This window comes from Scyliorhinus canicula, chromosome 4 (assembly GCF_902713615.1).
Source record: "Scyliorhinus canicula chromosome 4, sScyCan1.1, whole genome shotgun sequence".
In the NCBI taxonomy this organism is placed as follows: domain Eukaryota; kingdom Metazoa; phylum Chordata; class Chondrichthyes; order Carcharhiniformes; family Scyliorhinidae; genus Scyliorhinus; species Scyliorhinus canicula.
Genome location: NC_052149.1, coordinates 36,979,913 through 37,037,360, shown reverse-complemented (window position 1 = coordinate 37,037,360; position 57,448 = coordinate 36,979,913). Strand labels below are relative to the sequence as shown.

General features: G+C 45.7%; 1 protein-coding gene across 1 annotated transcript; it reads left to right on the top strand.

The window, feature by feature from the left end:
- The first annotated feature begins 2,962 nt into the window (after nucleotides 1-2,962).
- On the top strand, nucleotides 2,963-45,153 carry dhcr24 (24-dehydrocholesterol reductase). The gene is made up of 9 exons (XM_038794048.1): nucleotides 2,963-3,252; nucleotides 14,769-14,924; nucleotides 17,580-17,685; nucleotides 19,539-19,657; nucleotides 23,893-24,156; nucleotides 25,892-26,035; nucleotides 30,747-30,944; nucleotides 31,905-32,083; nucleotides 41,782-45,153. Exons 1-9 carry the CDS (start codon nucleotides 3,022-3,024, stop codon nucleotides 41,933-41,935), a joined length of 1,551 nt encoding a protein of 516 aa, XP_038649976.1. The 5' UTR covers nucleotides 2,963-3,021; the 3' UTR covers nucleotides 41,936-45,153.
- Nucleotides 45,154-57,448: the final 12,295 nt, after the last annotated feature.

Here is a 57,448-nt window from a genome sequence, read left to right as displayed (position 1 = left end):
GTCAGCAGCAGCAGCAACCCGGGGGGGAGGGGGGGAAAACGGGGGGTGGTCTTAGGGGGATAGCGTTTAAGTTAATTTGCTTATTGTTCATTTATTTTGTTGTTTATTGGGTTTGGGGTGGGGGGGGGGGGGTGGGGGGGTTTGTTATATGCGCTGTTCCAGGTGCCGGGGGTTGTTTATTACTGTTATTGTTATTATTGATCTGTTGATATTTATTTTTCAAAAATTTCCAATAAAAATTATTTAAAATAAAAAATAAAAAATGTAATACATCAGTAGATATAAATTATATAATAAAATTGCGGATGCTCATGCCAGAATTAAAGGGAGGACTGTATCAGAGAGGGTTGTGGGCCTGAAGGAGATTATCGAGATAAGGGGGAGTAAAGACATGGTGGGGTTTGAACATTTTAACATCAAAGCATTGCTTAACCAGGAGCTAATGTATATCAGTGTGCACAGGGGTGAGGGGTGAATGTGACTTGGTGCAAGTAAGGACATGGGCATCAAAGTTTTGGATTATGTCAAATTTTTGGAGTGGAGAAAGAGGGAGGCCAGCCAGGAATGTGTTGAAATAGCCAGTCTAGAGGCAATAAGTGCAAGCATGAGGGTTACTGCGGCAGAGGAGCTGAGTCAGGTGAGGTTACGGTGGTAGAAGTAAGCAATCTTAGGGTTGGCTGTGAGGTGCAACCAGTTGGAAGTCAGCTATAGAGCATGACCAGGACAACACGTATGTTGGGTGAACAGTAACATCAGGGCACAAGGAACTAGAGGTTGTGGAGGATACAGTGTGGTGCCATATAATTGCTTATCGTCGATTTGAAGCAGGGAGTGTTAAAAGGAGGCAAATTGGAAGTATAGCGAATTGTTTCTGATCCTGTCAGGAACTCCACATGAAACATGACAAAATCATAGAATCATAGAATTTACAGTGCAGAAGGAGGCCATTCGGCCCATCAAGTCTGCACCGGCTCTTGGAAAGAGCACCTCACATAATCCCACACATCCCCGAGGCCCAGCAACCCCATCTAACTTGAGGGCAATTTATCATGGCCAATCCACCAAACCTGCACATCTTTGGACTGTGAGAGGAAACCGGAGCACCCGGAGGAATCCCACGCAGACACGGGGAGAACGTGCAGACTCCGCACAGACAGTGACCCAAGCCGGGAATCGAACCTGGGACCCTGGAGCTGTGAAGCAACAGTGCTAACCACTGTGCTACCGTGCCGCCCACAAATGAGAACACATGAGAAAATGAGAACAGGTATTTATTTCACAGAATGATCAACTGGAAAGGGATATTTTAAAAACAAGCATTTGCCTTATTATTGCCTTCTGTGGCTCAGTGTGATTTGTTTTCATTTTGAAGTGTCTTGGGGTGTTTTATTACGTTAAATACACTATATAAATTCAAGTTGTTGTTTTGCTATCCAACCTTGCTTGATTGCTGTTCTGCAACTGCAAGCAGAATTCTGTCTCGCCACCTTTCCTCCAAACCCTTTGTTGCCACTCAGTTGTTTGTTTGGTGGCACTGCTGGCCTGATAGGTACGGTGAGTGGCCACAGAATTTCAGAGTTGATTGGGGAAGCAAGCAACTCAGCTATAACTCTCCTCTTATTCAGTTCTCTGCCTGAAGGTACGCCTGATAACCCACAGCGCCACAGCCTCCGTGACGGGCAAAAACAAAGGGACAGGCTCCAAATCCACCCCAGCTGGAATGGAGATCCAACCCTCATAGTTGACACCAGTCTGATCCACACTGATCGCCCAGCTAACTGAACCAACCAGAACCACCCCCCCGCCACACAGTGTCTGAGTAACTATGGCAACCTACACTTTCACAACCATGCTGTAGCCTGGAGCAATGGAAAGTGATGGTGTGAGACCTCCTCTCTCAATTTTAACTCACGAAGAAGAAAAACATTGTGGCTTTGCTAATGATGGTTGCATCCCAAGAATTAACTAAAAGAACTCAGTGTGCAACGCTGTGAGAGCTTGCCTAATATATATAATTAGCAGTATATTTACTTAAATTCTCTAATGTATATAATTAACAGTATATTTGCTACGATTTTTCAGTATATATATTTAACAGCACTATATTTTAGACACAGTTGCTAGCTGTAGAGTTTTCAAATGCGAGCATGGAGATTTCTTCATTTAATGTTGATTATGCACAAACATCAGTGTATTTGCCTCTTGCTGATCTTCGTCTCTTTAATAACTAATGCTGTGGATTTAAAGGTAAAATAACTCTTGCACACCAAGAGTTCTTTTAGTTCATTCTTGGGATGCCACCATCATTAGCACGGCCACAATTATTTTCTTCTTCGCCACCCCACCCAGCCACGGATTCTATGATTTAATCCTGCATTATATTTACAGAATTACAGATTTAGTGGATTAAAAAGCTGGATGTTTGGATTTGGGCTGAAATTCAATCTTATGTTTTGTTTAAACAAATACTTATAAAGCATTCAGAAAAAAATAATGGACTGGATATGTTTGACATGCCGGTGCGTGCAAGCTTTTATTTTTAAAAAGAGATTTCTGAGCATGTTGTTTTCTATAAATGACACTCACATTACAAACTCTATATAATTGCACATATCTGTGTGCCTGAGCAGTGGGTAAAGGGTTTGTACAATGGTGCTGAACTCTCCACTTGATTCAGCGTCTCTGACACACTGACCACCCCAGTGTTCAGAAGGGGAGTGGGCCCCACGTGCGCCAATGGAAGGCGCGCGCGCACAGTGGCCTGATCCACCCGCCGCATCCCATTGGACGCGCCCCACCGAGTGGGCGGGGATATGTAGATTAGGCGACCCGGGCGGCCAATGGAATGACGGCTTGAGTGGTCTCGCGCGGAATCTCCGAGGGGGCGGTAGGTGATTGGCTGTGTGAATGTGGGCGGGGCCTTGCTGGTCCAATGCGGTGCGGGCGAGGCGGGGCAGTGGTACCCGCTGCCGGCAGCGGCTGCTGTTGTTTGAGCAGGTCGGCGGCAGCTGGCGGGGAGTGATGGAGCCGGCTATTTACCTGGCCGTGTTGGTGGTCCTGCTGCTCTTCTGGGTCCGCAGCAAAGGTGTGGAGTACATCATCATCCATCACCGCTGGGTCTTCGTCTGCCTTTTCCTGCTGCCTCTCTCTGTCGTCTTCGATGTTTACTATTATCTCCGAGCTTGGCTGGTCTTCAAGATGTGCAGCGCCCCCAAACAGCACGACCAGCGGGTCAGGGACATCCAGAGGCAGGTGAGGCAGGCTCCGGCTCCACGGAGCAGCCAGTGAATACTTTGTATAAACTCTCCCAATGCCCGGTAGTCTGTGCCTGTGTGTTGCCCACTGCCTGGTATTCTGTGCCTGTGGGTTGCCCACTGCCCGGTAGTCTGTGCCTGTGGGTTGCCCACTGCCTGGTAGTCTGCACCTAGGGGTAGCTCACTGCCCTGTAGTCTGTGCCTGTGGGTTGCCCACTGCCCTGTAGTCTGTGCCTGTGGGTTGCCCACTGCCTGGTAGTCTGCACCTAGGGGTAGCTCACTGCCCTGTAGTCTGTGCCTGTGGGTTGCCCACTGCCCTGTAGTCTGTGCCTGTGGGTTGCCCACTGCCTGGTAGTCTGCACCTAGGGGTAGCTCACTGCCCTGTAGTCTGTGCCTGTGGGTTGCCCACTGACCGGTAGTCTTTGTTTAAGGGTTTCCCCCTGCCCGGTAGTCTTTTTTTTTTACATAGAATTTACAGTGCAGAAGGAGGCCATTTGGCCCATCGAGTCTGCACCGGCTCTTGGAAAGAGCACCCTATCCAAGGTGAACACCTCCACCCAATCCCCAGTAACCCCACCCAACACCAAGGGCAATTTTGGACACTCAGGGCAATTTTATCATGGCCAATCCACCTAACCTGCACATCTGTGGACTGTGGGAGGAAACCGGAGCACCCGGAGGAAACCCACGCACACACGGGGAAGATGTGCAGACTCCGCACAGACAGTGACCCAAGCCGGAATCAAACCTGGGACCCTGGAGCTGTGAAGCAATTGTGCTATCCACAATGCTACCGTGCTGCCCCCTTTGCTTAAAGGTTGCCCACTGCTCGGTATTCTGCGCCTGGGGGTTGCCCACTGCCTGGTATTCTGCACCTGGGGGTTGCTCACAGCCTGGTAATCTGTGCCAGAGGGCTGCCCACTGCCTGGTAGTCTGTGCCTGGGGGTTGCCCACTGCCTGGTAGTCTGTGCCTGGGGGTTGCCCACTGCCTGGTAATCTGTGCCAGAGGTTTGCCCACTGCCTGGTAGTCTGCGCCTGTGGGCGGCTCCCCCTATGGGTAGTCTCTACCCAGGAGTTGCGCCTCCCTGTAATCCACACCCAAGGGGGTGCTCCCTGTAAATCCCACCCAGGAATTGCTCACTAGTTGTCCTCACTGTGCGGTGCCTTCGAGTAAACCCAGATGGTACTTGTTAACCTCACCCACCCAGAGGCTTGGACTGATGCAGAGGGGTGGTGGTGCTTGTCTGTGTGTAACTATGCAATGCATTATATTGGAGTAAGCCCACCCAAAGGCAGACACTTCTCATCCTATGCAACCTAAGGTATTATTTTGTATGTGATTAAACTCAACCTTCGACTGGAATCATCTCCTCATGTGGTGGAACCCAATATGTATGTAACCCACACAGGGACTGTCAGTGACCCTCCATTCTAGGGGAACTAATAACTAATCCAGAGACAAGAACATTTAAATCCTGTGGAGCATGTACTGTATGTGAATAAAGTCACAGAGAGGGTCAATGTTATGGCATTAATTGATGGATCGTGATATATGTTGGAGACTAGTGAGGGTCAGCCTTGTAATAGGCTAAGATATATGACTACAGGCGAACGTGCACTGAATACTGGTTGAAGTAAAGTGAAACTTCCTCTCCTTAGAACACTGGCTGTGTAATAATGATGCCTTTTTGTCAGCATCATCTGTTTGCTTACAAGACTGTGGTTTACCCATGGTGATTAATATTCAGAGCAATAATTTTCCTTGAGCACTCTGGCTATTTAAATACTTACATCTTTAACCATTTTCATGTCAAATTCATTAATTACAGGAAACTTGGTGCTTTATGTGACTGGTGTTATAACACCAGTTATATGTGACTGGTGCTTAATCATTTTATCAGCGGTAGACTTCACCCTGTCGAGCAGCTTGCAAAAAGCAGTTGGCTTGTACAACAGCTGGTGAAATGCTGAATTAAGTTTAAGAAGGCATCCATCCATTTTGTCTGAAAAGGTCTTGGAACATTGAAGAGGTGGAGACCTGCCACCAATTATGTCTTGAACTTTTGCCCTGGGAAAGTCTACTTTTTCTGGGTGCAAAGATCAGAAAGGGGGACAGACCAGACTTGCCTGATCTCTATTCCTAGGATTTTCCGTGTTTCCTGGGGGAAGGGGGTGTTGGAGCTGGCCCTGTGTCTGACGTCCTCTTGAAATTGATGGGGCGTTTTTAATACAAGTATTACAATGATGTGTTACAGATCACTCGGGGAGTCTTAGGTTTCTGTTGCAGCATGCACCTTTACATGCATGTTGTAGGCCACCGCTATGGATGGTGATGGTTGGTACTCCAACCTCTGCTTCATCATGTGGCTGACTGGGAATCTTTCCCGTTTTTACAGCCTGCCATTGACATGTGTTGGAAGGATTTGCAGGTTAATACTCAACCTGTTTGGCTGCATTATGAACGCACCTTCCTTAGCCATTGACTCCTGGGGCAGAACTCGAACCAAGAGCTTCTAGTTCAGAAATGGGGACAATACTCAAGGCCTCCAATATCACGATGTAACCCCCCCAAAAGCATTTTATATTAAAAAGGACATATTAACATAACAATTAGGCAACATCAGGAGAACTATGAATATATGCCTTTTAGTCTGTTGTCCCCTCACGAAAAAAGGTGTGCTTTTCCCTCCAGAAGCTATTTGTGAATCTGATTCTAGGCAAGATCTCAATTACGATGAGCGATGTTGTGGCAATTAGCTACTATTTGACATTGACACAGGGGTCCTCTGATCACCATCACACTTGAATCTGGACATTGATGAGTGGAATTCATGAGTTGGGACTTATGGGCACCCTGCATGTAATGTGGATGGCATTGTTTGCTCCCTGAATCCTGGGGAAGTGTGTAACACCTATATGATTATGTGACCAAATCTCTCTGCTACCTTGTTGTAGTGGCACCACTTAGAATTTGCCGTAATATAAAGGGTGTGTCGTGCTTTGAATTTATGTGTCCTGCTTTGTGACTGATGTTGCAATGATCCCACATAGCTACCTGAAATATCCCTTGTTGTGGTAGTGTAGATGTGGGTGGAGATGGGTGAGTGATGGTAGCGTGATCACTTTCACTGCCAGAGAGCAGTGTAGTCAGATGTACATAGCTATGAATCTTAAATGTGGCAAGTCGCAGAATGGCTAATGCTGCCTGTATGTTCTTTTGGAGGGAGGTTGCTGGGCTGTAGCCATCACCCAAGGTGGTATTTGATTCTCATCTTCCTCTGCAGTGATGTCCAAGAAGTATTGTCCACTGTTAAAGGTATGTCGAGATGTCATGATTGTGGGTGCAGATGCTGTAACTCTTTGAGTGGGCTGACCATGTGAGAGATCCTGAGTTGACAATCCAATGAAGAAGGCTGGGTTGCTGCTCTCTGGTGCTGGCACTCCCAGGTGTTAGGTAGTTCCTTGCTCCAATGTGTAGGGTTTAATCTATTCTAGGCTAGAAAGGTGAAAATTAACCAACTCTTGAATTATTTCAAACACACATAATCAACCATTTCTCAGATTGATGTCACATGACCTTATCCAATGTCAGCAGGATATTGTAAGAGTTAATTCTTCAACAAAGTCTTTTAAAGGGCAGCACGGTCGCATACTGGTTAGCACAGTTGCTTCACAGCTCCAGGGTCCCAGGTTTGATTCCCAGCTTGGGTCACTGTCTGTGCGGAGTCCGCACGTTCTCCCCATGCCTGCGTGGGTTTTCTCCGGGTGCTCCGGTTTCCTCCCACAGTCCAAAGATGTGCAGGTTAGGTGGATTGGCCATGCTAAATTGCCCTTAAGTGTCCAGAAGGTGGGGTTACTGGGTTACGGGAATACGGTGGAGGTGTGGGCTTGGGTGCGCTTTCCAAGGGACGGTGCAGACTAGATGGGCCGAATGGCCTCCTTCTGCACTGTAAATTCTATTAAATACTGCTCGTGGTCTGTGGGAAATTGCTGAGAACCTGTTTTTATAGCCTTTTCTCGCTCCATTATGAGCAGAATAACCATATATAGACTTGTTTCCATTTACTTCAAATGCTCAGCAGTGCTCTGGCCTTGGTTATTCTCTATTTATTTGACCTTTGAAAGAACAAGATTTGTCCTTGAGGAAGCTAGAAAGTCAACAACCGTTGTGCAACAACAACCCCCCACCCCCCCCAAACTCTAACTCGTACAGCAAACAGGACCTAGCGTGCTCTCTGGTTTCGGTCAAGTTAATAATTCTGGCCCTCAAGCCCTGTTTCAGTTCTATGTTTTCTGCTGTTCATACTTTTAACCAGATATGCTTTTTGCCAAATATTCACTCTGCCACCTCCACACTTCAAGTTCATTCCTATAGCTATCTTGTGCTTTTCCCCATAAAGGTTTGAAGCACATAAATATTATAATGCACTCATGAGGGACCCATGCACACATTTATGTAATACTATAGGTAGATTTTACAGCTATGGTGAGATAATTTAAATCCTTTGCATCTTTTGATCAGTAAATGCCAACAAGCAGCAACAGCTTGAAATGCTGACTTGTCAGTATGAAACACGGCAGCTAGGATGCTCATTGAAAGCATAAGCTCTACATGTTACCAATTATAACTAACACAAGATCTGTTTAATAACATGTTATTTTCTTTGATGTTTGTTTATCCGTTCAATGAAACCTCCTCGCAATTGTGGGGAAGGAAACCCCCGCAGATCTATTCCCAGTTGAATTGCTACTCATTTCTTGGGCTTCATTCAGAGAGGTATTGGGTACAAAAACAGAGAGGTTGTGCTGAACATTCATACACAGCTGGAATATGGGCCGGGATTCTCTCCTACCCGGCGGGGCGGGGGGTCCCGGCGGGATGGAGTGGCGTGAATCACTTCGGCGTCGGGCTGCCCCAAAGGTGCGGATTTCTCCGCACCTTTAGGGGCCAAGCCCTAACCTTGAGGGGCAAGGCCCGCGCTGGAGTGGTTGGCGCCCTGCCGGCCGCTGGGAAAGGCCTTTGGCGGCACGCCAGCCGGGGCCGACCGGCGGAAGTCCGCGTATGCGCCGGAGCGTCAGCGGCTGCTGATGTCATCCCCGCGCATGCGCAGGGGAGGGGGTCACTTCCACATCCACCTACGTGAAGGCTATGGTGAAAGCGGAAGGAAAAGAGTGCCCCCACGGCACAGACCCGCCGGCCGATCAGTGGGCCCCGATGGCGGGCTAGGCCACCGTGGGAGCACCCCCCGGGGCCAGATCGCCCCCGGGACGCCGGAGCCCACTCACACCACCTGGTCCCGCCGGTAAGGTAGGTGGTTTGATCCAAGCCGGCGGGAGAGGCATGACAGCTGCGGGACTTTGGCCCATCGCGGGCCCGAGAATCACTGGGCAGGGGAATCTCTGGTGCCGGAGACAGGGGGGGGCGGGCCCTCCGAATCTCTGGTGCCGGAGACAGGGGGGGGGGCGGGCCCTCCGAATCTCTGGTGCCGGAGACAGGGGGGGGGGCGGGCCCTCCGAATCTCTGGTGCCGGGGGCGGGATTCACGCCCCCCCCCCCCCCCCCCCCCCCCCGGGCGATTCTCCGACCCGGCAGGGGGTTGGAGAATCCCGCCCCTGGTGTCCATTTCTGGTCACCCCACTTTAGGAAGGATGCGATTGTCCTTGAGAGGGACCTTATGAGGGTGCTGAGGAGATTTGCCAGAATGTGCTATTGTGGTGGCACTGTAGCACAGTGGTTAGCACTGTTGCTTCACAGCTCCAGGGTACAGGTTCGATTCCCGGCTTCAGTCACTGTCTGTGCGGAGTCTGCATGTTCTCCCCGTGTCTGCGTAGGTTTACTCCGGGTGCTTTGGTTTCCCGTCTCTCTTGTCCAAAAAGGATTAGGGTGGAGGTGTGGCCTTAAGGTGCTCTTTCCAAGGGCCGGTGCAGACTTGATGGGTCGAATGGCCTCCATCTGCACTGTAAATTCTATGATGGGGGATCTCGGCTACGAGGTTAACTTAGAGAAACTGGGGTTGATCTCCTTGAGGGGAGATTTGATGGGGGTGAACACGGTTCTGATATGTTTGGATAGGATGGACAAGGAAAGATTGTTTCCAGTTCCGGATGTTACAAGGACTAGGGTGGGCAGATTTGGATTCTGGACAAGAGTAGAGATGTGAGGAAGAACGTTTTTACGTAGTGAATGGCAGTGAGCTAGCGCTCGCTCCCTATGAGGGTGGTGGAAGTGGAGATGATTGATTTCAAAAGGGAATTGGGTGGACACTTGAAAGAAAGAAACTTGCAGGATTCTAATGATAGAGAGGGGGGAAAAGGCTAACTGGTTTGCTCATTAGAGATCAGCATAGACTTCTGTATCAAGACTTATTTTACCTTCCTTGCTGCACTGCACAGTTTTCCCAGGATTTCTGACTTCTGTTCTTTCTTGGAATTGGGTGTTGCTCCTGCAGCCATACAACCCTCCTGTAAAGACTGCAGATAAAGATGGAACAAGTGGCCGTATACGGATGTTGTCAGTAATTTTGTGTCCTTTTATTATTAAGTTCCATCTATCATCCATTGCCCAATATAAAGCTATGCTGCTTTGTATATAATGAGAATCACTTTTTATGTTTGTCATTTCTGCAGTCATAACATGCATTAACAGATTGAACTTAAATCTAGGTCACACCGGCCAACTAGAACTTAAATTTAGGTCACACCAGCCAACTAAAATTTAAATAGTTGTAAGTATACCATTGGGCAAATGAATAGTTGGGAATGGACATAGAACATAGGATATGGAATTTACAGTGCAGAAGGAGGCCATTTCGCCCATCGAGTCTGCACCGGCTCTTGGAAAGAGCACCCTACTTAAGCCCACACTTCCACCCTATCCCCATAACCCTACCTGACCTAATGGCGGTTTTTTGCATGACCAATCCACCTCACCTGCACATCTTTGGAATGTGGGAGGAAACCCACGCAGACACTGGGAGAATGTGCAGACTCCACACAGCCAGTGACCCAAGCCAGGAATCGAACCTGGGACTCTGGTGCTGCGAAGCAACTATGCCAACCGCTATGCTACCGTGCCGCAGTGTGATCGCAGAGTGATTGCAAGGCTATGACCCACTGAGTTCAAATGCAGTTCTGGTTTAAATGAAAGTCGTTTATAATCATCCAGGTAAGGATGTGTGTTTTTTTACCTTTGAAAATACTCCAGGCAATGTGTATTGGGAAGTTAATACAAAACTTGACTTCATTTTCCAAAATACCTTTTGTGAATAATTTCTCAAGTTATGGATATTGTCATTTACCACGCTCCCCAGTCTCACCTGGACAGGTGTCCTGCTTCCATATCTTTTCCATTAGTATAAAGTGAGCTACATCCTAAGCTGGGCTGTCATGTCCATTTTGGTGCCCATCCTTCCTGTTCTGTGATATCTATTTATTAAATGCTCTCTTGAGGAGAGGATGAAGAGATGTTTGAAATCGTTGACCACATAAATAAGAACTAGAAGTGGGCAATTCAGTCCCTCGAACATGCTCTGCCATTCAATACCATCATGGCTGACCTCATTCCAGCCGTCCACCCCATTTACAGTAAAAGCGGTCATTGTCATGGATTTTGGTGTGTGGAATTTAAAGCAGAGAATTAAAGCTGCCATCAATACCTTGCAGCTGAACCAGCAAGACTTAGAATAAACCCTTATCGATAAATAATTAGAATAAATCTCTTGCATTAACTGCCACTCGTTTTTATCTGGAGAATTAGCACTCTTTTGGTTCTCTGTTCTTCTTATGGCAGGTCAGTCACTGCCTTGAGAAATAATGCCTGACTGATCTTCTGTTGCGATTTATATTGACTTCTTGATGTACGCTGAACTTTGTAGAAATAATGGTATTTATCAATTGATTGAATTATTGCTTTGACTGAGTATAGCTAATCAAATTGGGTTGTGAAATGTATTTGGTCTTTGGTCAGAAACCACCAGAGAAATTATTTTTATAACTGTGCTTCAACAGTATAATGGACAAATGTACAGTCCATATGTTACAAAGTTGGAGTGAAGTGATAATTAAAGATTTGCCTGAAAAAGAAACTGATAGGCATTTACCTGAACTGAAGACTTGTGAGATGCAGATTAGCCTAGTAACATGGTAACACAGATGCTTTGAGCAAATTGGAGATTAGTAGAGTAGGGACCTAGACCATAGCCATGCGCAGTTGTAAAACAGAGCTCTCAGAAAGAATCAAGCTATTGTGCAGAAGAAAGCAACAGAATTCTATCTGTGAGCCCCCATACATTTTACTCTGAACTAAAACTGTTCCCTGAGTCGTAATTATTTGCTGAATTTGGCTCAGTGTTAAAATCTATGGGATGTTGTTTTGGGAAAAGTTGTATTCTTGGAGCTTAAGAAAGTAGATAGATTTAGATTTGAGTTAAACATACTGGGTGGGATTCTTCATTGGCTGATGCTCAAATCGCGAAAAACAATTGGGCGGAGAATAGGTTCTGATGCCAAAATCGCGGTGGCGCCGACTTGCCGCCAAATCGTAATTCTCCATCACCTCAACAGTGGCGTCAATGCGGTCTGGAATGCAAGTACAATAAACACCATTTGCATGTCTCTGCCTCCAATGGGCCAAGTTCCCGACGGTGCGGCTCACTTGTGCTTTTTTTAAATCCTGAAACTGGTATCGTGGCTGCTGAGGGAGAAAGAGAGGGTACGGAAAGTGTCCAACATCGCCATAGTTTCCTGACAGTTGTGCCGCTGGCCGGGGGATGTAGGGGGGGGGGGGGGGGGAACCAGGAGGTGGGGTGAGGGATCGGGGTAGATGGACACGGAACACCATCGCTGCAGCTGGCAAGGCAGCCATGCAGCTGCGCACGCCGCTAACTGCCCTATGTGAACGTAGGGCCACAAGTCGTATAGGTGTCTCTCTTCCCCCCCCCCCCCGAGGTGCCCTCTGGCCCAGCCGATGCATGAGTTGTGTGGGCACGCTCCAGCACAGCCAGTGCCATCTTGTTGGCTGTGATGAGTGCGTGTGGGGATTGTAATGTGTATGTGTGGCTGCAGCTTGTCAGTCTCCCGAGTGTCAATCGCAGACCCGATTCCTCACCATTTTTCCTTGTAATCGATTGTGGCTCCACGTGGTTCCGGTGCTAGCCCCTCCACAGTTGCTGAATCGATCCAGGTTCGGTGCCAGTTTTGCTGTCGTGAAAGTCTACGAATTATGTGTTGGTGTCAACACTTAGTCTCAGAAACTGAGACCCTGAGTAACAGTTACTGTAGTTCATTGTAAATGTTGTTCTGTGCTTTTTCCCTTGCCTGTTTTAATGTTTATTAAACGTTTTGTTATTTATATTTACAAAGAGACTGACCCCTTTTGTCACGGGTTTCATCTCTTTTCTCACATTTTTTTTCCAAATTGCAAAAACTAAATAGTTTAAGAACCGGCGTTCCAAGATTCCCTTCTGGGATTTGGGATGTCCCCGCATTGAACATCAGGGTTCATAACATCAAAGTACTACAGTGCCAGCAAAGTAATCTTTGAACCTCTTTGGAAATCTTCAAAATCATTGAATCAATTAGGTAAAAATTTACACTATAGTTATGTGGGAGAAATAAATATATTGTTGCATTGTAGTTGACAGTTTTAACCTATGACATGGTAAAAGCTGAGCTCTGCATTGGTACCTGAATGTGAAAGTGTATGATGCACTGTGAGGAGGGATTTTTCAACTGTTAAGTAGTTTGCGAGACTTTCAACAATTTTTATTTCATTGCCTCCTTTACACAGGAGAGTGTCTTTTTAAAAACATTTTGTATACCCAATTCATTTTTTCCAATTAAGGGGCAATTTAGCGTGGCCAATCCACCTAGCCTGCACATCTTTGGGTTGTGGGGGCGAAACCCACGCAAACACGGGGAGAATGTGCAAACTCCACACGGACAGTGACCCAGAGCCGGGATCGAACCTGGGACCTCGGCGCCGTGATGCAGCAGGGTTAACCCACTGCGCCACCATGCTGCCCTGGAGAGTGTCTTTTGACCAGCTATATACAAACCATCAAATGTTCACCCAAAATTGATTTTTATTTTGCTTTTTTATGTCATTTAAATGACTCGCGTGTGTTCATAGTTAATATCCCTGTGTTTTTACTGTGCTCCTCTGTAAAGCTTTGGTATTAATAAGACTTCTTTGTTGTGCTGGCCAATGTAGCAGTAGTATTGGACTGCCTCTTGCCACTAGCTTTGTGCTGTTCTAGAACTGTCACAGATGGACCTTTTATGCAAGTGGCTTATCATGTTTAACTTGGTTACTTAACATTAGTGTTAATGCTTTAATAGTGTTCAAATCCTGTTGTGGACAGCTGTGAGTTTCCTCATTAGTGGAGGAGTTGTAAATGGAACTGAACACATTGGAATTGTCAGTGAACAAGTTCCACTTGCGATCTTTATGATAGAACAAAAAAACAAAGAACAAAGAAAATTTACAGCACAGGAACAGGCCCTTTGGCCCTCCAAGCCCGTGCCGACCATGCTGCCCGTCCAAACTAAAATCTTCTACACTTCCTGGGTCCGTATCCCTCTATTCCCATCCTATTCATGTATTTGTCAAGATGCCCTTTAAATGTCACTATCCCGGCTTCCACCACCTCCTCCAGCAGCGAGTTGCAGGCACCCACTACCCTCTGTGTAAAAAAAAAACTTGCCTCGTACATCTCCTCTAAACCTTGCCCTCTCACCGTAAACCTATGCCCCCTAGTAATTGACCCCTCTACCCTGGGGAAAAGCCTCTGACTATCCACTCTGTCTATGCCCTTCATAATTTTGTAGACCTCTGTCAGGTCGCCCCTCAATCTCCGTTGTTCCAGTGAGAACAAACCGAGTTTATTCAACCGCTCCTCATAGCTAATGCCCTCCATACTAGGCAACATCCTGGTAAATCTCTTCTGCATCCTCTCTAAATCCTCCATATCCTTCTGGTAGTGTGGCGACCAGAATTGAACACTATACTCCAAGTGTGGCCTATGGAGGAAAGTTCATTGGTAAAGCAGCCCCGAGAGATGGTTTGACCAAGGGCAATGCCCTGAGAAAGTGATGTTCATAGGTGATAAGGATTGGCTATTACTGACAACGATAGCCGCCTTCATTTGTGACAGTCACTGGCTGGTCCTCCCTTTGACTTCCACTGACATCAGTTTTGCTGGAATTGCTAGACTTTAGGAAATGGTAAAAATGTTCCAACTGCTTTATTTCAGGTAAATCATTAAAATGACTCAATAGAATACAGTTTTCTTTTTGTCTGTCTGTCGATCACTTTTATTATCAACAGAATCTCTTTAGCAGTTGGGACCATGTATTAAATCCGATTTCAAGTGTTTCTTGGTTGCGCGATCTTGGAGCTTATGATGATGCAGATGAGCTCATGCCACTTGATGTTCGTTAACCTGTTGATCACAACAGACTGTGGTGGTCAATTATGACTTGGGAATTTTGACCCCTTTCTGTTCTGTTTATATAGGTACGCGAGTGGAAAAATGAAGGAAGTAAAACGTACATGTGCACTGGCAGGCCAGGCTGGCTGACTGTTTCACTTCGGGTTGGCAAGTATAAAAAAACTCACAAAAATATCATGATCAACCTGATGGACATTCTGGAGGTGGACACCAAGCAACAGGTGACTTGACTGTGTACCAATCTAATATCTTTGATTAGAAATTTACACTTTTATCAGGTCTTTCTTCGTTAAAGGGTGTATCTCTTAAATTAGTCTTTGTTGATTGAAGCGGTACTACATAGTTCGATCAGGGGCAATCTTGCCATTTTTTAAAAAATTAGCTTTAAAATTGAGTAGGATTCATGCTTTGTTGCCATTTTTATATGTGGCATAACTGAGCAAACTGAAGCTGTACATAACCTTTTGTCACTTGTCCATATTTCCATGGCCATCCGGTCACTTATCTTATCTATCTTGCCTTGAGGGGGGGGGGGCTGATCTGAACTTAATTGCTATGGAGAAGTGTGGAATAGAAGTAGTGTGTTTTCTAATGGGCAAAGAGATAAAATTGAGGTCATTTCTAAAATGTCCTTGCATGTCTGCAGGCAGATAGTTTAGAATGGCATTCGCTGAAAACTTGAGGACAACTTGGCACATGCAGTATATTTCCTGGGAGGATTCTGATGGGAAATAATTGAACAAAATGATCATTTTAGAAACTGCGAAAGAGATGCAAATATATTGAAAAAGATAGGGGAGAACAGAATGAACTGCTTTGGCTGAACATTTTACACATTCTGAAGATCCTAAAATGGGCAACAAATGGTCTGTGGAACTGAATTATGGCTCCAAGCTAGTTTTGAGTTTTCCTTTGTGCAAAGTGCAGACACTATGTTAATAAGGATAGGGTTAATTGAGAAGCTGACCTTCTCCACTGGTGGCCATATTAAAAAAATCTGAATAAGCTGAATCCACATCAACCTTGGTGTTCCGTAATCTAATACCTCCTCTGATCGCAGAGCTTTCAGTTGGCCTAATGGCCTAAATGCTAAGATTTTAACAGAGGTGCTCCAAAGATAGTGGGCCCATTTAGTTCTAATCTTCCAGATATCCCGAGATTCTGGAATCGTCCCGGCAGATTGAAACAAAGCAAATATAAATCCTGTCGTTCAAGAATTGAGGGAGAGAGAAAAAAGGGAACATGAGGCCAGTTAGTCTGACATCAGTGTTAGAAAAAAAGCTACAATCTATTATTAAGGACATAGTAAAGGGCACTTGGGAAAATTACAATTTGATTTGGCAGAGTTGGCATGCTTTTATGAAAGAGAACGTTTTGATAAATCTGTTTGAACGTTTATTGAAGATGTGGCCTGCAAGGTAAATGAAATAGGGCGAGGGGCATCCAAAACTATATCAATTACTTCGATGAGCAGACCAAATGTAATGAAGCAAGTTGATTGACGTTACAAAGTTAGGCCAAATTAGTTAGGTGAAAATAGGCCAAGAGCAGGATGTAGAGAGGCTGAAGAGTGATAGCTTGGTTAAATGATTGGTCAAGAAAGTGGCAGATGGAGTGTGAAATTATCCACTTTAGCAGGAAGAATGGAAAAGTAGATTTTTACATAAATAGTCTCACACAAGTAAATGTTGGTATTCAAAAATTAACACGTGGCTGTAGCAGGCAGTTGGGAAGGAAACTGGTGTTTTAGCCTTTATTGCAAAGAAATTGCATTGTAAAAGGAAGCACGTTTTTGCTGCAATTGGGTAGGTTTTATTGAGGCCATATCTGGTGTACTGTGTACACTTTTAGTCTCTTTTTACCTGAGGAAAGATGTACTTATCTTGGAGGAAGGGAGCACCATGATAACCAGCAGCTTTTGAGCCGGAGGTTAGCTATAGTGTAGTGCGAGGCCATTGAGCAAGTAATCTAGAAATGAAAGAAAAAGAGTTGACATTTTGAGTCCATATGACTTCTTTCGAGCTAAAAAGGCTTCTTGGCTCTGAACAGGAGTCATACGGACTTGAAAGGTGCTAACTCTGTTTCTCTCTCTACAGATGTGGCAAGACCTGCAGATGTTTTCCAGCATTTTCTGTTTTTATTTCCGCTTTCTAACATCCACAGTATTTTGCTTTTATCCCAGAAATGAACTCTTTTTAACATCAATGCAAAGTGTGCACTGTACCCTGAATTTAAGACAGTGCTTTGAGCCAGTGCATGTAAATAGTACATTGCATGGGGCATCGGTGCACTTTACAAGAATGGAACTTGTTACACTGTCCTTGAAAGAGTGGCTAAAGTGTCTAACCAGGTTCTCCGCCAACAGTAGAAACAGGGAAAAGGAAAGCGGTGTTTGCGAACTAGGTGTGATTCAAATTACCGCTTACCTTTTTCTTTCCTTGGCATTGCTGTTGTAAATGATATATTGTATGTTTTGCCTGTGAATTGTTTGAAGGAAAGGAAATGCTGTTATGGGCAGCACGGTAGCATGGTGGTTAGCATAAATGCTTCACAGCTCCAGGGTCCCAGGTTCGATTCCCGGCTGGGTCACTGTCTGTGCGGAGTCTGCACGTCCTCCCCGTGTGTGCGGGGGTTTCCTCCGGGTGCTCCGGTTTCCTCCCACAGTCCAAAGATGTGCGGGTTAGGTGGATTGGCCATGCTAAATTGCCCGTAGTGTCCTAAAAAGTAAGGTTGGGGGGTTATTGGGTTACGGGTATAGGGTGGATACGTGGGTTTGAGTAGGGTGATCATTGCTCGGCACAACATCGAGGGCCGAAGGGCCTGTTCTGTGCTGCACTGTTCTATGTTCTATGTTTTAACTGGTGTTTCGGTTGCAGGTTGTACGTGTAGAACCATTGGTAAACATGGGTCAGGTGACGGCACTTCTGAATTCAATTGGCTGGACTCTTCCAGTGGTCCCAGAGTTGGACGATCTCACTGTGGGTGGGTAGTTTTCCTCAACCCTGAAGGTTATTTGTTCTATTAGTTCGTCAAGACAAAGTAATTTGCAGGATAATTGATGTTTATGAATTTGACATTCTGAAATCTCTACTGTTCTGTTGCTGTTTGTGATTTGCAAGGGTAGGGTTGTCAAATATATTTTTCATTGAGGTCTGCTGATGAATGATCAGCTTATTTTTGTTTTAGTATTGTTGAAATTAAGATGGCACAGTGGTTAGCATTACTGCCTCAGAGCGCTAGCGACCTTGGGTGACTGTCTCCCCGTGTATTTGTGTGGGTTTCCTCCGCATGCCCCGGTTTCCTCCCACAGTCCAAATATGTTCAAGTTAGGTGAATTGGCCATGATCAATGCACAGGGATAGGGTGGGGGAATGGACCTAGGTAGAGTGCTCTTTCGGAAGGTCGGTGCAGACTCGATGGACCGAATGGCCTCCTTCTGCCTTAGCGATTCCACCCAGTTATAGATCCAGCAGGGCAAGTTTGAGCACTGTCCAGTAATGCAATGGGGTTACATTTTTCTGCCTTTTTTCTTTGCTTGCTGCAAATTGTAAAACGGCAACAATTGTTGTTGGTGATTTCAGGAAGACCTCTCACAGTTAGAGTTGAGTCTGCAGTGTATGGCACCTCCTGCAGCTGTACTCTATTACTGTAACTACTGTCTTTATATTCGGGGCCGGTTATCTCATCCCAAATACAGCTTGCAATGTCTGCTTTGATGCAAGTGTAATTTAAATGTCGAGTAGTTTTGGAGCCTCATTTTGATCAAACAGCACTGTCTTCTGCCTGATACTGGCAGGTGTGACGTCCAGTATAACAGAAAGGAGCAGAGATCGAGATGGAAGCTGTGAATAACACTGGGAATACAAGGGAATGTGTCCATGCATGATGCGGGTGCTGGGATGGGTCATGAAGGAAGATTCCAAAATGGGAAGGAAAGGCAAGACCAGGGTTGAGGAACAGCATGGAGGTTTTACAGGGACTCGGGGCTGCATTTCTGCTGCTGCTGGCCCAAAATAATTCTACATAAAGTTAAAATGTTTTTCTTCGGCCCCTAGCCACTCTGCTGTCTCCTACCAGGTTGTGTCACCATCACGTGGGCCTCCTGGCATTTTATGGGGTAACTGATGGACACCAATTATATCATTGGTTTGGGACTCTTCCAGGTGACCAGCTGACTTGGTCAGGTGGCCCTCCTGTGTCAGTTTTGTGAGTTATGATGATGGGGAATGAGAATGCAGCACGATTCCCACATCCTTACACCATCTTCAATCTGTCCACCCACATAATTTCCGCCATTGCGGGGCAGAGTGAAAATAAACCATTGGGTACCTAGCAAACTGTGATGTGAACAGACAAGTTTTTTTGACTATTGAAAAGGGGGACTCTAAGAATATTTGATTTTAGTACTAAAAAACAATTAAACTCCATTGTTTTCAAAGGGGTTTTTACTTTTTCACCACTTTTTATAACTTTGTAATCTCCATGAGAAAGGCCACAGGGTGTCAGCTTGTTTAGTTACTGCTGCTGCTTATCTAATTAAATTATTGCAATGCCTGTGTTATTATGTCATTATGTTAAGCATATTGCATTCTTACAAAGGGTTTCTCGTTTAGAGGTTGAATTAGTTGTGAAGTTCTTGTATTGTTAAAACAGTAAGTACTAGTGCTTGATAAATTATCACTGATTAAAAATGTGTGAAGGAATTCCATATTCCAGTTCCTCTATATTCTTGTGTATTTCTAGTTCACATGATGTTGTGCAATTGGTCTTATTGTTAATATAAAGTACCTCTAATATTCATTTGATTGATTACCTAAACAAGTGTCTATTTTTAGGTGGTCTCATCATGGGAACTGGTATTGAGTCTTCATCCCATATCTATGGACTATTCCAAAACATCTGTGTAGCTTACGAGTTGGTCCTAGCTGATGGCAGCCTGGTTAGATGTACAGAGGTATGAAATAAAAAGCATTATTAAGTTTTAGCCCAGATATAATGACGTTACCAAGTTATTCATTGAAAGTCTTAATTAGTAAGAAGATTTTCTGGTTCAATATTGGTGTAATGCTTTTTCCATATTTCTTGTTCATTTGATTCACCACTTTTAAAACAAAGACCCTAAAGGATATCTGTGCTAGGAATTGACATTTTGTTTTAACATTTTGCACCTGGTATCAACATCATACATTCCTGGAGCTGCTGGAGACACATTGGCTTGAATGATGCTTCCACGATTATTGTTCGAAAGCAATGTTAACTCGAGCTCCAGTCTGTGTTTCACAGAATACCAAAGTGCAGAAGAGGCCCTTCGGCCCATTGAGTCTGCACCGATGCATGAAAGGCCCTGACCCGCCCACCTAATCCCACTTGCCAGCTCTTGGCCCATAGCCTTGAATGTTATGGTGTCCTTCCAGTGCAATTACATCCTTCATATAATGTGGCGACCAGAGTCGCACACAGTCTCGTCTTCACATTGAGGATACCCTCCATCATGTGTGGCGCTACCACCGTGCTACGTGGGATAGATTCAGAACAGATCTAGCAAGTCAAGACTAGACATCCATGAGGCGCTGTGGGCCATCAGCAGTAGAATTGTCACAATCTGTAATCTCATGGCCCAGCATATTCCTCACTCTACTATTACCACTAAGCCCAGGGATCAACCCTGGTTCAATGAAGAATGCAGGGCGGCATGTCAGGAGCAGCACCAGGCATAGTCAGCCTGGTGACGCTGCAACACAGGACTACTTGCGTGCCACACAGCTTAAGCAGCAAGTATGTTATGGGCCAGTGTTTAGAAAACCCCAAAGTGTCTGCACATTCTCCCCATGTCTGCATGGGTTCCCCCCGGATGCTCCGGTTTCCTCCCATGTCCAAAGATGTGCAGGTTAGGTGGATTGGCCATGCTAAATTGCCCTTGGTGTCAAAAAATGTTAGGTGGCATTATTGGGTTACGGGAATAGGGTGGAAGTGAGGGTTTAAAGTGGGTCGGTGCAGACTCGATGGACCGAATAGTCGTCTTCTGCACTGTATGTTATAAGCGATCCCATAATCAACAAATCAGATCTAAGCTCTGCAGTCCTGCCACATCCAATCGTGAATGGTAGTGAACAATTAAACAACTCACTAGAGGAGGAGGTTCCACGAATATCCCCATCCTCAATGATGGAGTAGCCCAGCACATCTGTACAAAAGGCAAGGCTAAAGCATTCACCACAATCTTCAGCTGGAAATGCCGAGTGGATGATCCATCTCTGCCTCCCCTAGGGGTTCCCAGCATCACATACCAGTCTTCAGCCAATTCAACTCGCGTGATATATATGTATACTGCAAAGGCTATCGACCTTGACAATAGTCCGGCAATAGTACTGAAGACTCGTGCTCCAGAACTTGCCGCACCCCTAGCCAAGCTGTTCCAGTACAGCTACAACATTGATCTACCTGGCAACATGAAAATTTGCCCCTGTATGCCCCGTACTCAAAAGCAGAACAAATCCAACCCAGCCAATTGCCATCCTATCAGTCTACTCTCAATCACCAATAAAGTGATGTAAGGGGTCGTCAACATGCTATTGAGCAGTATTTAGTTGGCAATAACCTGCACACTGATGCTCAGTTTGGGTTCTGCCAGCTCCTTATCTCATTACAGCCTTGGTTCAAACATGGACAAAAAAGCATAACTCCAGAGGTGAGAGTGACTGCCCTTGACATCAGGACAGCATTTGTAAATAGAATTTACAGTGCAGAAGGAGGCCATTCGGCACATCGAGTCTGCACCTGCTCTTGGAAAGAGCACCCTACCCAAGGTCCACACCTCTACCCTATCCCAGTAACCCCACCCAACACTAAGGGCAATTTAGCATGGCCAATCCTCCTAACCTGCACATCTTTGGACTGTGGGAGGAAACCGGAGCACCCGGAGGAAACCCACGCGCACACGGGGAGAATGTGCAGACTCCGCACAGACAGTAACCCATCGGGGAATCGAACCTGGGACCCTGGAACCGTGAAACAATTGTGCTATCCACAATACTACTGTGATCGAGTATGGTATCAAGATCCTTGGCAAAATGGGAGTCAAAGGGAATCGGGGGGGGACGCTCCACTGTTGGAGTCATACCTAGCACAAAAGAAGATAGTTGTGGTTGTTGAGGTCAGTCACCTCGGTCCTGGGACATCACTGCAGGAGTTCCTCAGGGTGGTGTCCTGGGCCTAACCATCTTCAGGTGCTTCATCAATGATCTTCCTTCCAACATAAGGTCAGATATTCACCATTCACGACTCCTCAGACACAACTCCAGAGGTGATGGAAGGGGTCCTCAGATACTGAAGCAGTCCACGTGCAAATGCAGCAAGACCTGGACAATATCCAGGCATGGACTGACAAGTGGCAAGTAACATTCACGCCACACAAATGCCAGGCAATGGCCATGGCCAATAAGAGAGAATCGAACCATTGACCCGTGACTTTTAATGGCATTGCTATCAATAAATCCCCCACTATCGACATCCTGGGGATTACCATTGACCAGAAACTGAACTGGACTAGCCATATAAATACTGTGGGTACAAGAGCAGGTCAGAGCCTACGAATCCCACGTCGAGTAACTCCCCTTCTGACTCCCCAAATCCTGCCCACCATCTACAAGGCATAAGTCAGAAGTGTGATGGAAAGCTCCCCACTTGTGTGGATGAGTGTAGTTCAACACCATCCAGGACAAAGCGGCCCGCTTGATTGGCATCCCTTCCACAAACATTGACTCCCTCCACCACCGACAAACAGTAGCAGTAGTACATACCTGCAAGATGCACAACAGGAACTCACCAACGTTCCTGAGACAGCACCTTCCAAACCCATGACCACTACTATCTAGAAGGACAAAGCAGCAGATACCTGGGAACACCACCGCCTGGAAGATTCCCTCCAAATCACTCACCATCCTGACTTAGAAATTTATCGCCGTTCCTTCACTGTCATTGGGTCAAAATCCTGGAACTCCCTCCCTAATAGCACAGTTGGTGGACCTACACCACAAGGACTACAGTGATTCAAGAAGGTAGCTCACCATTACCTTCTAGAGGGAAATTAGGGCAACAGATGCTGGCCTAGCCAGCAAAGCCCACATCCTGTAAAAATACATTTTTTTAAAAAGCATGTGGCACTGGGAGTAATTCAGATTTACTACCTTTTGAGGTCCTGCCTTTAAACGTCCTCCTTTGACTCTTTGCCTTTCAACATCATTGGGCTGCTGAGTGGACTGTGACTTTCAACTGTTTGACCTGTGTTTACATTCATTCAATTTTAAAGTAACACACAAGAATGGAGACACGTTAGGAAATTGAGGGACATGAGAAGTGTGGAGAGTTGAGAAGAGGATCAACCATGATCGCATTGAATGGTGGAGCAGTGTTTAGTGGCAGCATACTTTACTACTCCTATTTCTTACTTCATTGAATGTGAAGTGATTTGGATATTTTGCAGCATAAGTAGCAATCTAAATGCAAATTTGTCTCAAATATGCCTTCGGTAATTATTTATTTATTTTTTAAAAAAAATAAATTTAGATTACCCAATTCATTTTTTCCAATTAAGGGACAATTTTAGCGTGGCCAATCCATCTAACCTGCACATATTTGGGTTGTGGGGGCGAAACCCATGCAAACATGGGGAGAATGTGCAAACTCCACATGGACAATGGCCCAGGGCCGGGATCGAACCTGGGACCTCGGTGCCGTGAGGCAGCAATGCTAACCACTGCACCACCGTACTGCCCTCAATAATTTTATAATGATTGTTACACTGTTTTGTTGTTTTGGACCATAGTGCATTGCACATTACATTGTACTGGCACTAAGCTTCCATCATTCTATTAATCTTCAAGACTCTCACCTTGAGACATCCTTCGTACCCCTGAGACTACTGGCTGAGTTATAGGAACTCTTTTCCTTATTACTGTTTTTACTGCCCCTGCACTAGTGAGTTTAACTGATGAATAGAGAAAGAGATCTCAGCATTCCTTAATACGGGGAAGCTAAATATTTACCAAAATTATTTATATAGGAGAGATTGTGGAATGGTTTAGGTTTGAGTCAACCTCCCAAGATATGTTACAAAATAAGGATGCCTATCCTTTTGAAAAGGCCTCACACCACTCTACTAAAATAATATTTTTTCTCTCTTACCTTCAGAAAGAGAATCCAGACTTATTTTATGCCGTGCCTTGGTCATGTGGTACTCTGGGATTTCTTGTTGCTGCAGAGATCAAGATCATTCCCGCTAAGAAGTATGTGCGCCTGCAGTACCAGCCAGTGCAGGGCCTGAAGAACATCTGTGAAACATTCAGCCGAGAATCCCAAAATAAAGAAAATAATTTTGTGGAAGGCCTTGTCTATTCACTGGATGAGGCGGTGGTAATGACTGGAGTTTTGACTGATGTGGCTGAACCAGATAAGGTAAATTGGAGTAACAGAGGAACCAGGAAACTTGGCTACGCAACCCATCTAGCACATGATTCATCGTCATGCCTTGAATATTTTCATGTCTTTTTTAAAAATATCTCCTCATTCCACATTATAGGTCTGCATTCTGGTCTGAATTGGACAAGTAAGCAATAGTTAATCCATGCACCAACAGGCAGATGTATTTATAATGGTGTTTACTTATCAGTTCCTGATCCTTTTCTCCAAGTATTTGACCAGTGCATTGATAAAAATCGGTTTAGCATTTTAATTATCTCCAATGCCTTTACTCTGCCAATTTCAGTAGGACTGCCTTTACTTGGTTCCTCTCTTACCTACTCGAGCATCTCCGGCAATGGTTTATTTTCTTATCCTGGTGCCATTACCATCTAAATACTTCCAGGCCTATTGTCCTCTTCCCCTTCACATCCATATGCTATCTCATGGTAATGTCATTTGAAGACATAAAAATGTATGCTGCCAAAACCCATTTCTGTTCTTCCACTGCCTCTGTGCCATCATTTTGCTTGTCCAATATCAGGTCTTGGATGGGTGACCATGTCCTTCAGTTAAAGCTATCAGTCCAACCACAAATGCTCTACTTTCCCCACTGATTCTATTCTTTCCCTGGTGTGGGTTGAAACAGACTATTTGCAACTTTGGTGCCCTCTTCAACCCAGATTTCAATCCCATATCCTCTGATCACAAAGCCATTTATATCCACTTCCTTCATTCTTCTTGTCTCTGCTCCTACCTCCTCTGCCACTGAGACTGCCAGCTATGCCTTTACCATCTCAAGATTTGACTTTTCTAAAGCTTTCATGGTTGATCGTCCCTCTGTCATACTTTGTATTAACTTAAAACAATGCTGTCCACATTCTATCCAACATCTAACCATCATCCTGTTCTTGTTGACCTTGATGATAATAATAATTTTTATTATTGTCACAAGTAGGCTTACATTAACACTGCAATGAAGTTACTGTGAAAATCCCCTAGTCTCCACACTTTGGCCCCTGTTCAGGTGCACAGAGGGAGTATTCAGAATGTCCAATTCACCTAACAAGCATGTGTTTTGGGACTTGTGGAAGGAAACCGGAGCACCCGGAGGAAACCTGTGCAGACTCTGGGAGAACCTACAGACTCCACACAGCCAGTGACCCAAATGGGATTCGAACCTGGGACCCTGGCGCTGTGAAGCAACAGTGCCAACCACTGTGCTACCGTGCCAGTCCACCAGTGTCCATTTTAAATTCCCCTCCTAATATTACTAACCTCCTCCAGCCATTCAAACTACCCCCAAAGAACACAGGTCCTCTGATTCTGGCCTTTTGTGCAAACCCCTTTCCTTCACCCCACCATTGGCAGCTGTGCCTTTGGCCTACTGAGCCATTAGTTCTGGAATTCCCTTCCAAAGCTTCTCTGCATCTTTACCTTGCTGCCCTCCTTAAAACCTGATCCTCTGACCACCCTGAATGCTGTCCCCTTTTTTTGTGGTTTGATGCCCACATTTCTGGGAAGCAGCTTGGAATATTTTTGTTCATTAAGAATCCCTGTGTAACTTTACTGTTTGCTGTCCAGTTTACAGTTCTAACTCATTTTGATTGAGCAAAAGCAACTGGCAGCACCCATTGATGACCGAAAAGCCCAGTTTCAGTTGCTGACGTTAAACTTTTGGCCTTTATGTTCAATCTATAAATAAAAGTTATGCGTAAATGTGCTGTTTTAGATAAACCGAATTGGATATTATTACAAGCCATGGTTCTTTAAACATGTGGAGAAGTACCTGCGAGAGAGCCACAGTGCAGTGGAATATATCCCTCTGAGACACTACTATCACCGCCACACTCGCAGTATCTTCTGGGAACTTCAGGTAATATATGTCGGAATTACTTCCAGACTTGTCCTGCCCTAACTAGTTTTTGGGATTGCCAAGAAATGTGTACAATAGGTCTATAACTTGCTTAATTTTCTCTGAAATTTATTTCTGTTGATTTACTGATCTCGAACACTAGAAGACCAAATTTATTTTGATGGCTTATTTCTGTATATATTGCAATTAGTTTGGAGTGTTTCACTTCCCCTACCTGTAATATCCCACATGGGACGTATGGGGTGGGAATGCTTGTCTACCCCGTGCTCCTTGCAGAGTACAAGCTCCCCTGCTAGGGATGGGATATCCCAATTCCCAGAGTATATAAGGTTGGCCAGAAAGGAAACCAGTAGAGTCTACTGGAAGTGTATATAATCTTGTTTGTGAATAAAACTTTATTTTTATTTTTACTCTGTGGACTCTCCGTGTTTCTTATTAAACTACTTTCACAAAATCACCAGAAAAATAAACTCTGGTTGAGCAAGATTTTGCATTTAACTTAAATGCAGCATAATGACATTGTGTTAGGTGAAAAAGATTTAGCCCTTTCCTCCATGAGGGGTCTCTATTCCAAAGCACAGTGCTTGGATCTCGATCCCTTTTTTAAATTGGGCTGTAACTTCTATGATGGGGGAGGGGGGTGAGAACCTTCAAAGGTAAGCATTTTGGCAGCAATTGCCCAGAAGTGGCCACTCTGGGCAAATGTCCTGCCTGGTGTGCATCTAAAAATGTGATATTAATCGCAAACTTTGGGTAATTCCGACAGGATTACACGAATAGTTACTCAGAAAAAGTCAGAAAATTAAAACATTTTCTAACTTCTGTGTACCTATCGTAAATACCCCGATGTCCTGCAGAGGATTCCCCCACCTCCTCCGCTAATCACCCTTCCACCCGCATGGGGCTATCACTGCCCACAGCAGGCCCAGCTCTCATGCCTGAATCCCCTCCTCGCCCCATCCCCTGACCAGCGACTGTAGCCCCCACCACATACAGGTCTGACTTAAGACGACCCCCTCCCCACCACAAAAAAAAATATGCGCTCCCTGGACCTCCGATCTCCTATCCATTTACCTTGGGCACTTCTCCCTGTCAATTTCAATCAGACCTGATTTACGGCAACTAGTGGCGTAAAAAAGAATAGTCTCCCACTTCAATCTGATAGAGCTGGACTTGGGAGACTGTTGGGCTGCCTGGATCTCACCCAGCCTAAGTCGGAAGGTCAGGTGAGGTGGACACCTGTGTAGGTAAGTGGGCACGGTGAAAATCCAATGCTGATTGCACTTGGAGGAAGTTACGGCCCAATGTTTCATGTAACGATTCCTCTGTATTTTCTAAACTTAAATGTTTGCCATTTTATTCTTATTTCATGACCATAGCTTTTTTTAAACTAATAGTTTATGATCCCAATGGCATAGAGTTTAAATTCCAACTTTTCTTTTAAAAACGCCAACGTCATTCTCAATAGATACAACCTTTTAACAATCCTAATAGTTTAATTCCGTGGGTAATTTACTCACTTTTGTCGGAGTGAGGAACAGTCAGTAGCCTAGTCAAAAAATTAATTTGCATTTGTGGAAGCAAAAACTAATGATTTACGATAATTTCAACCCTTGTTAACCATTATGTCATTTAAATTTATGACATTCACACATTATTTAACAAACTATATAATTGACAAAGTCCATATGATATTAATAATAGATCACTGGAAAGTAATTGTAAGCCATGTGTTCTTAATTGGAGGTTTTATTTGTGAGGCGCATTATACATTAGAGACTGTTGTCAACCATTGCTCGGGAAGGAAGACCATGAACAAAATTATGAAACCTCAAACTACTAGATTCAAAAGTATTATCTGGCCGTTCTGCCGTTATCATTCTTTTGAAATTAGATTCTGACTACAACTATTGCCATTCTTTTATTGAAGTTAACTGGTGCGCATTTAAGCTGTTAAAGCCATTCTGCAAGTCAATGTAACTACAGATCAAGGATCCTTTACTCCAAGCTCTTGGGGATGATTGCATTTTGATTACAGATAGAAACATAGAAAATAGGAGCAGGTGTATACCATTCGGCCCTTTGAGCCTGCTCTGCCATTCAATATGATCATGACTAATCCTCTATTTCAACACTATACTCCCCATACCTCTTGATGCCTTTAGAGTCTAGAAATCTATCTGTTGCTCCCTAACTATATTCAGTAACTTGGTGGTTTTCCGATCCCGCATATAAACTTTTGTTACAATTTTCAAAACCTAAACTAGCTATAGTCTAAAATAAATAAAATGGGTAAAAAAATAAGATGTGTCACTGAATAATAAATACAGGGCATCTGTAATAATTTCTTTTTGACATGTTCACCACAAAAATCATGAGGTGAAGCACCGACAAACAACTCGACTTCCCGTGCTAAAGGTTGATGAGGTTCATAAAAAGTGTGATTTTTGGGTGCGTTCAGTTTTTTGATTTATGGATAAAGGGATATATGGATAAAGGATACGCAACTTATATTAAAATCTCAGCTTTAAAATCTAGTCAGTATGTTAAACCAGACCCAATTCTCCTTGTAACCGCTGAGGAGGCTGTGAGGTCCTGATCCTAATAGCCTCAAAATCCTGAATATGAATGATAATGGGCATGCTGCAAAATATAAATATGCCCAATAAATTGTCCTGCATTTGATTTATTGTGGCAACATGAAATCTGGATTGAAAAAAAACCATTGTTTTCTTTGGATGCAAGTCCTTCGTTCGAAGGAACAAAGTTCCATCAAAGTGAGAACCTGTTGTCTTGTTATGCTCTTGGCGTAGCATAAGCGGCTTCCTTGATGTGCACTCTGACAAAGGAAGGTTCAGACGTGGAGATAACTTCAACACGTTTATTGAACTATTTACAATTCTCATACTCGGGTTCGCCACTACTGTTAATCCTTCTATAAATACTCAGACTGACAAACCAGTCTGCTACAATCTAGGTGGTGGGTGTGATATTGAATCAAACCTGTGTCTGTACTCACTGAGTGTCTCCACTGGAAAGAGGAAGATCATGTGTCCTGTGTCCTTTATATATGGGTTGGTGTAATGTGGTAGTGTCACCTCTGTGTGTATCGTGAATGCCCATTGGTCGTGTCCTATCTAACTGACCTGTTGGTTGAGTGTCTGTGTGTCATGTCTCTGGTGCTCCCTCTAGTGTCTAACTAGCCTATGTGTACTTACAGTAACCCCTTGTGTATCTACAGTGATGCATATCACCACACCTTTGTCCGGTACAATAATCCTGTTACGTATTCTCAATATTTTCAGCATTTTGCTGTTTTATTTTTTACTTAGCTTATTGCATAAAGCCTATGGAGTAAGATTAATGTGAAAGACATCATGAATGTTGCCATAGTCCCAGAGGACCATAGGCTGCTCTCCCCTTTGAGAGAGCTGACTGGTGGTGATTTAACCACACTTCAGTTGAGGGGGCGAGGTTGAGAAGGAGGGTCTCAGCTGGTATGGGAATTGAACCCATGCTGTTAGCATTGCCCCGTATCACCAGCCAGCTATCCAGCCAACTGAATTAACCCACCTCCTTTATTCATGGGATGTGGGCAACACGAGCTGGGCCAGCATTTATTGCCCTTCCCTGATTGCCCTAGTTAGGCCATCTCAGAGTCAACCACATTGCTGTGGATCTGGAGTCACATGCAGGCCAGACAGGTAAGGACGACAGATTTCCTTCCCTAGAGGGCATTAGTGAATAAAAAGGTTTTTATGACAATCGATTCATGGTTTTCATTAGACCTTTAATTCAAGATTTTTTTATTGCATTCAAATTTCACTATCTGGTGGGATTTGAACCCAGCTCCCCAGATCATTTCCCTAGCTCTCTGGATTGCTAGTCCAGTGGTCATACCATTGCGGCGCCACCACCTCCTAATGAAAGTTGCCATAGTCCCTGGGGATCATTGGCTGCTCTCCTTTTTGAGAGAGAGAGAGAGAGCTGACTGGTGGTGATTTACCCTGAGGGTCACCACACCTCGGGCGAGGGGCAAGGGTGAGAAGGCAGAGCCTTCATGGATAACCTCAGCCGGTATGGAAATTAAACTATGGCCTTACTCTGCATAACAAACCAGCTGTCCAGCCAACTTAATGAGAACATCTATGTCTTTGTGCTTGTATACATAAATTCCAAGGGCCTTCATGTGTGTAAAACTTGATAATTACAGTAGAGTTTCACATGTTAAATATTGGCAGAGATTTGTATACAACTGGAATTTACGGCATAGTTACTGAACATAGAACATACAGTGCAGAAGGAGGCCATTCGGCCATCGAGTCTGCACCGGTCCACTTCAGCCCTCACTTCCACCCTTTCCCTGTAACCCAATAACCCCATCTAACCTTTTTGGTCACTCAGGGCAATTTATCATGGCTAATCCACCTAACCTGCGCGTCTTTGGACTGTGGGAGGAAACCGGAGCACCCGGAGGAAACCCACGCAGACACTGGGAGAATGTGTAGACTCCGCATAGACAGTGACCCAGCAGGGAATCGAGCCTGGGACCCTGGAGTTGTGAACACACAGTGCTAATTACTTGTGCTACCATGCTGCCCTAAAGAGGAAGACCAGAGGAATAATATTGCCACCAGATTCTATTGTAAATGAGCACAAAACTCTTACAAAAATGTGTACTTACATTTTTTTATCCTCTCCTACATTTTAGGATATCATTCCATTTGGCAATAATCCACTCTTCCGATACACCTTCGGTTGGATGGTCCCTCCGAAGATTTCATTGCTGAAACTTACACAAGGTGAAACGATTCGTAAGCTATATGAGCAGCACCATGTGGTCCAGGACATGTTGGTACCAATGAAGAGTCTGGAGAAGTTGATTGTCTTCCTCCACAGTGAGATCAAGGTATGGGAATTGGTGGGACGGGTCTGGACCTCCGTTAAGTTGGATCACGTAGCCTGTAATGATCTTCCAGCTTTTAAACTGTAATTTCCTTTTCAATGAGACAGGCACATGGAATCAATAATCATTTCTATAAATTTGTTCATGCAAGATGACTGTCATTGGCAAGGCCAACATTCATTGCCCATCCCTAATAGCCCTTGAGAAGGTGACAGTGAGCAGCCTTGCTGAACTGCTGCATTGTGATGTGGACATGCCCACAGTGTTTTTAGGAAATGAGTTGCAGGATTTAGACCCAGCAATAGTGCAGGAATGGTGATTATGGTCCAAGTCAGGTGAACGATGCCTTCTGGCAGAAGAGGTTGCAGATTTGGAAGATGTTGTATCTTGTGGATAATAGCTGCTGTGTCAATGTGCGCTGATGGTGGACTTGCGAATGTTTATGTGATTAATGGATGTCAATCAAGTGAGCTGCTTTCTCCTGGATGCTGTTGAGTTTCTCGCGTGTTGCGAGAACTGCAGTTATCCAGGAAAGTGGCGTGTATTCTGTCACACTCCTGACTTGTGCCTAGTAGGTGGTGGACAAGCTTTGAGAGTTAGGAGGTGAGATAGTCGTCACAGAATTCCCAGTGTCTGACCTGACCATATTTTGTGAGCCGGTGATATACTACAATGTTGGGGGGCTGGTTTAGCTCACTTGGCTATACAGCTGGCTCTTGATGCAGAGCAACCAGCAGTGCGGGTTCATTTCCCGTACCGGCTGAGGTTATTCATGAAGGCCTCGCCTTCTCAACCTTTCGCCTGAGGTGTGGTGATCCTCAGGTTAAATCACCACTAGTCAGCTCTCCTCCTAGGGGATAAAGCAGCCTATGGTCATCTGGGACTATGTCGACTTTACATTTTTATTTAATGCCTTTTTTTTCACCACTTTGTATTTTATTTTTATTTGCCTGATTTTTGCAGGTTTACCCTCTTTGGCTGTGTCCCTTCAACCTACCGAGCCTGCCAGGCATGGTTCATCCAAAGGGTGATGAGGCTGAACTCTATGCAGATGTCGGGGCTTATGGAGAACCCAGAACCAAGCAGTTTGAAGCCAAGGCATCAACACGACAGTTGGAGCAATTCTTGCGCAATTCACACAGGTGAGTCATGTTACAGCCGGGTAAAAGACTGGAGAAAAATTAATTTGCTGGATCTACATGTGCCTTCATCTGACAATATATCACAACCAAATAGCATCTATCTTTACTTATGAGTTTTTGTGTTCAGGTGAACCATACCATGCGTTTCATTTTAAACGACCCAAGTAAAAATCTACTTTGAACAGATGTTATGAGCCTAACAATTGGATCGCGCTGCTCCCATTTTTCAGACGTAAAGTATGCATCCCTGTCCTTGAGATTGAGCTGCTCCATTGCCTTCTAATGCATGTAGAAACATAAAAAATAGGAGCAGGAAGAGTCAGTTTGGCCTTTCGAGCCTTCTCTGCCATTCATTATGATCATGGCTGATCATCCAACTCAATAGCCTAATCCTGTTTTCTCCCCATAACATTTCATCCCCTTCGCCCCAAGTGCTATATCTTTTTTTTTTTAATAAACAATTTTATTGAGGTAGTTTTTGGCTTTATAAACAGTTACAGACATCATCAGAAAGGAAGCAAAAAAGGCAAAAATGTGCAAACATCCACGTACTTTCAATACTTCCATCGTAACATATTGCACAAGCCCGCTCCCCTCCCACCCGTACTACCCGCCATATTTTCCCTCCTACTCTACTCTACCCCCCCCCCCCCCCCCTCCCCCCACCCCCCTGCTGACGCTCACTCTCCCGCAAAGAAGTCAATAAATGGTTGCCACCTCCGGGTGAACCCCTGCACAGATCCCCTCAAGACGAACTTAATTTTTTCCATCCCCAGGAAACTTGACATGTCCGCAAGCCACCACTCAGTCTTCGGGGGCTTTGAGTCCCTCCACGCCAATAATATTCGTCGCCGGGCTATCAGGGAAGCAAAGGCCAGCACATCGGCCGCTTTCTCCCCCTGGACGCCCGGGTCTTCCGAAACCCCAAAAATTGCCACCCCTGGACTCATCACCACCCTTGTTTTTAGCACCTGGGACATGACCCCCGCAAATCCCTCCCAGTACCCCCTCAGCTCAGGGCATGCCCAAAACATGTGCACATGGTTCGCTGGTCCTCCCGCGCACCTAGCGCATTTGTCCTCTATCCCGAAAAATTTGCTCATCCGAGCCACCGTCATATGGGCCCGGTGAACGACCTTAAATTGGATCAGCCCGAGCCTTGCACATGTCGCGGTCGAGTTTACCCTACTCAGGGCCTCTGCCCACAGCCCATCCTCCATTTCCCCGCCTAGCTCCTCCTCCCATTTAAGTTTCAGTTCCTCTGTCTGGGACCCTTCCTCCCTCATGAGCACCTTATAAATACCCGAGACTCTACCCTCCCCTTCGTCCCTCCCAGAGACTATTCTGTCTAGGATCCCCATTGGCGGGAGGCGCGGGAAAGATGGGACCTGTCTACGAACAAAGTCCCGCAGCTGTAGGTATCTAAAATCATTTCCCCCTACCAACCCAAATTTCTCCTCCAAGCTCCTCAAACTCACGAAGCTCCCTTCCAGGAACATATCACCCACCCTTCCCGCCCCTGCTCGCCGCCATACTCGGAACCCCCCATCCATACTGCCGGGGGCAAACCGATGGTTGTCGCAGATTGGCGCCCAGACAGACGCCCCCATCTCCCCCACATGCCTCCTCCACTGGCCCCATATCCGCAGGGTCGCCACCACTACCGGGCTGGTGGTGTACTTGGCCGGCGGCAGCGGTAGAGGAGCCGTGACCAGGGCTTCCAAACTGGAGCCCCTGCACGAAGCCGCCTCCACTCGCTCCCAAATAGACCCCGTACCCACCGTCCACTTCCTTATCATAGCGATGTTGGCCGCCCAGTAATAATTGACCAGACTCGGCAACGCCAGCCCCCCCTCGCTGCGGTTCCTCTCCAACATTGCCTTCTTCACCCGCGGAGACTTTCCCGCCCAGACAAAGCTCATGATCAGCCCGTTAACTCTTTTGAAGAAGGACTGTGGGATAAAGATCGGGAGGCACTGAAAAATAAACAAAAATCGAGGGAGGATTGTCATCTTTACAGTCTGCACCCTCCCTGCCAGCGACAGCGGGAGTGCATCCCATCTCCGAAACTCTCCCTTCATTTGCTCCACCACCCTGGCCAAATTTAACTTATGCAGCCTGCCCCAGTCTCGTGCCACCTGGATTCCCAAATACCGGAAATTTTCCTCAACTAACCTAAACGGTAGCCCTCTCAATCTGTTCTCCTGGCCCCTTGCCTGTACCACAAACATTTCACTCTTGACCGTATTTAATTTGTATCCTGAGAACTGGCCGAACTCCCTCAGCATTCCCAGTATAGTTCCAATCCCGGCCACTGGGTCCGACACGTACAGGAGCAGGTCGTCTGCATAAAGAGAAACCCTATGTTCAACCCCGCCCCTCACCATCCCCTTCCAACCCTCTGCGGCTCTCAGCGCAATCGCCAGCGGCTCTATGGCCAGCGCAAACAGCAGCGGGGAGAGCGGGCAGCCCTGCCTGGTCCCTCGGTACAACCTAAAGTACTCCGACACTTCTCTGTTGGTCCTGACGCTGGCCCTCGGGGCCTGATATAATAATTTGATCCAATCCACCAATCCCTCCCCGAACCCAAACCGTCCGAGCACCTCCCATAGATATTCCCACTCCACCCGGTCAAAGGCCTTCTCGGCGTCCATAGCCACCACTACCTCCACCTCTCTACCCGCCGGGGGCATCATTATCACATTAAGCAATCTCCTCAGATTGGCCGCCAGCTGCCTACCTTTCACGAACCCCGTTTGATCCTCCCCAATCACCTCCGGTACACAGTCCTCCATTCTACCCGCCAGTACCTTTGCCAGGAGCTTGGCATCTACATTAATCAGGGAGATTGGCCTATAGGACCCGCACACCTCCGGGTCTTTACCCCGCTTTAATATCAGAGATATGGTGGCTTGTGACATTGTCGGCGGCAGGGTCCCTCTGTCCCTTGCCTCATTGAAAACCCTCGCCAGGACCGGGCCCACCAGCTCAGAGAACTTCCTATAAAACTCTACTGGGTATCCATCCGGCCCCGGGGACTTCCCCGACTGCATGGCCTTTAGGCCCCCCAATACCTCCTCTACTCTAATCGGGGCCCCCAGCTCTTCCACTCGCCCCCCCCCAACTGTTGGGAATGTTAACCCATCCAGAAACCTTTTCATCCCCTCCGGTTCTTCTGGCGGCTCCGAAGTATACAGCTTACGATAGAAGTCCCGGAATACCCTATTCAATTCTGCCGGATCCTCCACTTTGTGCCCCCCCTCGTCCCTCACTCTACCTATTTCCCTGGCCGCCTCCCTCCTCCTAAGTTGCTGCGCTAACAGTCTGCTAGCCTTTTCCCCATACTCGTACACCACTCCCCTCGCCTTCCTAAGCTGTTCCACGGCCCTGCTCGTGGATAGTGCCCCCAGTTCCGCCTGTAGCCTCTGCCTTTCCCTGAGTAAAACCTCCCCCGGGGACTCCGCGTGCTCTTCATCTATCCGGCCCATTTCCCTGACCAATCTATCCATCTCTGCCCGGTCTGCCTTGGCTCTATGGGCCCCAATTGAAATCAGCTCCCCCCGCACTACTGCCTTTAGCGCCTCCCACACGGTCGCCGCTGAGACCTCCCCAGTGTCATTCACCTGCAGGTAATTTTTTATACATTTCCGAAGCCTCTCGCAGATCCCCTCCTCCGACAGCAGTCCCACATCTAGCCTCCATTGCGGGCGTTGATAACTCGCTCCCCCGAACTGCAGGTCCACCCAATGCGGGGCATGGTCTGAAATAGTAATTGCTGAGTATTCCGTGTTCTTTACCTCCCCCCTACAGTCCCTGCTTAGCACAAAGAAATCTATCCTGGAATATACTTTGTGGACGTGCGAGTAGAACGAGTAGCCCCTTCCTGTTGGCTGTCCCTCCCTCCAGGGGTCCACTGCCCCCATTTGCTCCATAAACCCTTTCAGCTCCCTTGCCATTGCTGAGAGTCTACCCGTTCTGGGACACGACCGATCCAAAGTCGGGTCAAGGACCATGTTAAAGTCCCCTCCCATTATTAGCCTGCGAGAATCCAAGTCCGGGATCTTCCCCAGCACTCTTTTAATGAAGTCCACGTCATCCCAGTTCGGGGCATATATATTCACCAGCACCACTCTTCTCCCCTCCAGCCTGCCCCGTACCATCAGGTATCTGCCCCCCCTGTCTGCGGATATGCCCTCTGCCTCAAATTGCACACGCTTGTTGATCATGATTGCCACCCCTCTGGACTTCGAGTCCAAGTCCGAGTGGAAGACCTGGCTAATCCAGCCCTTCCTTAGCCTGGTCTGGTCTGACACTTTCAGATGTGTCTCCTGCAACATAATTACGTCCGCCCTCAGGGCCCGCAAGTGCGCGAACACCCGCGCCCTCTTAACCGGCCCATTCAGTCCCTTGACGTTCCAGGTGATCAGCCTGGTTGGGGGGCACATCCCACCCCCCCCACCCCGCCGGTCAGCCATAGCCTTTCTCGGGCCAGCCCCTGACCCGTGCGTCGCGCCCTTCCTGGCCCGCCCTATAGCTGCCTCCACCCTCGACCTCCTTTCCAGTGCCTATTTCAAGTCCCTCTCCCGTCAGCAGAACAACCCCCCCCTCCCCTAACCCCATCCCCCGATACCCCCACCCCTGCCATCTACTGGCTGTAGCTTTCCCCCCCATCTGACTTCCTTGACTAGCCAATCTGCTAGCCCGGTGACTCAACACTCCGGCGCCTTCCTGTCCCATTCCCCTTGTTTCCCCGCCCTCCTCCCCACCCACTGGGGCAAGCCGGCTCCAGTGTCTTCCGCGAGCTGCACAAAAAGCCCAAACCGAAAAGAAAAAAAAAAAAGGGAAAAAACATAGAAAAAAGAGAAAAAGCACATAAATGTCCATGAACAAAGGAAAGAGTCTCAAATGTTCCGCTTGGCCCCATTGGCCCAGCAAACCGTTGAGCAGCAGTCCAGGCACATTCGGCGTTCCTCCCCACAGAAATCCTCGGGCCCTAATTCGCGTCCTTGGGGCCTCCTTTCGAGACCAGCCCCAGGTCCCTCACAAAATCCATCGCTTCTTCGGGCTCGGAAAAATAGTGGTGTTGACCCTGGTGCGTGACCCATAGCCGAGCTGGGAACAGCAGACCAAACTTCACGTGCTTCTTGAACAGCACCTCCTTGACATTCTTAAAGGCTGCTCGCCGCCGAGCCACCACCTGGCTTAGGTCCTGATAGATGCGGAGCACACTGTTATTCCACGTGCTGCTCCTGGCGCTCTTTGCCCACTGCAGCACCCGCTCCTTGTCCACGAACCTGTGGAACCTAATCACCATCGGGCGGGGGGGTCCGCCCAGCCGCCCCTGTCTTGCCTGCACCCTGTGTGCCCCCTCCAGCTCCAGCGGTCGCGGAAAGGCTTCGGCCCCCATCAGCTGCTTCAGCAGGTCTGCTACAAACGCTGCAGCATCAGCTCCCTCCGCCCCCTCCGGGAGGCCGACCATCCTCAGATTGTTCCTGCGGACTCTATTCTCCAGCTCCTCCACTCTGTCCAGCAGTCTTCTCTGCCGCTCTTTCAGGCCGTCCACTTCTAGCGCTGCAACCGTTTGCGCATCCGCCTGCTCCTCCACCGCTTCTCCCAGCTCCTTAACTTTAACATCCTGGGCGTCCAGCCTCTGGTTCAGCTGATCCACCGCTTTCTGGATTGGGTCCAAGCTGTCCCGCTTCAGCGCTTCAAAACTGGACTTCATTACCTGGAGCATGTTATCCAGCGCCAGCTGGATTGCTGAGTCCGGGTTCCGTGTGTCCGCCATCTTAGGTCCCAGGTAATTTTCTTCCGGTCCTTGTCTCTGTCCCTTTTTCTCCTTCTTCTTCTGCTTTCTGGAATCCCGCTGTTCCATATGCCGCAGCCCGCTCCTCAGCGCCTCCGCTGCCGCTTTCCTTCGCCCAGCTCCTTCAATTTTACCTCTTGGGCATCTGAAGTGGGTCCAAGCTGTCCCTCCTCAGCAACTCCACACTTTTTCTTTTTCCCTTTGTCCTGGAGGAAGGAAGGTCCGTGGGTCCGCCATCTTACCCTGCAGGTCAGCTTCCTCCTTCTCTCTCTCTCTCCTTCTTCCTCACCTGCTGGCCTCCCACACTTACATCATCTGCAGCCCGCTCTCCTCCTCTGTTCCAGGCAGCCTTTCTGCCGCCTCCGTAGTCCCGCTATCGCGGGGAAACAGCTGTTCCAGCCGGCCGGAGTGAGAGCCCACCGAATGTGCGGCTCACTCGGACATCGCCGCCACCGGAAGTCCCAAGTGCTATATCTAACTGGTTCTTGAAAACATACAATAGTTTGACATCAACGACGTCTTGTGATAATGAATTCTACAGCCAACCACTTTCTGGGTGAAGAAAGTTCACCTCATCTCTGTCCTAAATGGTCTATCCCCTACTCTCAGGCTGCGACCCCTGGTTCTGAACACTCCCTGCATCACGAGCATCCTTCTTGCATCTATACTGTCTAGTCCTGTTAGATTTCTGTAGGTTTCTATGAGATCCCTGTTCATTCTTTTGAACTCCAGCGAATAAATTCCTAACCGACTCAATCTCTCCTCATGTTAGTCCTGCCATCCCAGGAATCAGTCTGGTAAACATTCGCTGCACTCCCTCTATAGCAAGAACATCCTTCCTCGGATAAGGAGACTAAAACTGCACACAATACTCCAGGTATGGCCTCACCAAGGCCCTGTCTAATCGCAGCAAGACATCCCTGCTCCTGCGCTCTAATCCTCTCACACAGAAGGCCAGTTTAACATTTGCCGCCTTTACCGCCTGCTGTACCTGCATGCTTACCTTCAGTACTGGTGTGTAAGGATACCCAGGTCTGGTTGCACATTCCCCGATCCTAATTAAAAGCAAATTACTGCGGATGCTGGAATCTGAAACGAAAGAGAAAATGCTGGAAACTCTCAGCGGGTCTGGCAGCATCTGTAGAGAGAGAAAAGAGCTAACGTTTCGAGTCTGATGACTCTTTGTCAAAGCTAACCGACAGAGAAAGTGGGAAATATTTATACTGTGGAGTGAGAATGAAAGATGAGTCATAGCCGCAGAACTCCAGGGAAAACACGTGCTAATGGCCACAGGAACCAAGGGGAAGGAGTGCTAATAGCAGTCCCCAGAGAAAACAAAAGATGTGAAAGGTCAAACAGCAGGGAAACTAACATCAGAGGATGAACTGTAGATGTGGGGGGAGGGGAAGGGGGAAAGGAAAGAGGAGAAAGATGAAGGAAAGGTGGATAAGATTGGGTTGGGGGGGAATTAAATCTACATAAAGAAAGAAATGGTAAAAGGCATTAAATTAAATTAAATTAAAATGAAATGGGATGAAAACAAATGGGTCGAGGTGGGGTGGAGCTGATCATCTGAAGTTGTTGAATTCAATGTTCATGCCTGTTGCTCGTTCTGGGTGAGTGTGCTTAACACTCAATTTGGTTCTGTTTCTTGTTCTAAGCTCTGGAGTCGCCAGGTGCCGTTAAGATACTGCCACAAGCTTCAAGGTGAAGTTCAAAGCAATAAAACCATACACCAATTAGTAAGTCCAAACAACTAGAGTTTATTATAATACAATTATAATAACTACCCATGCACACGCTAAAAGGATTAAACTTACTCCTACCGCTAAATAACTAATACTTATCTCGAAGGAACTGCTGGGTCGGGGACAAGGCCTCTTGCTCTGGTCTGCAGACTTCAGGTTGGTATCAATTAAAAAGGGGTTCAGGAGTGCCTATCTCTGGTAGCGGTCGTTGGGAGGCACTTACTTGTTGGTGGCTGCTGTCCGAAGGCTGGAGTAGGAGACAGGAGCCAGGAGACTGAACCATGTGTGGGACCTGTCTTTTATAGGTCCCAGTGGATCCGCGCCCCTTTGGGCGGACTCCCTTACCTGCTTGGAATCGATTGGGTCTCTTCCCAATCGATATGTTTGAATCCCCCCCAATACTGAAGCTGTTCCTTAGCTACTGGGCGGGCCTTCAGGCTCTTTGTTTTCGAACCTTGCTGGTGCCTGAGTGTCTGGTATCCTTTACAATGTTGCAGTTGCTTCCCCAATTGTGTCCATTGTCTCTGGAATCGTTCCATTAACATGCTAATTATCCCGGTGATTGCCTCATTAGTATGCGGAATGTTCGTTTCGGTGCTGTCTGCTTTCTTAGCAGACAGAATCCACACCTGCTTGGTGCAGCCTGCTGGGGCTGCAAACATTGTCCATTTTATCCTGTATGCTTTGCGTTCCTCCATTTTGTATTTAGGGAATGGCCAACTTTGGTGGCTACAGGCCGGAAGGCTGTAGCGTGCCTAACCGGAAGATGAGATGTTGTTCCTCCAATTTGCTTTGAGCTTCACTGGAACATTGCAGCAGGCCAAGAACAGACATTTGGGCATGGGAGCAGGGTCTTCTGTTAAAATGGCAAACAATAGGAAGGTCAGAGTCCTGAATGCGCAGACCGAAGATGCTCAGCAAAGCAATCACCCAGTCTGCGTTTGGTCTCTTCAATATAGAGGAGACTGTCTCCTCTATATCTAGCAAGCCACTCGGTTATATTCAACCATGACAAAGAAAACACAAAGGAATTAGACCAGACTGACCACCTGCATCGACCTATGCACCGGAAATGACAATGGCAAACCCACCCTGACAACCCTACAAGTCCTCAATAATATCTGGGAGCTGGTGCCAAATTTGGGAGAGCTGCCTCAGATTAGTCAATCAACATACTGACATAATAATCACCATCCTGATTTGGAAATATAGTGCCGTTCCTCATTGTTGCTGAGTCAAAATGCTGGAATTCTCTCCCTAACTGCACTATGGGTGTACCAACACCTCCGGCACTGCAGCGGTTCAAGAAGGCAGCTCACCGCCACCTTCTGCAGGGCATGAGGCAATGAATGCTTCCATAGCCAGCAATGCCCACATCCCATAAAATGTTTTTTTAATGTTGACAAGCCTCTATTTAAAAAAAAATAAAAAATTATTGTCCACTCAAATATTTATAAGTGGTATCAAGCTCAAAGAGTTCACAATCAACAACTCCAACCGTACACACCGCAAAGTGCTTCCTTTGCGAATTCCTTTTCCACCAAGAACAGTTAAAGATTAGAGCAACCTCTCACAAACAGGAATCCCCAGGCCTTCTAAGGACCCATTTAAGAAAAATCTGTTGAACTTTATAAAATTAGTATGACCATCGACTGCACCCATTGTGTATCTCCTGTGAAAATTCTTAAAGCGGAAGATCACGGAGGGTAACCTTACCAAGTACTTGGGAGGTACACGTTGAATAATATGGCCGCAGGTGTGAGGAGAGAGTTATTGAAGTGCCATTCTTAATTCGAAAATCGTGATGTGTTCAGCATTGCAAACATGTCCTGGGAACCTAGCAGCTTTTACTGTCCTCCATTGCTACTCTGGTGACGGAGGTTTTGTTGGGTTTGGGAGGGTGGCTTCCTGCTCTCCAGGTGGGAGAGGGGAAACAGGATCACCTGCATTTCTGTCCATGACCTGGACCAGGACGAGCAAAGCAGGATCAGAGAAACCTTTGCCTTACCTTGGGAACAGATCACATAGCGAAGCTAGTTTCTGCGCATGCATCTGGTAAATCGGTGATCAGGAAATTCACTCCAGAATATACATCTTTGAAACCATTTTAAAAGGTTAACTGGTGTCTTTCTTTTTCCTGTCAGTTTTCAGATGTTGTACGCCGACTGCTATCTGACCCGAGAAGAATTCTGGCAGATGTTTGATGGGTCTCTGTACCATAAGTTGAGAGAGCAGCTGAACTCCAAAGATGCGTTCCCTGAGGTTTATGATAAGATCTGCAAGGCGGCACGACACTGAGAATCCCAGAAGGAGCTGGGTGTAACTTTCATTAACCCACTTCTGTTTTCATCCGTAGATTGCAATTCATACCATAGATACTTAAAGTTGGCTTCAGGATGTTTTTCTAACCCAAAGAATTTTGTTATTTTACTGTGAATTTGGGTGTCTTTTTTTTTCTCTGTTGATTGCCATTTCCCTATCTCTTTTAAAGCAGTGAATCAATCACGTTGAGGTTCAGTTCTGTAATGATCCTGTGGCATACAACCAAAATAATCAGAAGAAATAAATTTTGAGAAGCTATTTAATGTGAAAGCCATCTCTCATCCTTCAGTCTTTAATCATTAAATCAGAATTTAAGACTACTTGCCCACTTCTTTTTCCTACTCTAACTCTGGTTTCTCTGGAAGATAAAAACAAATGTGATTCGTAATGTTTTCCCCTTCCTTTCCTGATGATGGCAAGGCCAAATGTAGCCAGCTAGTAAAACAGTAGTGAAAGTAGTCTTAGATTTCAATTTTGTGATCTATCATGTTATTCTTACCAATGGAGCCATTAGGGGGAACAGCTAAATCTCTTGTAATTTAACATATTTCTTGTAATTGTGCCTATTTTGTTCACCTCAGTAATGAGCTTTATTTTTGTTGCAGATTTATGGAAAATTGGTCGATATTCTACTTCTGCTGCATTAAGTTGGTGTTTATTGCTTACAAAAAGAGACACACCAGTGAAATTTTTCACATTGCACTCATCAGGGCACCAGAATGCCAAATTTTAAAGGGAGCAACAATACTGTATTGGTAAAGGAAACTGATTAGTTGGCCGTGGAGAATACAACAGAGAACAATTGACCTTTTTTTTAATTCCAGAACAAAACCTGTTCCTTTTGCCTGCAGAGTACAGGTCCTATGTATGAATCTATGTAGCTTCTAGCCGTTAGCAGTTCCCACGGTGTGCTGATAATTACACAAACAGCACTTACATTTGTTAGAAGCTACATACATTCATATGCAGGGACCTGTCCTCTGCAGGAAAAAGGAACATGTCCCAGCAAAAATAAATAGACAAAAGCTTGAAGGACAATAGTTTACTGGTGCATTCTCCATGGTAATGACTTGAGCAGTCCACTTGCACAGCACCGTTTCACGTGCAGTATAAATCGTTGCTCTCTTTGAAATTTGGCGTTCCCACGTCTGTTCTGATGAGTGCAAGACAAAGCAGTTCAACAACACGCCTTTTTCTGTCAGCAATACACAAGATCTGACCTACCAAGCAACTAGTTGCTGTTTACTTAATTTGTTTCAATCATGGATTTGACTGAATCACCATTTCTTCGGTACTGATGCACTTAGGAATATACACTGGCTTGATAGATTGACACAATTTTGAGGATGATTACTGTCTGTAAATCCCAGGAACTAATGCTATTTTAAAATTCATTTTCCATTGTGTCTGGCATTAAAATTAAAGCGCTTAAAATTTTGGGGATGTCTTCACCTTCTATGTCAGTTAATTGGTTAAGTACTGTTAATTTAAAGAGCTTTCCTGGTTTTTCTGTGTTTTAGCAGATTATGGTGTTGCTACTGGGTAATAACCCTCAAGGAAAATTTGAGGTCATATGCAAGCATCAGTGACCAACCCCATGCTCCTTCAAGAGCAGCATAAGACCTTATTGCAACCCATCTAGCTTGGTGGGAACTGTGTGGGCAGAGAGACTTGAGATCTGGGATTGAGGACACGGGGAGTTGTGTGATATTTGTTCTGTGTTGCCAATTTTCTTAAACTGGTTGAATGTGAGAACAAAAATGCTTCAGCTCCGATTGGAGTGAGAACCTAATTTAAATGTCAAAAAAATGTCCCGAAGACTTTTTTGAGTGACATAATTTTAACTGACTTTGAGTGTCACCTACAGATTGTAGCGGGAACCTGCCAAGCATCAAACTGGTAACAGGAGACCAGGTATTTCAATTTTTAAAAAATGGTATAGGTCCTTGTGGACCAGGAGAAGATGTCATATTTCTCTTGGCTGCAGAAAGGTGCCTTGGGCCCCCAGATGGTGAGCTACACCAATCCCACTCCATCCCTTAATATCCAGAGCTTTGCCTTGCAAATCATGACACTGGCCTACCAACAATCACACCACCCTTGCCTCCTTCAGGGAAGAGCCTGTGTCAGGGCACTTAAATGATTCCCACGAGGTAAAATCTCCCAACTCTTAGACCTGCACTTCCTGCTCTGAATTAAAATCTAGGCTCTGGAGAGTAAATAGAGCAAACATGAACAAACCTGCAACGGCATGAGGTAGAGAGCATGTATCTAACTTGGCTGTAATTGAACAGCACATCCCTGAGCACTGACGGGTGCAAATATCTAGTGTTATGGACAGATTCGTTTGCCTGCAGTATTTACCAAAGTGACTAAATACTGCACATAAATGCAAAATTCAACAATGTTTTACGACAGTAGATGACACCGAACCAAAGAAGGAGCTATTAGGACAGGAGTCCAAAGGTTTGTTCAAAAGTGTAGACTTCAAGGAGCTTAAAGGAGGGAATGAGAGGTGTTGATTCCAGAGCTTTGGGGCCTGGACACCTGAATGAACAATAGTGGGGTAAAGGAAATCGGGGAGGTACACGAAAGCCAGAGTTGGGAGGTATACAGAGTGGTTTAAAGGGTTGTCTGTTTGCAAGAAGTTGGAGGTGAGGAAGGGGAAGACCATGGAGGAGTGGTAACTCAAAAATGAGACTTTTTAATTGAGAAGTTGATAAATCAGGAACTGATCAGGAACTACTCAGAATGTAGATCAGTGATCCATTCAGTATCACTAACACTCACCATTTGTATAAAATAGTTGTTCCTTAAATGTGATGCTATGGACTCATGGAATAGACTGACGCCATGTTGTCTTCAGTACTATAAGAAGCGCAATCTTTATCAAAGTGCCCAGTGGATTGTAGCTAGAAAGTTGAGTGTGGATAGTTGAAAATGAATTTTCATGAGGTGCAGCTCAGTCATTGCCTTGGCAGTTTGAACCAGCAGATTTACATGGTTGAAGTGTTGTAAGAAAAGATTTGCTAACACCCTAAGAGAGATGAGCTCGTACCTCTCCCTTGGCATTGTCGACCCACAGCTTCTCGCGTTTTTCACTCTGGCCCTGTGCTTAAATATGAGTTAAAGTGGGGTTTGTGTCAAATGTTTGGAATAGATGCAATGAAAATTAAATAAATTCAGGAAGTCCAGACTTTGTTTTGTTTCTCCTGCTGTTATCGGAAGAGTTTGCGACTTCTTACATTGGCATGTTGGGTTTTAGTGATGCAAAAAATACTGACTGATGCAAAGTCCTTGCCCTTTAAAATATTTTTCTCCGCCCACTCGATGGCGTAGTGGTTAGCACTGCTGCCTCACGCAGCCGAGGACCCAGGTTCGATCCGGCCCCAGGTCACTGTTCACGTGGAGTTCGCACATTCTCCCTGTGTCTGCGTGGTTCTCACCCCCACAACCCAAAAAGATGTGCAGGGTAGGCATATTGACCACACTAAATTGCCCCTTAATTGGAAAAACATAATTGGATACTCTAAATTTTTTTTAAAGTTTTCTCCAAAGAACAAAGCAGGAGAGATACAACATATGATCTTCTGTGGTGTGCCCAAAATGTGTACAGCCAGGAGTTGGAATAGAACATAGAAAAATACAGCACAGAACAGGCCCTTCGGCCCACGATATTGTGCCGAACTTTTGTCCTAGATTAAGAATAAATTAATCTACACCCTATCGTTCTACCGTAATCCATGTACCTATCCAATAGCCGTTTGAAGATCCCTAATGTTTCCGACTCAACTACTTCCACAGGCAATATAAATCCAACATAAGTAATTTTATTGACCTTGTAGGAACAAAGTTTGACTTCAAAAGTGAGTAAGCAGAAAGACAGCAGAAGACCCCAAAGTTGTGGTTAATTATGTATTTAAACCAAATGGAGCAGTTGCACATTAAAGGAAGTGTACAACATTAATTGGGAGGAGTGGAAAATGCTTTTCTGCTTGGTCACATTTATTTTGAACATTATTATATTCTCTTCCCTCACCCTACTCTTGTTGCAATATGATTACATCTCTGCAGCTAATAGGCAGTTGATGTTTGACAAAGCAATGGAACATCAGCATCTGACAACATTAGACCCAATTAAATGTCTTTTTCTTTGTTTTAAAGTTTATCAGTGCAAGTTGGGTAACTTGAAAGCTTTACTTGTTTGTCTATATTGCTTCACATAACTGTAAATTGTCTTTTTGCGAGGAAGAAGGAAAGACATAAAGTAGACATGTTGTAAAAGGAGATTGCGACCTTGCAATCCTTTTGTCAATATTCTGGGATACCTAAAACAATGGGGTCCTAACGTCTGAGTTTCAGGGCAGTGTAACAGTGGGAGTAAACCCACCCCCAACCAGATGTTACCAGGTAAGGATTGGGGCGGTACAGTGATTAACATTGCTGCCTCACAGAGCCAGGGACCCGAGCATGATTCCGGTTTCGGGTGACTGAGAGGAGTTTGCACTTTCTCCCTGTGTCAGTGTGGGTTTCCTCTGGGTGCTCTGGTTACCTCCTACAGTCCCAAAGATGTGCATGTTAGGTGGATTGGCTATGCTAAATTGGCCCCGGGTGGGTTTATGGGGATAGTGTGGGGCTTGGGCCAAGGTAGGGTGCTCTTTCAGAGGGCTGGTGCAGACTCGATGGGCTGAATGGACTCCTTCTGCACTGTAGGGATTCTATGATTGCACGGAATTTACCCTGGAAGTGCAGACTTGCAATGGGCAATTGCTCTGCAGTGGGAACCATCTAAATGTTGGGATTTAAATCACAAACTTCGGATGGCTTCAGCTGTGTTATATCAATAGTTACCCTGAAAAAGTTAGAAGAATTAAAACCACTCAGCTTCCGGGTAACCATTGTGCTGAACATGCCCCAGCCCCAGGAGACTTCCCCCCCCAAGCCAAATCCTCCCTGTCTTGTCAAAGACCTTTAAATCTGGCTGGAACTTTAAACTTACCTGTTTTACGGCTAGTGCTGTTAAATTAAAGTGGTGTGGCTTACGTATCAACGACTAAACTGCTGTTGATGGCTGGTACTGGGAGGGAGCTGCACTACACCGATCTCACCCAGCCCTGAGCTAGAACATTGGGGGAGATTAGATCGCCTGGATTTCCAGAAAGTACTTTTGAGTGGAGTGGCAATCCAACTAATTGCTATTCCATCAGAAGTTATGGCCCAGTGTTACAGTGGGAGTTCAGAACTCCAAAAGATCATCCAGTTCTTGCTTGCCCTGTGGTACCTGCTGATCGTAAGCACCTTTTGCTGACTTCTAGCTTTTTTAAGCATTCTGCACAAGAAGCTCCTCATTTTGTTTTAAGGTATTCCCAGAATTATATATTGAATTCATCCTCACCTGTACACATATGGTGAGATTTTAAAAAGTACCATAATGATATATCAACAGCTTGATCAAACAACTTTCTTACTTTGCTTGACAAGATCAAAGAAAGATTTTTATTTTTATGTTTGTTTATTTGGACCTCAAAATATGTGAAATTGAAGTCTTTGGCCGAATGATTCATTGTGAGGGTGAATAGTTTGCTGTTGGCAGGGACGTTGAACAGCCGCTCAAACCAATGATACAGCAGTATTTTAATCGCAGTAATCCTCGGTTAATAATGACCTCTCTGTTAAGGTTTGAAATTGCTGGTAATCATGTTTTTCCACATTTCATCTCAATGTAATGTAAATATGTTTTTGGTGTGCTTTTAAATAAAATGGTATTTCTTAAGTGGACATCGATACACGTGTTTTTTTATTTCTTCTAAAATATATTTTAAAATCAGAGAATGTGTGCCACCTACTGATTTTGTATCCATTTTGAATCCACAATCTCTGTAGAACTGCTTACTGTGCACCGTAATGATCTGTCACGAAACTCTATTGTGAATTAGTCAATAAACAATATGTGCTGTTTGCTTGTTAAAATTATACTGTGCATACAGCTTCATAAAACCAACCAAACCACTTTATTCCAGCAAAGCAAACTTTATATGCATACCGATGTGTATAGAGCTCTGCTCATTAGCTCTATCAGTTAATTTAAAGTTTGGAGGAAATTTAGCTAACCGTGAGCTCTAATGTAGTCTGGTGGTCAACTGTATAGTTTAAAATTTTATTCAGTGAGAAGTTATAAATGGTGACAAAAGAACAAACTTGGAACAATACAGCACAGGAGTAGGTCCTTTGGCCTTCCAAGCCTGTCCCAGTCATGATACCAACCTTTGCCAAAACCCTCCGCACTCCCTTGCGCCGTATTCCACTATACCATCCTATCCATGTGTTTGTCAAGATGCCTTTTGAACGCTGTTAACGTATCTGCTTCCACAACCTCCCCTGGCAACATGTTCCAGGCACTCACCACCCCCTGCGTACAAAACCTGCCTTGCACGTCTCCTCTAAACTTTGCCCCACGGACCTTAAACCTCTGCCCTCTGGTGACTGATCCCTCCACCTTGGGAAAGAGTGCCTGTCCATCCACTCTATCCATGCCCCTCATAATCTTGTAGACCTCTTATCAGGTCACCCCTCAACCTCCGTCTTTCTAATGAAGCCAGACCAAGTCTATTCAGCCTTTCCACACAGCTAACACCCTCCATACCAGGCAACATCCTGGTAAACCTCCTGTGCACCCTCTGTGCACCAAACTACGGGCAATTTAGCATGGCCAATCCACCTAACCCGCACATCTTTGGACTGTGGGAGGAAACCGGAGCACCCGGAGGAAACCCACGCACACAGGGGGAGGACGTGCAGACTCCACACAGACAGTGACCCAGCCGGGAATCGAACCTGGGACCCTGGAGCTGTGAAGCATTTATGCTAACCACCATGCTACCCTGCTGCCCCTAACAGATCTTTCTGTATTTCTAAGAGTTTTACCATTTATGGTATATTTCCCCTCTATGTTAGACCTACCAAGATGCATTACCTCACATTTGTCTGGATTAAACTCCATTTGCCATTTCTCTGCCCAAGTCTCCAACATGTCTATGTCCTGCTGTATCTTATGACAATCCACAACACTATATCTGCTACTCCACTAACCTTGGTGTCATCAGCGAACTTACTAATCAGACTGGCTACATTTTCGTCCAAATAATTTATGTGCACTACAAACAACAGAAGCCCAAGCACAGATGCCTGTGGAAAACCACTAGTCACAACCCTCCATTCAGAAAAACACCCTTCTACTGCTACCTTTTGCCTTCTGTGACAGAGCCAGTTCCGTATCCATCTTACCACCTCACCTCTGATCCCGTGTGACTTCACCTTTTGTACCAGTCTGCCATGGGGCACCTTGTCAAAGGCTTTACTGAAGTCCATGTAAACAACATCCACCGCCCTCCCCTCATCAATCATCTTTGTCACCTCCTCAAAAAACTCGGATCAAGTTAGTGAGGCACGATCTTCCCTTCAGAAAACCATGCTGTCTATTGCTTATGAGTCCATTTGTTTCCAAATGGGTATAAATAGATTGATCAAAGTACTACATGTGCTTTTTTCAAAAATTTGTTCTTGGGATGTGTGTGTCGCTAGCTGGGCCGGCATTTGTTGCCCATCCCTAATTGCCTTGAACTAAGCGGCTTGCTAGGCCATTTCAGTGGGAGGGCAGTTAAGAGTCAACCACATCACTGTGTGCGTCTGGAATCATGTGTAGATCAGACCGGGTAAGGATGGCAAATTTGCTTCCCTGAAGGGCATTAGTGAACCAACTGGTTTTTTTATAACAAACAGCAATGGCTTCAGGGTCATCATTAGGGTTTTAATTCCGGATTTTTATTGAATTCAAATTTCACCATCTGCCATGGTGGGATTTGAACCCGGGACTGCAGAGCTTTATCCTGGGTCTCTGAATTATTAGTCCAGTGACAATGCCAATGGCACTGCCTTCTTGGTGCATGACTCAAATTATCTGGGGGTCACAGGTGCTTGGATTGACAGTGTTACTTCTGCTTTGGAAAGATTTTGAGTGCTCCGAATAGAACTTTCTGCATGCAGTGTTTGTGATTTCACAATGGAATGACCTAGTTGTTTTATTATTACATCATTTTAAATATGTAATTATATCCTTGGCGATATTAATGGACTAGAAATATGAGCAATTACAAACCCAGGTGGGAGCAGAAAATTACCCCCGACCTGCACGTTTCATTTCCATTTATTCTCTTCTTAGACAGGCCCTCTGGCTCAAGGATGTCTCGTTTCAACTCTGTTTCGATAAGTTCAGCAATGGCTGATAAGTCTAATATGCCATCTGGAGACTGCCACACATGGGGCAGGCGATCCTTGAAGACTTGGGTGAATGGTTTGGTAGGAGTTTTGTGTTTGCCTCTGTGCATTCCCAACAGCCTGTTGTGTTCAGTGTCTTCCCAAATGGGCCATCTCCATTTTGGTCGATCAAGAGCCAGCGGGTCTCCCACGAATCAGGGGGTATGTTTGACCTTTTCAGGGATGTTCTGAGGACGTTCCCAAAAAAATGTTTCTGCTGCCTTCCCAGGAGTCTCTTGTCATGACCAAGTTCTGAGTGTAGCTCGTTAACTTGTTGGACTGCCTTTCTTGGCACTGGAGGATCTTACGAAGGCACTGCTGATGATACTTCTCTGGTGCTGTGAGTTCTCTGCTGTAGGTTAGTCCAAGTCTCCAAAGCATATAGGAGCGTGGGATTACTGCTCCCTGGTAAACCGTGGGCTGGATTCTCCGGTCCCCCAGCTGCATGTTTGTCGGCCAAGTGCCGTTCGCTAGCGGCAGGATACCCTTACTCTCACCACTTGTCAATGGGATTTCCCAACGAAACCACCCCATTCCGCTGGGAAACCCGCAGGCAGGGGTGCACTGCCGACAGGGAGCTCCTATGGCTGTAGAATTCCAGCCCTTATTTTCAGGATTTGGATCCCAATTAAGCAATATACATATGAAGCACGAAGATGGTTTTGTGACAGGTTTGCATCGTTGGCCAGTATGGGAATTAAACCCGCAACCGTGGCATTATTAGCACCATGCTCTAACCATCTGTGCCAACCGGCTATCCAAGTAATCAGGTACAAGGTACAATCTTCTTTGAACCTGTTCCAACATTTCATTCATAGTGGATTGGTATCCCAACATTATTTGCCTGTCTGTATCAAACCCTATCTTAAATTTCAATTGACTCAAAATTCATAGCCTTCCGGCACAAGGACTTCCGTATTTCCATAATCATTTGTGTTAACACAGTAGCACGGTGGTTCGCACTGTTGCTTCAGAGTGCCAGGGTCCCAGGTTCGATTGCTGGCTTGGGTTACTGTCTGTACGTTCTCCCTGTGTCTGCATGCGTTTCCTCCCGGGTGCTCCAGTTTACTCCCACAAGTCCCGAAAGACTTGCTTGTTAGGTGAATTGGACATTCTGAATTCTCCCTCTGTGTACCCGAACAGGACATTCTGAATTCTCCAACTGTGTACCCGAACAGGATATTCTGAATTCTCCCTCTCTGTACCTGAACAGGCGCTGGGGTGTGACGACTAGGGGCTTTTCACAGTAACTTCATTGCAGTGTTAATGTAAGCTTGTTTGTGACAATAATAAAGATTATTATAAAAAAGGGATTCCTGCTTTTATTTGTGAAGGTTCCAACTCTAATTTTTAGATTATGTCCCCCAGTTTTTGATTTCCCCTGCCAGAGGAAGTACCTTATTTATAAAATCCTTTTTTTTTTAAAAAGAAAATATAAAAACCTCAATTAGATGCCCCTCAACCATCTAAACTCAAGGAAGTCTAACCCATGTTTATGTAAATTGTCCCAGTAACAGCCCTTTTGAGTCCAAGTATTCTGGTACACTGTTATGTACTCTCTCTAATGCCAATGTATTCTTCCTGAGATGCAGTGCCTGGAACTGAACACAATATTTGGATGAAGTCTGACCTAAAAGTTCTGAATGACTGAAGGATCACTTCCTCGTTTATTCCAACCCTTTTGAAATTGTTATGGGCCAGGGTTTAGAAAATGCCAAAGTATATCATGAAGTTCACCTATAAGTGTTTATAGATTTTGGTTATGAGGAGTACAAGGGCCTACCTTTCAGGTGTTATTCAACAGAGGCCTTAAGCACTTTTAATCAAAAACAAAGTTCATTCTACAAATTTGGTTAACATTTCTATAAACACACACAGTAAGCATTTTATCAACTACAAACATAAATAGCCCACAGCGACAGTACTCCATATATTTAACCATTAATAACTTCCCTTTCAACTGTTTCAGTTTAATAACAACATCCACTAAACCAGAAAAACCCTTTTACCAGACCAGTGGGTTTGAATTCTTTCCAGAAACAGTTATCACTTTTAAATTATCAAGTGATCTGGGCACCTTTTAACATGCAGAGAGCGAGACCAAAGAAACCTTCTTTGTCTGAATCCAGCTTCCAATAATATAAACCGAAAGTAAAACTCAGAGCCACAGTCAGCTCCCAGCTCAAAACGAAAGTAAAAGCCAGAGCCACAGCCCATCTCCACCCACACTATGACATCACTGAAGCCATTTGATATAAACACATTTCTTAAAGGGATACTCCCATGACAAGATAAAGATCAATGTTCCATTTGTCTTTACCTCAATAAGTACTTTATACCTGGAAATTGCATCTGTTTGCTTCTCTACAGTTTTAGTCCATGCCATTTTAAAAATAAATCTGGGGCGGGATTCTCCGATTGCCAATGCTGGAATCGCGTTCGGCAATCGGCCGGAGAATCCACGTTTACACTGTAATCGGGGGTGGTGCCATTTTTGCGAAGCTCTGCCATCTCAAAAGCTCGGTAGTATGCCGCAAGCTGTATGGATGGCCTCAGGAAGTCTTGATAGAGTTTTTCGAAGAGGTCACAAAGATGATTGATGCAGGTAGGGCAGTGGATGTTGTCTACATGGACTCAGTAAGACCTTTGACAAGGTCCCTCATGGTAGACTGGTACAAAAGGTGAAGTCACATGGAATCAGGGATGAGCTGGCAAGGTGTATACAGAACTGGCTAGGTCATAGAAGGCAGAGAGTAGCAATGGAAGGGTGCTTTTCTGATTGGAGGGCTGTGACTAGTGGTGTTCTGCAAGGATCAATGCTGGGACCTTTGCTGTTCATAGTATATATAAATGATTTGGAGGAAATTGTAACTGGTCTGATTAATAAGTTTGCAGACGACACAAAGGTTGGTGGAATTGCGGATAGTGATAAGGACTGTCGGAGGATACAGCAGGATTTAGATTGTTTGGTGACTTGGGCGGAGAGATGGCAGATGGAGTTTAATCCGAACAAATGTGAGGTAATGCATTTTGGAAGGTCTAATGCAGGTAGGGAATATACAGTGAATAGTGGAACCCTCAAGAGTATTGACAGTCAGAGAGATCTAGGTGTACAGGTCCACAGGTCACTGAAAGGGGCACCACAGGTGGAGAAGGTAGTCAAGAAGACATATGGCATGCTTGCCTTCATTGGCCAGTTCATTGAGTATAAGAATTGGAAAGTCATGTTGCAGCTGTATAGAACCTTAGTTAGGCCACACTTGGAGTATAGTGTTCAATTCTGGTCGCCACGCTACCAGAAGGATGTGGAGGCTTTAGAGAGGGTGCAGAAGAGATTTACCAGGATGTTGCCTGGTATGGAGGGCATTAGCTATGAGGAGCGGTTGAATAAACTCGGTTTGTTCTCACTGGAACGATGGAGGTTGATGGGCAACCTGATAGAGGTCCACAAAATTATGAGGGGCATAGACAGAGTAGATAGTCAGATGCTTTTTCCCAGGGTAGAGGGGTCAATTACTAGGGGGCATAGGTTTAAGGTGCGAGGGGCAAGGTTCAGAGGAGATTAACGAGGCAAGTGTTTTACACAGAGGGTAGTGGGTGCCTGGAACTCTCTGCCGGAGGAGGTGGTGGAAACAGGGATGACAGTGACATTTAAGGGGCATCTTGACAAATACATGAATAGGATGGGAATAGAGGGATACGGACCCAGGAAGTGTAGAAGATTTTAGTTTAGACGAGCAGCATAGTCGGCACAGGCTTGGAGGGCCGAAGGGCCTGTTCCTGTGCTGTACTTTTCTTTGTTCTTTGTCACCTGAGGCGTTCCCCCGTTGCTCCGCGCCTTATGGGCTGAGTCCCCGACAGCATGGCGCGCGTGTCCTCACAATGTTCGGGGACCTCGCATGGCGGCTGTGGACAGCGCCGCTGCAGTCGGGAGGGAGCCATTACACTGAGGGGGCTTCGGCAGGGGCTGGGGGGGGGGAACTGGTGTGGGGTGGCGATGGAGGTTACGGGGGGTCATTTTTGGCAGGCTGGAGCCGCTCGCGGCCGGCACCATGTTGCGCGGCCACTGCCATGCGCATGCGCGACCACTGACCAAGCCATTCTGCGGCCATATCCGCAGATAAAGCCAGGGGCTTTATGCTGCGTGGCTGCTCGTCCCCCACCAGGCAGAGGATCGGTGCAGGGCAGCAGCGGCTGTGACTTTCTGGTCGTACGACCAGGCGGATCCTGTGGACATAGCTGCAGAATCGGAGAATCCAGCCTGATGTTCTCCTGCCGGAGATGTATCACTTCTGATGTGCGCACACACTGGGGGTGGCGCTCAGAGCTGATTCACTATCCCTTGCCATGCAAATTTATGCATGCGTGGATTGCAAGTGATTCTCTTATGAATCCTGCTATCGGGCGGCCTGATAGCGAGGTCTGGTGGCTGCCCCCACCGCAATGCAATTCTGCCCACCCCCCTCAACTAATCGCAATGTTTCTAAACATCAAACTATGATTGACATATTTTGACCACATCAAAAGCTGTTAAGTACTCTCACTTCCACCTTCCCTCTGCAGAAAGCACATAACTCATAGAATCATAGAATTTACAGTGCAGAAGGAGGTCATTTGGCCCATCAAGTTTGCACCGGCCCTTACAAAGAGCACCCTACTGAAGCCCACATATCTCCCCTATCCCCGTAACCCAGTAACCCCCACGTAACATGTTTTGGACACCAAGGGCAATTTAGCATGTCCCATCCACCTAACCCACACATCTTTGGACTGTGGGAGGAAACCGGAGCACCCGGAGGAAACCCACGCAGACACGGGGAGAACATGCAGACTCCGCACAGACAGTGGAGTCTGCTTCTGTCATTCAAAATACATTGCCTTATCCTCACTCCTCCCTCTCAACTTAATTAACCGTGCCCAGCTTCATCTCTAATTTCATGCATTCTAATTTTTCTCATCTTTATTTTATCAAATGCCTATTGGTAGTCCATATAATAATAATCTTCACTGTCACAAGTAGGCTTACATTAACACTGCAATGAAGTTACTGTGAAAATCCCCCAGTTACCACACTATAGACACCTGTTCGGATACACAGGGAGTATTCAGAATGTCCAATTCACCTAACAAGCACGTCTTTCAGACTTGTTGGAGGAAACTGGAGCACCCGGAGGAAACCCACACAGACACGATGAGAACGTACAGACTCCGCACAGTGTCCCAAACCGGCAATCGAACCCGGTGCTCTGGCGCTATGAAGCAACAGTGCTAACCACAGTGCTACCGTGCCGCCGATAACAGTATCCATAGGTACATTCATATAGAAAACATTGATACGCCCCCTCCCCCTGTCCACCTTGTCAATGGTCTTTCCCCCCCCCCCCCCCAAAAAAAAATCAACTACATTGATCAGACATAAGCCACCCTTGGTGAACCGATGATGACTGAGATTTCAATTGTCTGTTTGCCTTCCAGTTGGGCTCGTGCTTACTTGTGTCGGGATGTAAGCCATAGTGTTGTCAGTTTCTACTCTGGGATAAAGGATCCTTTTCTTCTAAATAGACACTGATTAAACTGAATTTTTGCAAAGGTTTCACTTGTTTTCATCTCATTTTTAATGGTGACTTTTAACTACATTCAATGGATGTGTGAGTGAGCAATGTGAGTGAGTGAGCCAGTAGTGATGCCACTGCAGCACCAAGAGAGATGACGAAGATACTTTTTAATGGACAGAAACACTGCTTATTCTGACCCCAAAGTTCTTGGTATGATCTGGAAAGGACCCAGTAACATTTTTGTTTAAAGTAGAGAAAGTTTGAGATACGTAAACACACGCTAAGAGGATAAAGCCTAGGATTGCATGGGTTTTGTACAAACAAAAATAAATGTCACTATACAAGATTAGAAATATAAAATAATATGGTAGTACAGAACTTGAGTATTGTTGAGAAAAGAGACATTCTATCAAAGTTTTTCTTCTTGCACTCATCAGTACTTTGATGCAAACAGCTGAAGGTTAATACGATTGGCCAGTTATTGGGACATAGAACATAGAACAGTACAGCACAGAACAGGCCCTTCAGCCCTCAATGTTGTGCCGAGCCATGATCACCCGACTCAAACCCACATATCCACCCTATACCCGTAACCCAACAACCCCCCCTTAACCTTACTTTTATTAGGACACTACGGGCAATTTAGCATGGCCAATCCACCTAACCCGCACATCTTTGGACTGTGGGAGGAAACCGGAGCACCCGGAGGAAACCCACGCACACAGGGGGAGGACGTGCAGACTCCACACAGACAGTGACCCAGCCGGGAATCGAACCTGGGACCCTGGAGCTGTGAAGCATTTATGCTAACCACCATGCTACCCTGCTGCCCCTTAAGCCACATATAGCCACATATCTGGCATCGCACATGCACTGAGATTCATATGCCAGAAATTCATTTTTATGATTGGCAGAATGTCTTTTTGGCTTCACTGCAGCATCCTGTTAGTGGAGAATACATACATCCGAATGATCATATCAAATGACACGCGCCTTCAGCTGTTTGCAACAGGCAAAGTACAGCCTGTGCTTGAAAAAGCTCAAAACATAGTGTTCATCATTAGATGTGGTTCCACAATTGAACGGCACTTGCTGAACAATCCTGATTGTACTAAGAATTACACGGGCAATCAATTTAAGATTATCAATCAGACTCGCAGTGCAGCTCACACATACTAGAAGCTACATATATTTGCATACAGGGCCCTGTCCTTTGCAGACAGAAAGAGCATGTCCATGCATTACAGCTTTTTCAACTAAACCACTTTAGGATAGCCATCCCCCATGGTAATTCCTTGAGCAGAGTCAACCTACCTTGTTCGAATTTAAACAAAAAAATTGCAGTTAACTGTTCCCTGGTGCATTCACCATGGCAATGCCTCTGTTAATCAGCACTACATTCTCATGCAGTATAAATTATTGTTCCTTTTCCGATTGGTATTTTTGCATATATGTCCTCATGAGTGCAACACGAAAAGCTTTGACAGCATATCTCTCTTGTCAGCAATAAAACAATTTACAATATTTATCTCATACTCTAACATTGACGGTTAATATGAGAAGTACATGTGAGGGGCTGGTTTAGCACACTGGGCTAAATTGCTGGCTTCTGAAGCAGACC

What these genes read in the sequence shown, in the direction of transcription:
- dhcr24 (XM_038794048.1), top strand. Translation starts at nt 3,022, where the DNA reads ATGGAGCCGGCTATTTACCTGGCCGTGTTGGTGGTCCTGCTGCTCTTC. An exon ending in TCAGGGACATCCAGAGGCAG is followed by an intron (nt 3,253 to 14,768) that starts GTGAGGCAGGCT and finishes CTGTTTATATAG; the next exon opens with GTACGCGAGTGGAAAAATGA. An exon ending in ATGTGGCTGAACCAGATAAG is followed by an intron (nt 24,157 to 25,891) that starts GTAAATTGGAGT and finishes GTGCTGTTTTAG; the next exon opens with ATAAACCGAATTGGATATTA.